Genomic DNA, 72,089 nt, shown 5'->3' on the forward strand with positions numbered 1-72,089 from the left:
ATGTGTACATTTGAGATATTGTCATCTAGAGTTGATATTGTAAATTATCTTGTTCCTAGGTGGCATGTTAGCTCTACAAGTTGCAATTTGCTTTTTGTTTGGTGTGAAGATGATGTCGGATATCCTTGCTATCTACCACCGGGAATTATTTCCAAATACTTCTTGTCTTTTGACAATTGGTACTCACTTGTGTGGTAGATATTATTGATCATCTTTACATTAGCCTTTGCTTTTATTTGCCTTATCTCTTGCCTAGGATTGTGTCAACTTCCATTGTATTCCATACCACTTGTGGATCTTGTTATTTCCTTGAGCTTGTCTAGTGTTTGTATAGATATAGTGAAAGTGGTGATCCCATCTTGTGCTTTTTGTATTCAAATGCAAACTCTCCATATTGCACAATGATTGGGGGAGCTATCCTATTTTTATTAGAACACTCACCTTGTGATCCTTTTCAAGTGTGTGTTGGTGGAATGCAAATCGTTTCTTTTGGTACTTGTGCCATCATGAAACTTTGTAGAGCACTTGGTTTGTTTGGAACCATTCTCTCTTTTGGGAGTTTGACATCTTTGTTTTTGTGTATCAATGGATATCTCATTCCTTGATGTATCGTTTAATGATATCCTCCAAGTGATGATTTATTCATTTGGTATCCTTTCTTCACTTGGTATTTCTTTTTCTTTTGGTATCGGTTCTTGAAAGTCTAGAGCATGCATATTAACTTCGTGTAGTATCTTTGGCATGCTTTCTTTCTTTGACCAAATATATAGGGGAAGCTCCACCAAGTCTCAAATTGGATGAGATGTGCATGAAATTTATTTTCGTATCTATATGCACATTTTTATGTGGAGTTTGTCCTATGTATTGTCAGTTCTCTAACTCTTTGGTCCCAATGAGTCTGGGTACCATTTTGTTTGTGTTGTCGTTCTAGGAACAATTGGAGATACATTGGAAGCTCGGCTCACTCACAAGGAAGGTGTTGTCATCATGTGCTTACTGGAGTCGAGCTAGGATGATCAATGAACTACTATCTACCTTCAATTGGTATCTACTACATCCTTCCAATGTTAACTCGGTAACAAGTATCTTCATATTCTTCATGCACACATTTCTTGTATCAACCTTGTGTAGGTTGTATCATGGCATGTTATTCATTCATTCTTGTGATACTTGTTTTCTTTCTCAAAGCATCCCAACAATGATCTCTTGTTGCTAGTTGTGATGTCTTTGTTGTTCGTGTGTGGACTTCATTTATATACAATAAGACCATATCTAGCCATGAGCTATGCTTCCAAGCAAATATCTTATTGGTATATGCATGACCTCCCTTTAGATATCTTGTTCCTCGTGTTGTAACTATTTCTGGTGTACATCCTTCTTTGTAGATATATATCATCATGATTTCGCCTACCTAGAATCATATACACTTGAGAGAAGTTGCATATCTAGTTGATATCCTTTCTTTCACGTCCACCTTGTCCTTCTTATGTTATTTGTTTGGTGGCTCAGTGAAAGCTTTTGCCTTGAGCGCGTGTCTTCTATCGTTGCATCTTGATGCACTCTTGTGTGGTGAAGATTATTTTCCTCATGCTTATCTTTACAAGGCTTTTGCCATCTTAATTGGTATCCCTCGTCTTGATGAGGCTTTCATATTCTATCTTCACCACGGGTTGTCACAAGCATAGGTTCTTTATATGCTTATTAGTAAGCTTGTGAACCCATTTGCTAGTTGTGTGTGGGAATGATAGGTCATGCATCATGTGCCTCATTCTTTCAAGACTTTATTGATGCTTAATTTTCATCCGTACATTAGTCTTCTCAAGTGCATTGCCTTGACTCACTCACATCATTTTGGTTGAGCCCATTCTTAAGTTGCCTCTTTTACTTGTTGCTCAACCATGTGTTTGTTGCAAGTACTAGGCTTTGTTTCCTATGCTCACTTGCACTTGTTGTGAGTTTCTATTGATTTTGGGGGAGCTATGATCCTATTTTGTGTACTGTGTATCCAAATACAAAAATTCATATGTGTGCACAAATCATGGGGAACTTCTCTAGTTTCTTTAGAACACTCCTTTGCTCATATCATAATATCTTTTTCATGTGGCACGTAGGATCATTGGTCTAGTTGGTCCAATTGATATTCGTTGATTACTTGCTTCAATTGGTATCTTCTGATTGCTTGTGTCTCTCTTTGTTTTCTCTTTGTGACGTATCTTTCTGTTGCAATCTTGGGGCCTCAATATAGTTTGTCTTCCTCCAAATATTGACAGTTGGATATGTGTAATGCATTCCACTCTCTTGTTGAGAAAAACACAATTTATGGAGGAACACCTTCTATATTGGCCTTCTAAGCTTTTCGCCCATTTTGGCAATCGATGCCAATGGGGGAGAAGTTTCAGAGAGTTTTGTGGAGAAGTCTTCAGAGTTTTCTCTTTGCTTTGGTTTTGTTCCTAAGCATTTGCATCTCATACGAATGCATTATTGGTTGTTGCATTACATGTTGGTGCATAATTCCTTATATAAACTCTCTTGAAAGTGATTGTCATCAATTACCAAAATGGGGGAGATTGAAAGAACATGCGGTGCCCCCATGTTTGGTTTTGGTAATTGATGACAATCTCTATGGACTAATGGTTGCCTTGAGTTATATTTGAAGGTTTAGTCCATAGGATTGTCTTGAAGTCCATGTGTTGGTTTCAAGGAGTTTATGAGATGGCCAAAGTGCTTTTCAAGGAATTATACAAAGATCGGTCATGTGTGAGTTGAGATGGCCAAAGTGCTTTTCAAGGAATTATCCAAATGTTGGTCATGTGTGAGTTGAGCTTATTGCAAGCATGTCTTGAAGAAGAAGATTGTGTGATCATTCATGTTTACCTTCAAGACATCATCCAAATGAAGAGAGTTGGAAAGATTCAATGTTGATCAAGACTAAGTCAAGAGTGAATCAAGCTGATCAACTCACAAAGCGTAGAAGAAGTACCGAGAGGGATCAAGTGATCCCATGGTATGGTAAGCATTGTCCATTACGCTTTGTGTACTAACCCATGGTCTACGTGAGAGTTCTTTTTGGGGTTAGGTATGTTTCCATGGTCTTGCGTCAAGAGGAAGATCTCATACAACCCATGGAGGATGACATCAAGTGGTGATCGTCATCAAGTTTGCAGTGTGCAAGTTCAAGTGGAGCAACTCGAAGAGTGGCTCACCCATAATGGAGTATGGGGGAGCAATCAAGCTTGAAGCTTGCCGTCCATTGTGGTGTCAATGGAATTGTGAAGATGTGCCAAAGAGTGGCTCACCCATAGTGGAGTACGGGGAGCAATCAACTAGTCTTCATCGAGCCAACACAATCAAGAAAGGTGGTCCAACTTGAGGAAGTCAAGATCGTCATCATCTAGCTCAAGTGGACTATGTGCAAGGCAAAGGTTTGCCCTTGATAGGTCTTCTATTTTACCGGTCTCATAGTGGTAGTTGGGAGACCGGGTTGTAGGATCGATTGTCATACTATCAAGGGGGGCTCTCTAGTGAGTAGCTTGATCGTATCGCTCGTTGAGAGCTCAAACCATTGCATCCTTGCATTATCTTTCTTGGTTCTTGTTTGGTTCCATTTGTGAGCCTTAGAGCTTATGGTCATCTTGATGACAAGCTTGAGTTCATCGAAAACGGAGTTCGCATGCATCTTCTATGATGTTTTCGGTGTTGGAGGTTTTACCGGTCTTATCTGAGGAAGGGTTCTTATCATTTTATTATGGTCCTTTTCTCATTTGCTTATTATTGTTATTTCTCTGAAGATTGTGTTAGCCCTTGTCGTTAGCTTTCCAACAAACTTGGTTTCGTTGTATTCGGAGCTCGTATGCGAAAGTTGTGGCTGTTTTGATATTGCCTGTTTTACACAGAGGTTGTACCGCTCCATGGAGAGGTTGTACCGCTTGACCGGTACAACCGGTGTTTGGAGCGGTTGTACCGCTCCAGAATTGGTCCAGAGGTTGTACCGGTCATGTACCGCTCTACCACCGGACTGGTCTCTATTGTGGTGCGGTTGTTGGGCGGTTGTGGGCCGGTTGTACCGCTTATTGCCTGTTACCGGTTGTACCGGTGCTCATAGAGGTTGTACAGCTCCTATGTTATTCTGTACATAACGGGCAGATTCGCGGGGACCTATTTAAGGGGGTCTTCTTCCCCAATGGTTTCCCATCTCTTGAGCTCGTTTTTGCCCCCATTGTTGACCTTCTTTGAGCTTGCTAACTCTCAATCCCTCCATGGATTCTTGCTAGTTTTTGAGGGAAAAGAGAGAGGAGATCTAGATCCACATTTCCACCAATCACTTTCTCCTCTATGTGAGGGGAACCCCTTGGATCTAGATCTTGGAGTTCTTGGTGTTCTCCTTCTTGTTCTTCCTCTCATTTTCCTCCCTAGCATTAGTTGCTCCGGTGGGATTTGAGAGAGAAGGACTTGGGCACTCCGTGTGCCCTTGCCATTGCATTTGGTGCATCGGTTTGAGTTCTCCACGGTGATACGTGGAAGTGAAGTTTGAGAAGCTTATTACTCTTGGGTGTTTGGGCACCCTAGAGCTTGTTCCTCTTGGGTGCCTTGGCGCCCTAGACGGTTGGTGTTGTTCGGAGCTCAATCATTGTGGTGTAAAGCTCCGGGCAAGCGTCGGGTCTCCAATTAGGTCGTGGAGATCGCCCCGAGCAATTTGACGGGTACCGGTGACCGCCCCCAAGGGTTGCCAAAGTGTACGGGTTCGGTGACCGCCCCCAAGGGTTGCCATTTGTACGGGTTTGGTGACCACCCTCAAGGGTCCCTTAGTGGAATCACGACATCTTGCATTGTGCGAGGGCATGAGGAGATTACGGTGGCCCTAGTGGCTTCTTGGGGAGCATTGTGCCTCCACACCGCTCCAAACAGAGATTAGCATCCGCAAGGGTGTGAACTTCGGGATACATCGTCGTCTCCGCGTGCCTCGGTTATCTCTTACCCGAGCTCTTTACTTATGCACTTTACTTTGTGATAGCCATATTGTTTCTTGTCATATATCTTGCTATCACATAGTTGCTTATCTTGCTTAGCATAAGTTGTTGGTGCACATAGGTGAGCCTAGTTGTTTTAGGTTTTTTTCTTGACAAATTAACCGCTAGGTTTATTCCGCATTTGTTCAAGCCTAATTCGTAATTGTTTTAAAACGCCTATTCACCCCCTGTAGGCGACATCCACAACCTTTCAGACCGGATACTTGAACCACTGTTGACGATTATGCTAGGCGGAGCTAGGTATAATACACTATCTATTCATAGTAGACTTCGTGACACGCACGCCACCATCATAGTCTCCCCCAGAGGGTTAGAACTCATGATAATTAAGAGTTTCCACGTGGACGCGACCTCTCTAAGCATTCTCCGTCATTCCCGGGGCAATTGCAAAGACTAGGAGTAGTAGGATTTTACTGTCACCTCGAATTACCTCCGCGTCCTAAACCTTTACAATGACAACGATATACTTCCTGGCCATGAGGCACAAATGCTGAGTGAGGCCCCTTCACAACATTCACGAAGTTATTAAACTAAGCATTCAACAGGGGATCTCATATCCGCAATAATGTTTCAAGATCCTACACATACCAAGGTTCATCCATATCCCCGAAAAGTAGGGGTCTACTCACACACGAGCACAACAAACATTATAGCAGCGGTAATGGCATGCATGGATGAATGATTCAAATGAGACACCAAAGGATCCACTATGGCTTTTGATGTTACAGATGATAAGGATGATGATGATGATGACAGTGACGGTGGTGATTGATATGTCCCATACGTATCTACTTTTCCAAACATTTTTACTCTTGTTTTGGACTCTAATTTGTATGATTTGAATGAAACTAATCCGGACTGATGTTGCTTTCAGCAGTACTACCATGATGGTGTTTTTATGTAGAAATAAAAGTTCTCGGATTGGGCTAAAGATTTATGAAGATTATTTTCAAAATATATAAAAATACCAACGAAGTGTCTACTGGAAGGGGCCACCCCAGGGGCCATGAGCTCAAGGGGCACGCCCATCCCCCTGAGCGCGCCTAGAGAGCTAGTGCCCCCCCTAGACCAAGGGCAACCCTAAATCCAACTCTATAAAGACCGTCTCGTGGAGAAAACAATAAGAGAGAAAGTTTCACCGCGTTTTACGATACAGAGTCGCCCCACCTCCCGATCTTCATCGGAAGGACTGTTCTAGAGTCCGTTTGGGGCTCCGGAGAGGGTAATTCGACATCGTTGTCATCATCAACCCTTCTTCATTGCCAATTTCATGATGCTCACCACCTTTGGAGTTAGTAATTCCTTCGTAGGCTTGCTGGATGGGTGATGGAGTCGGGATGACATTTATCATGTAATTGAGTTAATTTGGTAGGGCTTGATCCCTAGTATTCATTATGTTCTGAGATTGATGTTGCTGTTGGGGAACGTAGCAGAAATTCAAAATTTTCTACGCATCACCAAGATCAATCTATGGAGAAGTCTACCAACGAGGGAAGGAGAGTGCATCTACATACCCTTGTAGATCGCTACGCGGAAGCGTTCAAGTGAACGGGGTTGATGGAGTCGTACTCGTCGTGATCCAAATCACCAATGATCCTAGTGCCGAACGGACGGCACCTCCGTGTTCAACACACGTACAGCCCGGTGACGTCTCCTACGCCTTGATCCAACAAGGGGAGAAGGAGAGGTTGGGGAAGACTCCATCCAGCAGCAGCACGACGGCGTGGTGGTGGTGGAGGAGCGTGGTACTCCAGCAGGGCTTCGCCAAGCACCACAAGAGACGAGGAGGGAGAGGGGTAGGGCTGCGCCAAGAAGGAGAGGAACTCATCTGTTGGCAGCCCCAAGTCCTCAAGTATATATAGGGGAGAGGGAGGGGTGCGCCCCACCTAGGGTTCCACCCTAGGGGCGGCGGCCAGCCCCAATCCCATCTAGGGTGGCGGCCAAGTGGAGGGGGAGAGGGAGGCGCACCAGGCATGGGTTTGCCCCCTCTTCCCCTTAGGCGCATGGGCCTTGGTGGGGAGGCGCCCCAGCCCACTTAGGGGCTGGTCCCTTCCCACTATTGGCCCATGTAGGCCTCCGGGGCTGGTGGCCCCACCTGGTGGACCCCCGGACCCCTCCGGTGGTCCCGGTACACTACCGGTGATGCCCGGAACACTTCCGGTGGCCAAAACCATACTTCCTATATATTAATCTTTACCTCCGGACCATTCTGGAACTCCTCGTGACGTCCGGGATCTCATCCGGGACTCCGAACAACATTCGGTAACCACGTATATCTATTCCCTATAACCCTAGCGTCATCGAACCTTAAGTGTGTAGACCCTACGGGTTCGGGAGTCATGCAGACATGGCCGAGATAACTCTCCGGCCAATAACCAACAGCGGGATCTGGATACCCATGTTGGCTCCCACATGTTCCACGATGATCTCATCGAATGAACCACGATGTCGAGGATTCAATCAATCCCGTATACAATTCCCTTTGTCTAGTGGTACGATACTTGCCCGAAATTCGATCGTCGGTATCCCGATACCTTGTTCAGTCTCATTACCGGCAAGTCTCTTTACTCGTTCCGTAACACATCATCCCGTGATCAACTCCTTGGTCACATTGTGCACATTATGATGATGTCCTACCGAGTGGGCCCAGAGATACCTCTCCATTTACACGGAGTGACAAATCCCAGTCTCGATTCGTGCCAACCCAACAGACACTTTCGGAGATACCTGTAGTGTACCTTTATAGCCACCCAGTTACGTTGTGACGTTTGGCACACCCAAAGTATTCCTACGGTATCCGGGAGTTGCACAATCTCATGGTCTAAGGAAATGATACTTGACATTAGAAAAGCTTTAGCATACGAACTACACGATCTTTGTGCTAGGCTTAGGATTGGGTCTTGTCCATCACATCATTCTCCTAATGATGTGATCCTGTTATCAACGACATCCAATGTCCATGGTCAGGAAACCATAACCATCTATTGATCAACGAGCTAGTCAACTAGAGGCTTACTAGGGACATGGTGTTGTCTATGTATCCACACATGTATCTGAGTTTCCTATCAATACAATTCTAGCATGGATAATAAACGATTATCATGAACAAGGAAATATAATAATAATCAATTTATTATTGCCTCTAGGGCATATTTCCAACAGTCTCCCACTTGCACTAGAGTCAATAATCTAGTTCACATTGCCATGTGATCACAGGTCACATCGCCATGTGACTAACATCCAAAGAGTTTACTAGAGTCAATAATCTAGTTCACATCACTATGTGATTAACACTCAATGAGTTCTGGGTTTGATCATGTTATGCTTGTGAGAGAGGTTGTAGTCAACGGGTCTGCAACATTCAGATCCCTATGTATTTCGCAAAACTTTATGTCATATCGTAGATGCTGCTACCACGTTCCACTTGGAGCTATTCCAAATGGTTGCTCCACTATACGTATCCGGTTTGCTATTCAGAGTCATTCGGATAGGTGTTAAGGCTTGCATCGACGTAACCCTTTACGTCAAACTCTTTATCACCTCCATAATCGAGAAACATGTCCTTATTTTCTTCAAGGACAATTTTGACCACTGTCTGGTGATCCACTCCTTGATCACCTTTGTACCCTCTTGCCAGACATGTGGCAAGGCACACATCAGGTGCGGTACACAGCATAGCATACTATGGAGCCTATGTCTAAGCATAGGGGACGACCTTCGTCCTTTCTCTCTATTCTGCCGTGGTCGAGCTTTAAGTCTTAACTTCATACCTTACAACTCAGGCAAGAACTCCTTCTTTGACTGATCCATCTTGAACACCTTCAAGATCATGTCAAGGTATGTGCTCATTTGAAAGTACCATTAAGCATTTTGATCTATCCTTATAGATCTTGATGCTCAATGTTCAAGTGGCTTAATCCAGGTTTTCCATTGAAAAACACTTTTCAAATAACCCTATATGCTTTCCAGAAATTCTACATCATTTCCGATCAACAATATGTCAACAACATATACTCATCAGAAATTTTATAGTGCTCCCACTCACTTCTTTGGAAATACAAGTTTCTCATAAACTATGTATAAACCCAAAATCTTTGATCATCTCATCAAAGCGTACATTCCAACTCCGAGATGCTTACTCCAGTCCTTAGAAGGATTGCTGGAGCTTTGCATACTTGTTAGCATTTTTCCAGGATTGACAAAACCTTCTGGTTGTATCTCATACAACCTTTTCTCAAGAAAATCGTCGAGGAAATAATGTTTTGACATCCTATCTGCATGATTTCATAAATAATGCAGTAACTGCTAACATAATTCCAACAGACTTTTAGCATCGCTACGTGTGAGAAAGTCTCATCATAGTCAACTCCTTGAACTTGTCGGGAAACATCTTAACGACAAGTCGAGCTTTCTCAATGGTGACACTTACCATCATTGTCTGTCTTCCTTTTAAAATCCATCTGCACCCAACAGCCTTACGACTATCAAGTAGTTCTTCCAAAGTCGACACTTTGTTTTCATACATGGATCCTCTCTCGGATTTTATGGCCTCGAGCCATTTTTTTTGGAATCCGGGCCCACCATCGCTTCTCCATAGCTCATAGGTTCATTGTTGTTTAGCAACATGACTTCCAAGACAGGATTACGTACCACTCTGAAGTAGTACGCATCCTTGTCATCCTACGAGGTTTGGTAGTGACTTGATCCGAAGTTTCATGATCACTATCATAAGCTTCCACTTCAATTGGTGTAGGTGCCACAGGAACAACTCCCTGTGCCCTGCTACACACTAGTTGAAGTGACGGTTCAATAACCTCATCAAGTCTCCACCATCATCCCACTCAATTCTTTCGAGAGAAACCTTTTTCTCGAGAAAGGACCCGATTTCAGAAACAATCCCTATTGCTTTTGGATCTGAGACAGGAGGTATACCCAACTGTTTTGGGTGTCCTATGAAGATGCATTTATCCGCTTTCGGCTCAAGCTTATCAGCCTGAAACTTTTTCACATAAGCGTTGCAGCCCCAAACTTTTAAGAAATGTCAGCTTAGGTTTCTCTAAACCATAGTTCATACGGTGTCATCTCATCGGAGTTACGTGGTGCCCTATTTAAAGTGAATGTGGTTGTCTCTAATGCCTAACCCATAAACTATCGTGGTAATTCGATAAGAGACATCATGGTATGCATCATATCCAATAGGGTGCAGTTATGATGTTCGGACACACCATCACACTATGGTGTTCCAGGCTGTATTAGTTGTGAAACAATTTCCACAATGTCTTAATTCTGTGCCAAACTCGTAATTCAGATATTCATCTCTACGATCATATCATAGACATTTTATCCTCTTGTCACGATGATGTTCAACTTCACTCTGAAATTACTTGAACCTTTCAATAATTCAGACTTATGTTTCATCAAGTAAATATACTCAGTATCTACTCAAATCATCTGTGAAGTAAGAACATAACGATATTCACTACATGCCTCATCACTCATTGGACTGCGCACATCAAGATGTATTACTTCCAACAAGTTGCTTTCTTGTTCCATCTTACTGAAAACGAGGCTTTTCAGTCATCTTGCCCATGTGGTATGATTTGCATGTCTCAAGTGATTCAAAATCAAGTGAGTCCAAATGATCCATCTGTATAGAGTTTCTTCATGCATATCTACCAACAAACATGGTTCGCATGTCTCAATCCTTTCAAAAATGAGTGAGTCGAAAGATCCATTAACATGGAGCTTCTTCATGCGTTTTATACCAATATGACTCAAATTGCAGTGCCACATTTGTGTGGTACTATCATTACTATCTTATACCTTTGGCATGAAAATGTGTATCACTACGATCGGGATGGTATTATTCAAATAAACAGAGTAACCATTATTCTCCTTAAATGAATAACCATATCGCGATAGACATAATCCAATCATGTCTATGCTCAGCGGAAACACCAAATAACAATTATTTAGGTTTTAATACCAATCTCGATGGTAGAGGGAGCGTACGATATTTGATCAACCTTTGGAAATACTTCCAACACATATCGTCATCTCACCTTTTAGCTAGTCTGCGTTTATTCCGTAGCCTTTTGTTTCGAGTTACTAACACTTAGCAACCGAACCGGTATCTAATACCCTGGTGCTACTAGGAGTACTAGTAAAGTACACATTATAATGCATATCCAATATACTTCTGTCGACCTTGCCAGCCTTCTCATCTACCAAGTATCTAGGGTGGTTCTGCTTCAGTGACTATTCCCCTTATTACAGAAGCACTTAGTCTCGGGCTTGGGTTCAACTTTGGGTTTCTTCACTAGAACAGCAACTGATTTTTTGTTCCATGAAGTATCCCTTTCTTGCCCTTGCCCTTCTTGAAACTAGTGGTTTTACTAACCATCAACGATTGATGCTCCCTTTTGATTTCTACTTTCGCGGTGTCGCGAATAGCTCAAGGATCATATCTATCCCTGACATGTTATAGTTCATCACGAAGCTCTAGTAGCTTGGTGGCAGTGACTTTGGAGAACCATCACTATTTCATCTCGAAGATCAACTCCCACTCGATTTAAGCGATTGTTGTACTCAGACAATCTGAGCACAAGCTCAAGATTGAGCTTTTCTCCCTTATTATGCAGGCTAAGAAAATCGTCGGAGGTCTTATACCTCTTGACGTGGGCACGAGCCTGAAATCCCAATTTCAATCCTTGGAACATCTCATATGTTCTGCGATGTTTCAAAAACGTCTTTGGTGCCTCAATTCTAAACCATTTAGCATTACGTACTGAACTATCATGTAGTCATCAAAACGTGTATGTCAGATGTTCGCAACATCCATAGACGATGTTCGAGGTTCAGCACACTGAGCGGTGCATTAAGGACATAAGCCTTCTACTGTCTGCATAATTGCTACTATCAAATTTCAACGAATTTTTCTCTAGGAACATATCTAAACAGTAGAACTGAAGCGCGAGCTACGACATAATTTGCGAAGACCTTTTGACTATGTTCAGGATAATTAAGTTCATCTTATGAACTCCCACTCAGATAGACATCCCTCTAGTCATCTAAGTGATACATGATCTGAATCAACTAGGCCGTGTCCGATCATCACGTGAGACGGACTAGTCATCATCGGTGAACATCTCATGTTGATCGCATCTTCTATACGACTCATGTTCGACCATTCGGTCCTCCGTGTTCCGAGGCCATGTCTGTACATGCTAGGCTCGTCAAGTTAACCTAAGTGTTTCGCATGTGTTCCGAGGCCATGTCTGTACATGCTAGACTCGTCAACACCCGTTGTATTCGAACGTAAGAATCTATCACACCCGATCATCACGTGGTGCTTCGAAACGACGAACTTTCGCAACGGTGCACAGTTAGGGAGAACACTTCTCTTGAAATTTTAGTGAGGGATCATCTTATTTAAGCTACCGTCGTTCTAAGCAAATAAGATGTATAAACATGATAAACATCACATGCAATCAAATAGTGACATGATATGGCCAATATCATATTGCTCCTTTTGATCTCCACCTTCGGGGCTCCATGATCATCATCGTCACCAGCATGACACCATGATCTCCATCATTGTGTCTCCATGAAGTTGTCTCGCCAACTTATTACTTCTACTACTATGGCTATCGGTTAGCAATAAAGTAAAGTAATTACATGGCGTTGTTCAATGACACGCAGGTCATACAATAAATAAAGACAACTCCTATGGCTCCTGCCGGTTGTCATACTCATCGACATGCAAGTCGTGATTCCTATTACAAGAACATGATCAATCTCATACATCACATATCATTCATCACATTCTTCTTGGCCATATCACATCACATAGCATACCCTGCAAAAACAAGTTAGACGTCCTCTAATTGTTGTTTGCATGTTTTACGTGGCTGCTATGGGTTTCTAGCAAGAACGTTTCTTACCTACGCAAAAACCACAACGTGATATGCTAATTGCTATTTACCCTTCATAAGGACCCTTTTCATCGAATCCGATCCGACTAAAGTGGGAGAGACAGACACCTGCTAGCCACCTTATGCAACTAGTGCATGTCAGTCGGTGGAACCAGTCTCACGTAAGAGTACGTGTAAGGTCGGTCCGGGCCGCTTCATCCCACAATGCCGTCGAATCAAGATTGGACTAGTAACGGTAAGCATATTGAACAAAATCAACGCCCACAACTACTTTGTGTTCTACTCATGCATAGAAACTACACATAGACCTAGCTCATGATGCCACTGTTGGGGAACATAGCAGAAATTCAAAATTTTCTACGCATCACCAAGATCAATCTATGGAGAAGTCTACCAACGAGGGAAGGAGAGTGCATCTACATACCCTTGTAGATCACTACGCGGAAGCGTTCAAGTGAACGGGGTTGATGGAGTCGTACTCGTCGTGATCCAAATCACCGATGATCCTAGTGCCGAACGGACCGCACCTCCGTGTTCAACACACGTACAGCCCGGTGACGTCTCCTACGCCTTGATCCAACAAGGGGAGAAGGAGAGGTTGGGGAAGACTCCATCCAGCAGCAGCACGACGGCGTGGTGGTGGTGGAGGAGCGTGGTACTCCAGCAGGGCTTCGCCAAGCACCACAAGAGACGAGGAGGGAGAGGGGTAGGGCTGCGCCAAGAAGGAGAGGAACTCATCTGTTGGCAGCCCCAAGTCCTCAAGTATATATAGGGGAGAGGGAGGGGTGCGCCCCACCTAGGGTTCCACCCTAGGGGCGGCGGCCAGCCCCAATCCCATCTAGGGTGGCGGCCAAGTGGAGGGGGAGAGGGAGGCGCACCAGGCATGGGCATTAAGGCTCATCTGCCCTTAGGGTTTGCCCCCTCTTCCCCTTAGGCGCATGGGCCTTGGTGGGGAGGCGCCCCAGCCCATTTAGGGGCTGGTCCCTTCCCACTATTGGCCCATGTAGGCCTCCGGGGCTGGTGGCCCCACCTGGTGGACCCCCGGACCCCTCCGGTGGTCCCGGTACACTACCGGTGATGCCCGAAACACTTTCGGTGGCCAAAACCATACTTCCTATATATTAATCTTTACCTCCAGACCATTCCGGAACTCCTCGTGACATCCGGGATCTCATCCGGGACTCCGAACAACATTCGGTAACCACGTATATCTATTCCCTATAACCCTAGCGTCATCGAACCTTAAGTGTGTAGACCCTACGGGTTCGGGAGTCATGCAGACATGGCCGAGATAACTCTCCGGCCAATAACCAACAGCGGGATCTGGATACCCATGTTGGCTCCCACATGTTCCACGATGATCTCATCGGATGAACCACGATGTCGAGGATTCAATCAATCCCGTATACAATTCCCTTTGTCTAGTGGTACGATACTTGCCCGAGATTCGATCGTCGGTATCCCGATACCTTGTTCAATCTCGTTACCGGCAAGTCTCTTTACTCGTTTCGTAACACATCATACCGTGATCAACTCCTTGGTCACATTGTGCACATTATGATGATGTCCTACCGAGTGGGCCCAGAGATACCTCTCCGTTTACACGGAGTGACAAATCCCAGTCTCGATTCGTGCCAACCCAACAGACACTTTCGGAGATACCTGTAGTGTACCTTTATAGCCACCCAGTTACGTTGTGACGTTTGGCACACCCAAAGTATTCCTATGGTATCCGGGAGTTGCACAATCTCATGGTCTAAGGAAATGATACTTGACATTAGAAAAGCTTTAGCATACGAACTACACGATCTTTGTGCTAGGCTTAGGATTGGGTCTTGTCCATCACATCATTCTCCTAATGATGTGATCCTGTTATCAACGACATCCAATGTCCATGGTCAGGAAACCGTAACCATCTATTGATCAACGAGCTAGTCAACTAGAGGCTTACTAGGGACATGGTGTTGTCTATGTATCCACACATGTATCTGAGTTTCCTATCAATACAATTCTAGCATGGATAATAAACGATTATCATGAACAAGGAAATATAATAATAATCAATTTATTATTGCCTCTAGGGCATATTTCCAACAGTCTCCCACTTGCACTAGAGTCAATAATCTAGTTCACATTGCCATGTGATCACAGGTCACATTGCCATGTGACTAACATCCAAAGAGTTTACTAGAGTCAATAATCTAGTTCACATCACTATGTGATTAACACCCAATGAGTTCTGGGTTTGATCATGTTATGCTTGTGAGAGAGGTTGTAGTCAACGGGTCTGCAACATTCAGATCCCTATGTATTTCGCAAAACTTTATGTCATATCGTAGATGCTGCTACCACGTTCCACTTGGAGCTATTCCAAATGGTTGCTCCACTATACGTATCCGGTTTGCTATTCAGAGTCATTCAGATAGGTGTTAAGGCTTGCATCGACGTAACCCTTTACGTCAAACTCTTTATCACCTCCATAATCGAGAAACATGTCCTTATTTTCTCCAAGGACAATTTTGACCGCTGTCTGGTGATTCACTCCTTGATCACCTTTGTACCCTCTTGCCAGACATGTGGCAAGGCACACATCAGGTGCGGTACACAGCATAGCATACTATGGAGCCTATGTCTAAGCATAGGGGACGACCTTCGTCCTTTCTCTCTATTCTACGGTGGTCGAGCTTTAAGTCTTAACTTCATACCTTACAACTCAGGCAAGAATTCCTTCTTTGACTGATCCATCTTGAACACCTTCAAGATCATGTCAAGGTATGTGCTCATTTGAAAGTACCATTAAGCGTTTTGATCTATCCTTATAGATCTTGATGCTCAATGTTCAAGTGGCTTAATCCAGGTTTTCCATTGAAAAACACTTTTCAAATAACCCTATATGCTTTTCAGAAATTCTACATCATTTCCGATCAACAATATGTCAACAACATATACTCATCAGAAATTTTATAGTGCTCCCACTCACTTCTTTGGAAATACAAGTTTCTCATAAACTATGTATAAACCCAAAATCTTTAATCATCTCATCAAAGCGTACATTCCAACATGATCTAGCCAAGCACATATGACAAGTCATCAGTCTTCCCAGCATCACATTCAAGCACAAGTTTCCCTTGCCAGTTTAGTTTGACCTAGCATGCCCCAGGCACAGCCACCAATACATGTTCAGACACCTCCTTGTCTCTAATTGCATACCGTTGTCAAGGACGCCAAACAAGTACATCTCTTCCTCTTTTTCTAGCTAGCTTTGTTTAATAACACATACATTGTATGATGCCCTAAAAAGGGTCAATGTATGACAGGATGCAAAAACCACATAAGTGGGGTTCAACCCATGCTCTAGATATGTACTGGTTGATTTTATCTTCTATCAAGTACTAGCTCAATACCCATGCGTTGCCACGGAACAACAAATTTAGGCAGTGCTAGCAACCTATTGATGTCATGTAGACCTCATGGCTCCACACCGCAAAACATCCATCACCATAGCACAACTTAAACTCTTGTAATCTCATAACAACATTTTCTCCGCCTCTGCCACCATTGATAATGCATGACTTAGTGAATCCAATGACAATGATATTGCTTTGGAATATTTTTACCATGTAAAAGAATTTTTTTCCTCTATAAGGAAAGAATTTTAATACCATTTGAATATATATATATATATATATATATATATACTATTCAAAATATATAGTACATGTACTATTCAAAAACATGTTGCATACTTTAATCTTATTGAATGAAGTTGGAAGAGTATATGGAGTTCATCCGAAGCTTCCATTTTGTACAAATAAATATAGAAATATACAGAAAACTTAACAAGAAACAAATATGCCACACCATCAAATAAATTTTTAAGAAATGCTGTGAACATCTCATTAATGACACCATGCTTCTTGCTCAACTTGAGGAGACAAATTTAACCCCATGACCTCGTTGTCTGCAACACAACTTCTACGTACCGATTGAGCTTCAGGAAATCCCCTTGAAGGTGTAGCCTCATGGGGGAGTGCTTCGACACCACATAGCCAAATTATTGACAAACTCCTTTGAAACAATGAGTAACACCATTCATTTAGTGTAGTGCTATCAGAATTGGAAGTCTATAATAGCCATGACTAATTTGGCCTATGCACAGGAACAATAGCACTATCCACGTTGGTTTGTATCACTTTCCAACAAACAAAGTAAGATTTAAGATACTTACTATAAATGTTCAAGTGTATGTCCTAACAAATAGAAATTAGTAAGACTTCAAAGAATCATGTAAGGTCAATAGCAGTTATTTGGAAAACTAATATGTATTTTTGTAGAAGTAGAAATACCAATTTGTACCATTGACAAGACAACCATCTCAAATGCTATAAATATAAAGAAGTCAGTATAATACATATGGTTAACTTTTGGCCAACAATATAGTACACATCTATGATTTTCTATTGCTAGGATCTCCTGTTCCGATAATGGAATCCATGTTTAAAGTACTACAAGATAAAGAGATTAATTGCACTAAGCCTTCTCAAATATCGATGCCCCATTATATAGTATTCTAGTGAAAAAAGAGATAAACATACAAGTTCATTTAAAAACTATAAGGAGAACATGTGTGATGTTCTCACCACAAATTTTCTCAGGTATTGACAACATTTTGTTTACAAATTCCACAATAAGCTTGGTGTTCTCCAGCTGCTTATTTTTCAGGGTCACCTTCTTGTTCTTTCTTTATGGAGTCCCCTTCTCCCTTATGCTTTCCCCTTGTATGCTAATAAAAGAATAAGGTACATAAGCGCTTGTATAGCAAAAAAATAAGAATCTTTATTGTTTGTAGAACCTGACAAGTACATGTTTATGTTTCCGAGAAAGGCATTACACCAACATTATTATTTATCAGCACATTAGCGCACAAAGTCCAGGAAATCCCCTTTGATGCCCGGGCTCAAATGAGCCCGGTGAACAGTACCATGATTAAAAATAGAAAAAAGTGTCAAAAAATTCCGAATTTTTTGTGCAAGCAAGATGCGCATGTGCGTGATGTTCGTGCAAAATTTGATAATGTTTGGACATTCGAGTAGCGCGCAGCAAAAAAAAAACAAATCCAGGCATGAATAGTGTTGTTTTCCAAAGGTTTCTCTCAGCCCTGAATTTGATTTTTTTGACACGAGCTCCTCAAATGTTCAAACTTCTCCAAATTTGGCACGAACATCACACACTCAAGTATATTTCATCACAAAACAATGTAATTTTTTGAATTTGTTTACTATTTTAAATCATGATACTGTTCACTTCTGGGCTCATCTGAGCGCATGAGCCAAAACTCTGCTCTCACAAAGTCCCTTGTACTCTAAAATGAGCACAACCTAGTAATTTGTCATAGCAGGAGAACGTCTCAAAAAGGGTTTATGAAGGATAGTGAAAATCTAATAACTAATCAAAGATTGCCAGATAGGTTGATGGCAAGAGACACAGATGAATACATTGCCATAAAGGGAAATACAGGAAGAGGAGCTATATATACGCCCCCAAAACTAGTAGAGTAGGTTGGAGAAGAATGACCTCACGACAGGACCTGGTTCACCTCTCTGGAGGCTGGGCACGATAAGGCTCATGTTTTATGCAAATTTTGATTCTTCATGAACAGTATGTACGACAATAAATTGCTTGTGATAAAAAATATAATAGTATACAGTGAGCACCACAATTGAAGTCATGGGTAATTCGGATTTTCCATTGTCTTAGTGTTTTTCATGTCAATTTAAATACTTATCCTAAAAGAACTACAAATAAGATTCAGAGGTTGCCTTTGTCTAGCTAAGTTGTGGGTTAGTGGTTAACATGGACGAACAAATACATCACCACATCCTTGTCTGTCATTGTCATGATAGTGACAGCAAGAAAAACAGGCATGCATAAATAAATAAAAATATGGTAAATTTTCATCGCTCTAGCTCTCTTTTACATTGAAAGTAGAGAAGGGGGTTGAATGATCGATGATGTTTAAAGTGAAATAAAGTTGACTGCATTATTAGCAAGATGACAGGGCAAACTGGAAACGCCGACCAAAATCAACAAGCAACTTCATTAGAGAACTGAGTGATCACAACTGATAATTGATGGTGCAAAAGTACTCGAAAAGTAAAGAAACATGTGCGTAACTCTCTGTTCTGATTGCCGTATCAGCGGGTTTATTTTCTTCCCGTTTTCTGAATTTACAATTGTTGCAAGTACAGTCTTTGGCTTGAATTTATGAGGTCAGTTTGGCAAGACACACGCGAAGAGGATTTCTACTGAATTGTGTGATGAAAAGAGTGGGATATGAGGGGGAGTATAAAGTATTGATTCTATATTAGATGGATGAACTAATGTATAGAACAGCTGCTGCACCCTTACTGATTCAAACATTTGAGTAACAAGTAAGAACGGCTGGTCGGATTCTATAGAAGTGGAAGATTCCAGAATTTTGAAAGGGGCAAAAGACCTCACTCATTTGATTCCATGATGGAGCAACCGCTGTTGCACACTTGACCGACAACGTGTGGCGCTGTGTAGGGTTGTGTGCATCACCACTGTTTCTTTTGCCCACGTCTCAGATTGGCAGTTAATAACATGAACAAATAACAGTTCTGAATATATTTCAAAACAAAGAATCACATACTTAATCACCAAGAACACATCACAAAATCTTTCTTGGAGGCGGAGAGGGAATCACCAAGCACATCACAAAATCTTTCTTGGAGGCGAAGAGGACACATCTCAGATATCTCCAACCTGCCCTTGCCGGAGGAGTGTCGCTGAACAAGGTCCTCACAGTGGTTCTTTCGAGCTTGTCCTCACCACCGGCGACGACCCATGCTCACACTGCCAGATCGGTCGATGTCCCGGGACGAGGCCATCATCGCCGCCCTGATCGACTGCTGCGCGGCCCAGCTACCCCCGAGTCACCGATGCTATTGACACACACTCCTGCGAGACCACGACACCACGTGCTGGGCCGTCATCGAGGTCATCGTCCAAGAAAGACCTATCCTCCCAGGACAAGGCCGATACTGCCACCACCTCCAAGGGCGCTCTTCCGGTCGCATGACGCCCGCAACCATCCACACGAGCCACCAGTAGTGGAGAGGGCGGGTTGAGGTCAAGGCCTAGATGAGATACGCGGCGCATGAGATCCAGTGCAGGGTTGCCGACTGGGTGGTTCGGGACTCGGGAGAGAGATCTGCGGATGGAGATCGTGGGAGAAGTGGAGGACGTGCGGGGCTTTTTTCTTGTGGTTTTCGCTGCTATAGATCGCGAGGTTTTTCTATCGTTGATTTTTTTCTGCGGGCATGGCCCATCGCACAGATGGTTGTCGTAGAATGAAGGTGGGGATCGAATGAGGTCGAACCATCACGACGTTCGATCCCCCTTTAATAGTATAGATTTTTCTATCGTCGATTTTTTTCTACGGGCATGGCCCATCGCACAGATGGTTGTCGTAGAAGGGAGGTGGGGATCGAACGAGATCGAACCATCACGATGTTCGATCCCCCTTTAATAATATAGATTTCTTAGCGGAAATAGATAATTAAATTTAGATTGTAGCATTGGAAACCAAACATATAATTTTTTTTGGACGGTTTTAGTTGATTAGGCTTTGAAATGCATAATTGCTTAAGATTGAATATAAAACAAACAGAACTCATTGCAACGTACCGGGTATATGCGCTAGCTTTATTTGTTTATTTTACACATACATAATTATTAAAGAAAATACATATGTAATTGTTTAGGACTCCCTCCGTCACAAATAAATGTCGTTAATTTAGTACAACTTTGTATTAAGCACTATAAATCAGCGACACTTATTTTGAGACGAAAAGAGTATTTTAAATATATTCTTGTATCTGCTAACATTTGTTCAGTAGAGATTCACATGATGTTCTACTTTCACATACAATTCTCATTAAATTTAAACACATGAAAATTCTCCTTCCCGTTGCAACACACGTGCATATGTGCTAGTCTCTACTCCTAATGGATGACTTGATGAATAGTTTGCGTGGTTTATTTTCGCTGGTTTTTTCCGTCCTCCTCCCACCTCCGGTTTTTCTTTCGTCTCTCCGCCTCAATCGTAAAAAAAAACAGCCTCGAGACTCCCCTCGATCTGTTTCCTCGTTGTCAAGACTCCCCCAGCCGCTGAGATGGTTAGGTGGACAGTGGTATCCCCAACCCACTAGGGTTCAAATCCTGGTGCTCGTATTATTCCTGGATTTATTTCAGGATTTCCGGCGATGCGCTTTCAGTGGAAGGAGACGTTCCCGTCGATGACGAGGCGCCTACTGTGACTTCGTAAATCTCAAGATGATATGCCGCTCAGTCTTTCGGAGGTGCTCATAGGGGTAGGGTGTGCGTGTGTGCGTTCATAGGAATGAGTGTATGCGCGTGTATATAAGCGCTTGTGTCTGTACTGATGCTCAAGAAAAGACTCCCCCAGCCGCTGAGCCCTTCACCGCCTCTGAGATCCGCCGCCGCCGCCGCCCCTCTGATTCTGGCCGACGCCATCCGACTCACGCGCCGGCCGCCACCAGCGCGGCTCACCCTTGTCGCCCCAATCGATGCACATCACCTCCTCGCCGTTCCCTCCCTGCGCGCGCCCCTGCGGCTAACCCTAGCCGCCAACCCATGTGCGGCTGCTGATGACGCCGCTCTGTCGAGCCCCCGTCCCTCGCTCGCCTTCTCCCCCGCCGGTGATGCTCGCCCTCGCTCCCGGTCGCCATGCTGTGGCGCCCTTCGTGGATGCCGTCAGCTCCAAGGAGGCCAGCGCCGCTGTCACGTCGGCCTTGCTGGTCGTGATCCACGAGCTCACATCGCTCAACGGGTCCTCCCTCTCTAGGCTCCGCACTGCATGAGGTCATCGACTCCTTCGCCAGCCCCAATTTACGGCCAAGCCCGATTCTGCGGAAAGTTGATGTAAGTGATCTTATTACTGTCATATGCAAGTTATAGGAATTGGGAGAAGTTGTGTTACATTAAAGCTTGTGTTGGAAGAACTGATGATTGGGTCACCGGTTAGCTCGTATTAGATGGGAGGATACCACGGGTGTTAAGCATTCCCCGATTCTGGACACTTGAATGTCGACTTATCTCATCTTGGAGATCTTCTGGCATTCTGAATATGTGCACTAACTGTTATCTGTCTACTGTGTTTTTGATGTGTAATAAATGGATGCGTCCCTAATAAGACACGGCTCTATAAGGCATATTTCTGCAATGATTTGATTTAAGTGATCTTATTACTGTCTTATGCAAGCTAATATTTTTCCGATCAAGGTTGTGTTGGAAGAACTGGTGATTGGGTCCTCTGAATATCTCGTGTTACAGAAACAATGATCAAGGTTCAGTCTACTCTAATGCCTGACTATTGGAGGCCTTAAGCTATTCGGTTATTATTATTTTTTGAACTAGGGTTAATGCCTTCACATTTCAAAGTTTGTGTGTGCATTCGCATAACTACTTGTGTTACGAGTGCAGGATTCAAAGAATTTCTGTTGGGAAATCAAAGGGGGCAATAACTTCAATTGGGAGAAGTCGCTGGAAAATAAGGTTAGAGCGATAACCTTTGTTAAACACATTGGTTGTTAATATTTGGCAGACGTATAGATGATGCCTATGAGGCTATCACCCAATATCATTATTCTTTATCTTGCATAACCAAGAAAAATATTAGATTAAATGGATTGTACAGGATAATTCTGGCTACTTTGGTATGACGATGTTTAAAGGGGCTAGAAGTATAATTGATTTCGTGTTGAAGGATCTTTTCATGCCAAATTTAATAAATTTGTCATGTTTCCATTGATTGCCTATTTGCTCACTCTGTGTAGAATGGTGAACATTTGTAGCATGGTCACCTGGTCATGGTTTGATTATTTTTATCAATGCACATACCTTCAGAAAATAACCCAATGAGGCTAGCTTGTTCTTTCTACTTATGTACCTACACATGGGATGTTCTGTTAATTTTGTTGTGTAAATAATCATTCTTTGTGTTGATGAGCAATGATAATGACTCCTAAAATTACAAAAATTGCTGAAAGTACGCTTTGGTGCTGCGTCAGTGTATGCATACTAAGCTGAAAAGAAGATGATTGTATATTTTGCTTTATAGTGCACTGGTTCACGAGATTGATGCTGAGAAGATTCAGTTTGCCCTGCTACACATGAGAATATTATTTTGCTTGAAAATATATTGTTTTCTCGGTGCACATACCTTCAGAAAAGGAGAAGTGCTTGAACGAAGATTCTCCTCCGTCATCTAACCGATGGTCAGATGTTTGTGCTTTTCCATCATGGTTTAGCCTAGGATCACTATTTCTTTTCTACAGCATGTCCTTCTCGGGAAAGTTGTTGTCGATAACTCAATTGATGTGTTCCTTTTTTTTCTTCAAGAAACTCGATATTGACCAGGCAGGAAGGAGGAGGTGGAGGAGGCGAGAAGCTGTGGCGTCACGCTCTCCCCCGATGCTTTCAAGTCATCCGCCCTGCAGTTAACCTCCGAGCAGAGACCCAAGCCCAAGGTAATGCTCGCCTGCTCCATAGTTGTTTTTAGCTTCCTTTTTGGTGTGACCTAACCATATGAGTATGTCACAATCAGGGGGCGATCAATATTTTCAAAGGATGATACTGTGAAGGTTTTCGCATGCAGGTAATTTTTGTGACCTAGCAGGAACCATTAGTATGCAGATGTTGCCTTCTTAATGAACAAGTTTACAAATAGTCGAACGCCATGCTATGTTGTTCATTAATATATTCTTGCAAGTAAACTGGATCTGGTTCTTCATAGTTGCAGATTTTGTAGCTTGCAAGATTAGTAGAAGTTCAAAATAAATTGACTGTAGGTAATGGATCAGAGAAAGTCTATCAATCAAATTAATGTTCAATTGCATGGACAAGAGAAAGTATATTATTAATCACAAATCTAAGAAGATAGTTACCCTTGTATTAGTTTTAGAGAATTAACATAAAAAGATATATTAGTTTCAGATTGAACTATTGGCAAAATAATATTTAAATCTTCTGTACTCCACTGATCTACCAATTCTACTGTTTTTGTACCACAAGGCATGCTGTAAGTTTTTATTGTCCAATAGTCTGCTAACTTTACTCGCTATATTCAAGATGTATGTGATGTTTAGTTTGTTTTATTCCCTTCTATATTCATGGCTTATCCTATACTGAATGAGGACTAACAGAAACCAATTTGTCAATCTGTTAACCTGATCATAGCAACTGCTTAACTGGAAGTGATCTTTTTGCTCTTCCTGCTAATATAATGCATACATATTTGAGCTGAATTGGTTGTCTTACGTTACATATGGCAGTGCAAATATGATCTTATGTTGTTGTGAACATTTATAATTTTTCATACCTTGGCTTTCACTAAACCGTTCATCACTATTCATACCAACGAGTGTGTTTAGTATGTTTGTGTTGACTTAGCAACAATGTAGAGGGTTTTCGGGGTCATCTTGTGTCAATGTTGACAAGAAGGTAACCCCCCCCCCCCCCCCCCCCCATATATGTACGGCAAAGAGAAAACTCTGTTAATTTGGAGCTATGACAGAAGCACATCCACTCAAGCTGCTCGGACCATGTGTACGACTGCTGGGGATCCCTGTGCAATCCCACAGCTGGCATAGATGGACTGCTGTCACAGTGCGCATGCAGATAGACTATGACGACATTTTTGGTAGCGGGGTCTTTGCACACATCATGGCACACTTCCAAATCTGGGCCATCCTCGTGGAGTAAATTTGTTGCAGTTTTTCTAAACGCTTGTTCAAGTGAGCGTCATATTCTTTCTTATGTTTGTTGCTTGCATACAAGGCCTGCCGTGTGGTTTTGAATTTATAATTTTTGAGTCTTAGTAATGCTGAATCCAGTTTAAATACAATATGAATGAACTTTTAGTTTCTCATAGCATGTTGATTTCGTTGGATATTTTTATCTCATGTCATCTTTTTTAATGATGACTTAAGATTGAACAGATAATTATTTGATTAATTTTTTGTAACAAGAAACTAAGAATTGACCCTGGATAAAGGAAGAAAATGGTCCATATAGAAAGAGATAGTAAGCTTCTTCAACGGTAAGCCATTCTCTGTACGGGAGATGCACATGTAATTTTTTGTTTCAACCCAGAATATATTATAGAGCCTGCAGTTCGGTGGTCTTTAATTGGTTACTGCTATTTACCATCTGTTTATCTGGTTTGCATAGGTCTTTTGAGAACCGTCCTTCGACTGCATGGTGTTTTCTTTGTAACAATCCCCATGTGTTTGATAAATGCCTAGCTATATGTTTTATGCAGGTCATTCACGAGAAGCAATAATTATAAGACTACTCGAGGAGATTGAGAGCATCAACTATTTACATGGATGACCTGAGGGGGAAGACGAGACTCGGAATGGTTTGATGGTAAAAATAGTCGATACTGCTGCTGCATGAGGACGGCAAAGGTATATGTGAAATACGATTAGTGTTGAGACACTAATTGAAAGTGAAACTATCCCTAGGTGGTTTTGGTAATTCTTAACAACATATAGCTCATTGAGCTAATGCTATTCCAAGATTAATATTTCAGGAAAAGTTCAATGAATGGCATGTCATGGATGAGGAAAGTGGACCCCTCAAAATATTAAGGACAAAAAGATTGGCTCAAGCTCAAAGATCAAAACTCTACATTTTATATTTTAGTGATCCAAGATCATATTGAGTCTATAGGAAAAGCCAATACTATCAAGGAGGGATGATGTGTTGCTTAATGGCTTACTTGCTTCAAAGTGCTTGGTGATATGTTCCAAAACCCTCAACTACCTTCCCACATCCACATATGACCTAAACCAAAAAGTCAAACTCGGCCCTACTGATTCTTTCTATCCGGAGTCACCGAGTTTCAAATGTCATAGCCATTGCCACAAACCCTAAGTAAATCGGTCTCACTGATAGGGATTTCGATCACACCGAGATGGGGTTGTAATCTCTCTGTTTTCCTTCGTAACGTTTCGGTCCTATCGAGATGAGCGATCGGTCCCATCGAGATTGCAATGTAAACTCTCTGTTTCTCTTTCGTAACATTTTGGTCCCACCGAAATGAGCGATCGGTACCATCAAGTTTACCTGACCAACTCTCTGGTTAGCTTATTACCAAAATCGGTCTCACCGAGTTTGTGTAATCGGTCACACCGAGATTACGTTATGCCCTAACCTAACCATATCGGTCCTACCGAGTTGCATCTCAGTCTTACCGAAAATCCTAACGGTCACTAGGTTTGCTAAATCGGTCTGACCGAGTTTTTCACTTCGGTCTTCCCGAGATTGGTAAATTGTGTGTAACGGTTAGTTTTTGTGTGAAGGCTATATATATCCCTTCACCCACTCTTCATTCGTGGAGAGAGCCATCAGAGCATACCTACACTTTCAATACACTTTTTCTGAGAGAGAACCACCTACTCATGTGTTGAGGCCAAGATATTCCATTCCTACCATATGAATCTTGATCTCTAGCCTTCCCCAAGTTGCTTTCCACTCAAACCCTTTTTCCACCAAATCCATATCCTGTGAGAGAGAGTTGAGTGTTGGGAAGACTATCATTTGAAGCACAAGAGCAAGGAGTTCATCATCAACACACCATTTGTTACTTCTTGGAGAGTGGTGTCTCCTAGATTGGCATGGTGTCACTTGGGAGCCTCCGACAAAGATTGTGGAGTTGAACCAAGGAGTTTGTAAGGGCAAGGAGATCGCATACTTCGTGAAGATCTACCGCTAGTGAGGCAAGTCCTTCGTGGGCGATGGCCATGATGGGATAGACAAGGTTGCTTCTTCATGAGCCCTCCGTGGGTGGAGCCTTCCGTGGACTCGCACAACCGTTACCCTTTGTGGGTTGAAGTCTCTATCAACGTGGATGTATGATGACCCACAAGTATAGGGGATCGCAACAGCTTTCGAGGGTAGAGTATTTGAAAGTGCAACTATCCCTAGGTGGTTTTGGTAATTCATAACAATATATAGCTCATTGAGCTAATGCTATTCCAAGATGATTATTTCAGGAAAGCTCAATGATTGGCATGGCATGGATGTGAAAGTGGAACCCTCAAAATGCTAAGGACAAATGATTGGCTCAAGCTCAAAAGCTCAAGACTCTTCATTTTATATTTTAGTGATCCAAGATCACATTGAGTCCATAGGAAAAGCCAATACTATTAAGGAGGGATGAGGTGTTGCTTAATGAACCTCTTGCTTCATGTGCTTAATGACATGCTCCAAAACCCTCAACTATTTTCCCATATTCACATATGACCTAAACTCTAAGCCAAACTCGGTCCTACCGATTCTTCCTATCCGGCGCCACCGAGTTTCACTTGTCATTAGCCACTGCCAAACCCTAGCAATTCGGTTCTACCGATAAGGATCTCGGTCCCACCGAGATGGGGTTGCAAACTCTCTGTTTCCCTTTCGTAACTTTTCGGTCTCACCGAAAGAGCGAATCGGTCCCACCGAGATTGCAATGTAAACTCAGTGTTTTCCCTTTGTAACATTTCGGTCTCACCGAGTTCCACTCGGTCTCATCGAAAGAGCAAATCGGTCCCACCGAGTTTGCCTGACCAACTCTCTGGTTAGCTAATTACCAAATTCGGTCTCACCGAGTTTGTGTAATCGGTCTCACCGAGATTACGTTATGCCCAAAACCCTAACCGAATCGGTCCTACCGAGTTGTGTGTCAGTCCCACCGAAATTCCTAACGGTCACTAGGTTTACTACTTCGGTCAGACCGAGTTTTCTGATTCGGTCCCACCGAGATTGGTAAATTGTGTGTAACGGTTGGATTTTATGTGGAGGCTATATATACCCCTCCACCTCCTTCTCATTCGATGAGAGAGCCATCAGAACACACACACCATTTCTACTCATATGTTCTGAGAGAAAACCACCTACTCATGTGTTGAGATCAAGACATTCCATTCCTACCATATGAATCTTGATCTCTAGCCTTCCCAAGTTGCTTTCCACTCAAATCTTCTTTCCACCAAATCCAAATCCTATGAGAGAGAGTTGAGTGTTGGGGAGACTATCATTTGAAGCACAAGAGCAAGGAGTTCATTACCTACACACCATTTGTTACTTCTTGGAGAGTGGTGTCTCCTAGATTGGCTAGGTGTCACTTGGGAGCCTCCGACAAGATTGTGGGGTTGAACCAAGGAGTTTGTAAGGGCAAGGAGATCGCCTACTTCGTGAAGATCTACCGCTAGTGAGGCAAGTCCTTCGTGGGCGATGGCCATGGTGGGATAGACAAGGTTGCTTCTTCGTGGACCCTTTGTGGGTGGTTGCTTCTTCGTGGACCCTTCATGGGTGGAGCCCTGTGTGGACTCGTGCAACCGTTGCCCTTGGGTGGAGCCCTGTGTGGACTCGCACAACCGTTACCCTTCGTGGGTTGAAGTCTCCATCAACGTGGATGTAGGATAGCACCACCTATCCGAACCACGGGAAAAACATCCGTGTCTCCAATAGCGTTTGAATTCTCCAAACCCTTCCCTTTACATTCTTGCAAGTTGCATGCCTTACTTTCCGCTGCCAATATACTCTTTGCATGCTTGCTTGAATTGTGTGATGAATGCTTGACTTATCCTAAAATAGCTAAAATCTGCCAAGAACTAAAATTGGGAAAAGGTTAAGTTTTTATTTGGTCAAGTAGTCTAATCACCCCTCCTCTAGACATACTTTCGATCCTACAGTATTCAACCCAAATTTATTGATTCGACACAAGGGGAGTCAAAGAATATTCTCAAGTATTAGCAACTGAGTTGTCAATTCAACCACACCTGGAAACTTAGTATCTGCAGCAAAGTGTTTAGTAGCAAAGTAATATGATAGTGGTGGTAGCGGCAACAAAACTAAAGACAGCAAAAGTAATGTTTTTGGTATTTTGTAGTGATTGTAACAGTAGTAGCAGGAAAGTAAATAAGTGTAAACCAGTATATGAAAAACTCATAGGCACCAGATCAATGATGGATAATTATGCCAGATGTGGTTCATCATGTAACAGTCATAACCTAGGGTGACACAGAAATAGCTCCAATTCATCAGTATAATGTAGGCATGTATTTCGTATATAGTCATACGTGCTTATGGAAAAAAACTTGCATGACATATTTTGTCCTACCCTCCCGTGGCAGCGGGGTCCTATTGGAAACTAAGGGATATTAAGGCCTCCTTTTAATAGAAAACCGAAACAAAGCATTAGCACATAGTGAATACATGAACTCCTCAAACTATGGTCATCACCGGGAGTGGCCCAGATTATTGTCACTTCGGGGTTGCCGGATCATAACACATAGTAGGTGACTATAGACTTGCAAGATAGGATCAAGAACTCACATATATTCATGAAAACGTAATAGGTTCAGATCTGAAATCATGGCACTCGGGCCCTAGTGACAAGCATTAAGCATAGCAAAGTCATAGCAACATCAATCTCAGAACTTAATGGATACTAGGGATCAAACCCTAACAAAACTAACTCGATTACATGATAAATCTCATCCAACCCATCACCGTCCAGCAAGCCTACGATGGAATTACTCACGCACGACGGTGAGCATCATGAAATTGGCGATGGAGGATGGTTGATGATGACGACGACGATGAATCCCCCTCTCCGGTGCCCCGAACGGACTCCAGATCAGCCCTCCCAAGAGGTTTTAGGGTTTGGCGACGGCTCCGTATCGTAAAACGCGATGATTTCTTCTTTTTAATTTTTTATCTCCGAAAGCAAATATATAGAGTTGGAGTTGGCGTTGGAGGGTTTCCAGGGGGCCCACGAGGTAGGGGGCGTGCCGTAGGGGGGCGCCCCCCCACCCTCATGAGAAGGGTGTGGCCCCCCTGGTCTTCATCTTTGACGAGGATTTTTTATTGTTTTTTCTAAGATGTTCCATGGAGTTTCAGGTCATTCCGAGAATATTTGTTTTCTGCACATAAAACAACATCATGGCAATTCTGCTGAAAGCAGCGTCAGTCCGGGTTAGTTCCATTCAAATCATACAAGTTAGAGTCCAAAACAAGGGCAAAAGTGTTTGGAAAAGTAGATACGACGGAGAAGTATCAACTCCCCCAAGCTTAAACCCTTGCTTGTCCTCAAGCAATTCAGTTGACAAACAGAAAGAAAGAAAGAATTTTTTTTACAAACTCTATTTGCTCTTGTTATGGTAACTATGTCAGGCCAGCATTCAAGTTTTTAGCATAAATCATAACTAACCACATTTACAATAATTCTTAGGTCTCATAATTACTCATATCAATAGCATAATCAACTAGCAAGTCATAATAATAAATCTCGGATGACAACACTTTCTCAAAACAATCATAATATGATATAACAAGATGGTATCTCGCTAGCCTTTTTGAGACCGCAAAACATAAATGCAGAGCAACTTTAAAGATCAAGGACTGACTAGACATTGTAATTCATGGTAAAAGAGATCCAATCATAGTCATACCCAACATAGATTAATTGTGATGAATGCAAATGACAGCTGTGCTGTCCAGATAGTGCTTTTTAATAAGAGGGTGATGAATCAACATAAAAGTAAATGGATAGGCCCTTCGCAGAGGGAAGCAGGGATTTGTAGAGGTGCCAGAGCTCGGTTTTACAATAGAGATAAATTGTATTTTGAGCGGTATACTTTCATTGTCAACATAACAACCGAGAGATGGCGATATCTTCCATGCTACACACATTATAGGTGGTTCCGAAGCAGAATGGTAAAGTTTATACTCCCTCTCCACCAACAAACATCAATCCATGGCTTGCTCGAAACAACGAGTGCCTCCAACATGCATCAAGTCCCAGGGGGAGTTTTGTTTGCAATTAATTTTGATTTAGTTTGCATAAAGTATGGGACTGGGCATCCCGATGACCAGCCATTTTCTCGTGAGTGAGGAGCGGAGTCCACTCCTCTTGAGAATAACCCGCCTAACATGGAAGATAAGGATAGCCTTGGTTGATACATGAGCTATTCGAGCATACAAAACAGAATGTTTATTTGAAGATTTAGAGTTTGGCACATACAAATTTACTTGAAACGGCAGGTAGATACCGCATATAGGAAGGTATAGTGGACTCATCTGGAATAACTTTGGGGTTTAAGGGATTGGATGCACAACCAGTATTCCCGCTTAGTACAAGTGAAGGCTAGCAAAAGACTGGGAAGCGAGCAACTAGAGAGCGACAACAGCCACACACATGCATTAAAATTAATAAACATTGGATGCAAGCACGAGTAGGATATAATCCACCATGAACATAAATATCGTGAAGGCTATGTTGATTTGTTTCAACTACATGCGTGAACATGTGCCAAGTCAAGTCACTTAAATCATTCAAAGGAGGATACCACCCCATCATACCACATCATAACCATCTCAATAGCATGTTGGCACACAAGGTAAATCATTATAACTCATACCTAATCAAGCATGGCACAAGCAACTACGGTCTCTAATTTTCATTGCAAACATGTTTATTCATAATAAGCTGAATCAAGAACGAGGGACTCATCATATTTACAAAAACAAAAGAGGTCAAGTTCATACGAGCTTTTCTCATCTCAGTCAGTCCATCATATATCATCATAATTGCCTTTCACTTGCACGACCGAACGGTGTGAATAATAATAAGAGTGTACGTGCATTGGACTAAGCCGGAATTTGCGAGCATTCAATAAACAGGAGAAGACAAGGCAATATGGGCTCTTTGGTTAATTCAACAATAATGCATATAAGATCCACTTCAACAATTTAATTATGGTCTTCTCCTACTGACCCCCAAAGAAAAAGGAATAAAAACTATTTACACGGGAAAGCTCCCAACAAGCAAAAGAAGAACGGGAAATATTTTTGGATTTTCTTTTTAATTATTACTACTACAGCAGAAAAATAAACTACTACTATTTTTTTGTTTTTCTTAAGGTTTAACAAACACACAAGAAGAAAGCATAAAATGAAATAAACTAGCATGGATATTACAGTGAAAAAGTATGAGCACCGACATCTAGCAATGAGTGTGTGTGAACATAAATGTAATGTCGGTGGGAAATACGTACTCCCCCAAGCTTAGGCTTTTGGCCTAAGTTGGTCTATGGCCACGGCTGGCCTGGCGGATATCCATAATAATAGTTGTTGGGGTCGTACTGTGATGATGAAGAATAGTTGGGATCAAACTGATGTGCAGCGGTTATCGCCTGCTGAGCTGCAGCATGGAGTCGAGCTGCCTCCGCTCCTCTCGTACTCTTCTGCCTCCTCTCTGGTAATAACATATCTTCTTTTTGTCTGTGAATCAAAGAAGGCAGGAGCAGGGAGAGTAATACAGAAAACATGTCGTTTATCAAAAATTAAACGATATAAGAGAGGTGATTCAGGCCTCTCGACAAACTGGTGCGAAGCCATAGAGTTATAATCTAAATATGCAGGAGGCAACTCCGTATCACCCTCACGAATGTCTATTTCAAGAAAATGAGCTAAGCGGGTTGCATAAATTCCTCCAAAGAAATCTCCATTATGTCTATTATGATGCAACCTACGAGCTACAATGGCTCCCATATGATAAGATTGGTCTCCTAACATAGCACTCCTAAGAATGCTAAGATCAGGGACACACATGTGACATGCTTCATCCTTAGCATTTATGCATCTACCGATGAAGAGAGCAAAATAATGTATAGCAGGAAAGTGAATGCTCCCTATGGTAGCCTGCATTATATCTCTAGATTCCCCTACAGTTATACTAGCAAGAAAGTTTCTAAATTCAGATTTAGGGGGATCCATAACACTACCCCATGATGGAAGTTTGCAAGCAGAAGTGAAATCCTCTAAGTCCATGGTATAAGATTTGTCATAGAGATCAAACATGACTGAAGAAGAATTACGCGAAGATGAATACTCAAACCTCCTCACAAATGAACTTGTGAGACCATGATACTGGGGGCATTTGTTAGCCTCAAAATCCTCAAGACCGGCATTGCGCAAATATGCTTTAAATTCTTCTTTAATTCCTGCACGGTCCATAACATTTTCCGACGGCCATTCGCAAGGACGTACTGGAGCGTCTCTTGGTGGATCCTCGTCAGCATCGCGCATAGCAATCCTGGGTACTTACTTCTTAGAGGAACCACCTTGGAACATCTTCCTAAGCGTATTGTTTTTCTCTGAAAAATTCTGAAATTTTTAGTAACTTCAAAATAAAAGTAAACCAAACTCAATAAAACTGATAGCAACTACTTCCACAAGTGCCTAGAGCCTATATCATGCATCAAAACTACTTGGAACCATATAAATTTGACATGCAGGCTCAAGAACATGGTCACCTATGCAGCACAAATTTGCAAAGAATAAAACACTAGAACAAAAACATATTGGACCAATGGAGGAGTCACATACCAAGAAACAATCTCCCCAAGCAGTTTTGCGAGAGGTGCTTTGAGCAAGGAGATAGAAAATCACAGCAAAAGTGGCTGCAACTCGTGCTTGAGTTGGTTTTTCGGGTTTGTGTGAGACAGAGGAAGAAGATGGGTGTTGGGATAAGTGGAGGAGGGCCACCGTGGGCCCACGAGGCAGGGGGGCGCGCCCTAGAGGGGGGGCGCCCACCACCCTCATGGCCAGGTGGCAGCTCCTCCCGTGGTGATTTTTGAACAGTAAATCCTCAAATATTCCCAAAAAAATCATATTAAATTGGCATGTCATTCTGAGGACTTTTATTTTCGGAATATTTTTATATTGCACGGATAAGCCAGGAAACAGACAGAAAAATACTATTTTTACTTTATTTCTACTAATTAACAGAAAATATAGAGAGGGTACAGAAGTTTGTGCTTCTAGTTTCATCTATCTCATGCTCATCAAAAAGAATCCACCAACAAGGTTGATCAAGTCTTGTTAACAAACTCAATTCGATAATCACGAAACCGGAGAAATTTTGAATAACACTAAGTTACCTCAACGGGGATATGCACATCCCCTATAATAAGTATTTCATATTTCTTTTTGACAGTAGGAAGAGGAAATTCAAAACCTCCAAATATAATCGATGGAATCTTTCCGATAGAATTGATACTATGAACTTGAGGTTGTTTCCTCGGAAAGTGTACCGTATGCTCATTACCATTAACATGAAAAGTTACATTGCCTTTGTTGCAATCAATAACAGCCCCTGCAGTATTAAGAAAAGGTCTTTCAAGAATAATAGACATACTATCATCCTCGGGAATATCAAGAATAACAAAGTCCATTAAAATAGTAACGTTTGCAACCACAACAGGCACATCCTCACAAATACCGACAGGTATAGCAGTTGATTTATCAGCCATTTGCAAAGATATTTCAGTAGGTGTCAGCTTATTCAAGTCAAGTCTACGATATAAAGAGAGAGGCATAACACTAACACCGGCTCCAAGATCACATAAAGAAGTTTTAATATAATTTCTTTTAATGGAGCAAGGTATAGTAGGTACTCCGAGATCTCCAAGTTTCTTTGGTATTCCACCCTTAAAAGTATAATTAGCAAGCATGGTGGAAATCTCAGCTTCCGGTATCTTTCTTTTATTAGTAATGATATCCTTCATATATTTAGCATAAGGATTTGTTTTGAGCACATCAGTTAATCGCATATGCAAAAAGATAGGTCTAATCATTTCAGCAAAGCACTCAAAATCCTCATCATCCTTTTTCTTGGATGGTTTTGGAGGAAAAGGCATGGGTTTCTGAACCCAAGGTTCTCTTTCTTTACCATGTTTCCTAGCAACAAAGTCTCTTTTATCATAACGTTGATTCTTTGATTGTGGGTTATCAAGATCAACAGCAGGTTCAATTTCTATATCATTGTCATTACTAGGTTGAGCATCATCATGAACATCATTATTAACATTTTCACTAGGTTCATGTTCATTACCAGATTGTGTTTCAACATCAGACATAGATATATCATTTGGATTATCAGGTGGTTCAGCAATAGGTTCACTAGAAGTTTGCACAATTCTATCATTTTTCTTTTTCTTCTTTTTAGAAGAACTAGGAACATCAATATTATTTCTCAGAGAATCTTGCTCGATTCTCTTAGGGTGGCCTTCAGGATACAAAGGTTCCTGAGTCATTCTACCAGTTCTAGTAGCCACTCTAACAGCATAATCATTTTTCTTACTATTAATTTCATCAAGCACTTCTTTTTGAGTCTTAAGTACTTGTTCTACTTGAGTGGTAACCATAGAAGCATGTTTGCTAACAAGTTTAAGTTCATCTTTAATATTAGCCATATAATCACCCAAGCGTCTAATCATATAAGCATTCTCTTTTAATTGTCTACCAAAATAAGCATTGAAGTCGTCTTGCTTATACATAAAGTTATCAAACTCATCCAAGCAATGACTAGCAATTTTAGTAGGAGGGATTTCAGCTTTATCATATCTATAGAGAGAATTTACCTTTACTACCTGTGTCGGGATATCGGGGTCAGGAGGTTCTTCAATAAATAAAGAATTGAGACCATAAGTTTCTTCAACAGGCGGTGAATTAAGATCATGTATTTCTTCAATAGGAGGTAAATTCTTAATGTCTTCAGCTTTAATACCTTTCTCTCTCATAGATTTCTTTGCCTCTTGCATATCTTCGGGACTGAGAAATAGAACACCTCTCTTCTTCGGAGTTGGTTTAGGAATAGGCTCAGTAATTGGAGCAGGAGCTGGCTCAGGAGGTGCCCAATTATTTTCATTTGTCAACATATTATTCAATAGAATTTCAGCTTCATCCGGTGTTCTTTCCCTGAAAAGAGAACCAGCACAACTATCCAGGTAATCTCTGAAAGCATCGGTTAGTCCATTATAAAAGATATCAAGTACTTTGGGTTTCTTAAGAGGATGATCAGGCAAAGCATTAAGTAACTTGAGAAGCCTCCCCCAAGCTTGTGGGAGACTCTCTTCTTTAATTTGCACAAAGTTGTATATTTTCCTCAAAGCAGCTTGTTTCTTATGAGCAGGGAAATATTTAGCAGAGAAGTAATAAATCATATCCTGGGGACTACGCACACAACCAAGATCAAGAGAATTAAACCATATCTTAGCATCACCCTTTAATGAGAATGGAAATATTTTGAGTATATAAAAGTAACGCGATCTCTCATCATTAGTGAACAGGGCAGCTATATTATCTAACTTAGTAAGATGTGCCACAACAGTTTTAGATTCATAGCCATAAAATGGATCAGATTCAACCAAAGTAATTATATCAGGATCAACAGAGAATTCATAATCCTTATCAGGAACACATATAGGTGAAGTAGCAAAAGTAGGGTCGGGTCTCATTTTATCTCTAAGTGATTCTTTGTTCCATTTAATTAATAACCTCTTAAACTCATATCTATCTTTGCAAGCAAAAATAGCGGTAGAAGATTCCATATCAAAAAGATAGCCCTCAGGAATAATAGACATATTTTCATCATCACTATCATCATCGTATTCAGATTCAATAGTTTCTTTTTCTCTAGCCCTAGCAATTTGTTCATCAAGAAATTCACCAAGGGGCACAGTAGTATCAGACATAGAAGCAGTTTCATCATAAGTATCATGCATAGCAGAAGTGGCATCATCAATAACATGCGACATATCGGAACGAATAGCAGAAGCAGATGTAGGTGTCGCAAACTTACTCATAACAGAAGGTGAATCAAGTGCGGAGCTAGATGGCAGTTCCTTACCTCCCCTCGTAGTTGAGGGATAGATTTTGGTTTTTGGATCTCTCAAGTTCTTCATAATGATAAGCAGATATAAATCTCAAATGACTCAAAGAATAGAGCTATGCTCCCCGGCAACATCGCCAGAAATTAGTCGTGATGACCCACAAGTATAGGGGATCGCAACAGCTTTCGAGGGTAGAGTATTCAACCCAAATTTATTGATTCGACACAAGGGGAGCCAAAGAATATTCTCAAGTATTAGCAGCTGAGTTGTCAATTCAACCACACCTGGAAACTTAGTATCTGCAGCAAAGTGTTTAGTAGCAAAGTAATATGATAGTGGTGGTAACGGTAACAAAAGTAAAGACAGCAAAAGTAATGTTTTTGGTATTTTGTAGTGATTGTAACAGTAGCAGCAGGAAAGTAAATAAGCGTAAACCAGTATATAGAAAACTTGTAGGCACCAGATCAGTGATGGATAATTATGCCGGATGCGGTTCATCATGTAACAGTCATAACCTAGGGTGACACAGAACTAGCTCCAATTCATCAATGTAATGTAGGCATGTATTTCGTATATAGTCATACGTGCTTATGGAAAAGAACTTGCATGCTTTTGTCCTACCCTCCCGTGGCAGCGGGGTCCTATTGGAAACTAAGGGATATTAAGGCCTCCTTTTAATAGAGAACCGGAACAAAGCATTAGCACATAGTGAATACATGAACTCCTCAAACTATGGTCATCACCGGGAGTGGTCCCGATTATTGTCACTTCGGGGTTGCCGGATCATAACACATAGTAGGTGACTATAGACTTGCAAGATAGGATCAAGAACTCACATATATTCATGAAAACATAATAGGTTCAGATCTGAAATCATGGCACTCGGGCCCTAGTGACAAGCATTAAGCATAGCAAAGTCATAGCAACATCAATCTCAGAACTTAATGGATACTAGGGATCAAACCCTAACAAAACTAACTCGATTACATGATAAATCTCATCCAACCCATCACCGTCCAGCAAGCCTACGATGGAATTACTCACGCACGGCGGTGAGCATCATGAAATTGGTGATGGAGGATGGTTGATGATGACGACAGCGACGAATCCCCCTCGCCGGAGCCCCGAACGGACTCCAGATCAGCCCTCCCGAGAGGTTTTAGGGCTTGGCGATGGCTCCGTATCGTAAAACGCGATGATTTCTTCTTTTCTATTTTTTTCTCTCCGAAAGCAAATATATAGAGTTGGAGTTGGCGTCGGAGGGTTTCCAGGGGGCCCACGAGGTAGGGGGGCGCCCCCCACCCTCGTGAGAAGGGTGTGGCCCCCCTGGTCTTCATCTTTGGCGTGGATTTTTTATTATTTTTTCTAAGATGTTCCGTGGAGTTTCAGGTCATTCCGAGAATATTTATTTTCTGCACATAAAACAACATCATGGCAATCCTGCTGAAAACAGCGTCAGTCCGGGTTAGTTTCACTCAAATCATACAAGTTAGAGTCCAAAACAAGGGCAAAAGTGTTTGGAAAAGTAGATATGACGGATACGTATCAATGTACGATAGCACCACCTATTGGAACCACGACAAAAACATCTGTGTCTCCTACTGTGTTTGAATCCTCCAAACCCTTCCCTTTACATTCTTGCAAGTTGCGTGCTTTATTTTTCGCTCCTCATATACTCTTTGCATGCTTGCTTGAATTGTGTTAAGATTGCTTGACTTGTGCTAAGATAGCTAAAATTTGTCAAAGACTAAAATTGGGAAAAGGATAGATTTTTATTGGTCAAGTAGTCTAATCACCTCCCCCTAGACATACTTTCGATCCTACAAGTGGTATCAGAGCCTTGGTCTCCATTTGCTTTAATTTCCATAGCTTTTGGTGGTCATAGCCTTGGTTTCACAACCTAAGAGAGTATGGCGTCTAGCGAGGGAAATTATCACCGTAGAGGTCCTTACTTTGATGGTACTAATTTTGCTAGTTGGAAGCGTAAGATGAAAATGCATATTCTTGGACATAACCCCGCCGTTCGGGCTATTTGTGTGTTGGCTTGCAAGGTGAATTCTTTGACGAGAGAGAACCGAATCGTGAAGCTACCACAGATGAGTTGAAGATGGTATAGTACAATGCTCAAGCTTGTGATATCCTCTTCAACGGATTGTGCCCCGAAGAATTCAACAAAATCAGCCGTCTTGAGAATGCAAAGGAAATTTGGGATACTTTTATTGACATGCATGAAGGTACCGACTCCGTTAAGGAATCCAAGTTGGATGTGCTTCAAAGTCAACTTGACAAGTTCAAAATGAAGGATGGTGAAGGTGTCGCTGAAATGTACTCTAGGCTTGCTCTTATCACAAATGAGATTGCCGGCTTAGGAAGTGAAGAGATGACCGACAAATTCATCATCAAGAAGATCCTAAGAGCCTTGGATGAAAAATACGATACCGTATGCACATTGATCCAAATGATGCCAAATTACAAAGATCTCAAGCCAATGGAAGCCATTGGAAGAATTGTTGCTCATGAGATGTCACTCAAGGATAAGGAGGAGCTCCATAACAAGTCAAGTAGTGCTTACAAAGCCTCATGTGAAGCTCCCACATCATCAAGTGAGAAACAAACCTTCAATGAAGAATTGAGCCTAATGGTGAAGAACTTCAACAAGTTCTACAAGAGTAGAAGCAAGGAGAGAAGTTCCAAGTCAAGTTCCTACAATGACAAAAGATCATCCAGTCGAGAGCGAAACTGCTACAATTGTGGAAGACCCAGACACTACTCCAATGAGTGTACGACTCCCCACAAGAGAAGAGAAGATTCTCCCAAAAGAAGAAGTAGAAGAGAAGAATCACCATCAAGGGAGAGAAGGAGTAGGGATGATCGATATGAATGAAGACACCCTCGGAGAAGCAAGGATTCGGAGAGGAAGGACAAGTCATCAAGGAGCTACACAAAACGAAGACATCAAGCTCATGTTGGTGAATGGGTATCCGGCTCCGACTCCGACAATGACTCCGAGAGAAGCTATCACTCCGACTCCGAATATACTCAAGATGAAGGTGTTGCCGGGACTAGCACTTGTGTCAACCAACTCCTACGACATATTTGATTCACCAAATGAAGGAATTGGAAGATGCTTCATGGCCAAAGGTCCAAAGGTATCACACTCCGAATATGTTGATTTCAATAGTGATGAAGATGACTTGTTAGGTGATGATGAGTTGCTTGTTGACAACTATAGTGATGAATACTATAATGAAACAAATGACAATAATAAGGAGAAGATTGAGTCTCTAACTAAAGAACTAAACACTCTTAAGTTAGCTCATGATACTATCTTAGGAGATCATCGAGAACTTTTAAGGACTCATGAGAAATTACGTTTTGAAAAGCTCAACCTTGAGCAAGAGCATGAGTTCTTAAAGGCAATCAATGATGATCTTCGCAAGAAAAGTTCTTCTTACATTGCCAAGCGTTTACTCTTATCCACTTACATGCCTCAAGTCAAGTCTAGTAACAAGAACAAGAAAGATTCTTCCTCTAGTAGTAACAATAATCATGCTAAATCCAATGTTGTTGCTTCTAGTAGTTCTCTTGATTCCACTAATGATTCTCTTAGCCAAGTTACACTTGAGCAAGAAAATAGCTTATTGAAGGGAATTATAGAGAAAGGTGTTTACAAGAGTCTTGCCGGGAGTAAGCAATTCGAGGAAATTGTACGCAAGCAAAGAAGGCACCGGAAGAATCAAGGTATTGGTTTTGAACGAAAGTTCAATGCCAATGGAGTTGAGTGGGAAGAAGATCAATACCCCAAGACGAAGTTTGTTCCTCAACAAGAGAAGTATGACCCTACTTCATCCAAAGGGACACAAGCTCAAGATGATCTTCCACCACAAGACCACAAGCAAAAAGGCAAGGACAAGCTTCAAGAGGAAATTGATGCATTTGAAGAAGCTCCTAAGGCCTTGGTCAAGTGGGTTCCCAAGACTACATCAAGTTCCACTTCATCAAGTACAACTACAACTCCAAGGATTCCCATCAAGATGGTGTGGATCCCGAAAAAGAAGAACTAGAGAGTTCTTGAGGGTGACTCCGCCAATATACTTCACTCTTATCATTTTGGCAAGAACAAGTGCAATCAACTTCCACATCTTGCACTAGTTCAAGGAGTCACAAACCCTCTTGTTGGTAAGACAAGGGACAAGGTAACCTAAAGTTTTCATAGACATCATCTTGTGTGTGCATCACTCTATGTCTATGGATACCCTTGTTTGTTCCTTGTGGGACTAACTCGTGTAGGTATTGAAAGTGCAACTCACTCCAAAGGATAGCTCCAAATAATCTATATCAACATAGAGCATCCACATCTTCAACATCTACATGAAGTCATCATCGACAAAACCCAAGGTTAGTTCATCCCTCTCAGGGGGGATCTCACATCTAGGGGGAGCTTTACTCTAACAACTGAGTTAAAGCAACTCTAATGGTGTGAACACAACAACGCTTTATGTAAAAGTGGTAACCCCACTTGTGCTTAAACGATGAGTATGACCTATGATCAAATGTTCTCATTTGACTCCTAAGTCAATATACTCATATATAGATGACCTAGTCATCGCAAATTGCTTGATAGATGCTAGAATTGTTTGTGCATGCTTTGCCATATATTTCATTTGCCATTTTATTGTGTGAGCATGTTGGTTGCATAATTTACTCATTCGAGGTCATCCACTTGTTGTTTTGATTGATTGGTTTCCTTTTCTTTTGGCCAAGTGGATGGACAATAATGCCTAAGAACCTTCTCTAGCTATCTATGTTTTTCTCGTCTCAAACTCTATTCATGCTGCATCACAAAATTTGATCAAGTCAGATTCGAACCACTCTGTGTGAGGAGCACTCGGAGTCCTCGATTCGTCATAGACTTAAACTTCCAAAACTTCTTTGTGTGTTTCGGTCTGACCGATTCACCCATTTCGGTCATACCGAGATCACTAAGTCGATCTAGGTTTTCAATCTCGGTGCAACCGATTTGAACTTTTCGGTCACACCAAGTTGCACTAACTGCTTGCAGTTATGCATCTCGGTGCCACCGAGTTGTTCCACTCGGTCACACCGACAGGGTCTGGCTATATATACCCACGGGTCAAATTTTGGAAAACTTTCCGAACCTCCTCGACCCGCGCTTAGCCCGCTCTGCCTCCAGGGTCTCCGGATCGTCCTCCTCGTCGCCAGCCGCCTCCTGCCTCTGGTCTCCGCCGCCGTCAACGGGAATCAACCCCGCCGTTGCCGCCATAGCGAGCTCATCGCCGAACTAGGGTATGAACTCAATCACTGTGCTATCCCTATCTGATTCCTAGCACATTGTGTTCGCCATGCATCTTGCCACGATTGAGATCATTCTTATCCAGTCAAAACACTCCGTAGTTTAGTAGTGAATTGAAAATTTAGGGTTAGGTTTCTGCCGAAACCATCTCGGACCCACCGAGTTGTGGAACTCGGTACCACCGATTCGGCTCGGGCCATTGCACATGTAATTTTCGGTTTGACTGAGAATTGCAAATCGGTGTGACCGAGTTCAGGACTTTGTGAAACCCTAGCAGTCTCGGTGCCACCAAACTGTGACTCGGTCTGACCGAGTTCACTAGTTTAGGTTCCAACAGCTGCTTCGGTATCACCGAGTTTACAAATCGATTGATCCGAAATGCTTTCTGTGGAAAACTAAAACTAAGTTTTTGACTCATTCTTTTGCAAAAACCTCTGCATTTTGTGATGCTCATCCACTATCTCATCTATATCTATTCACAGGGTCTGTTGTCAGTGTTTGCATCTGATCAGAGTGACAACAAGAATAGGTCAGAGGAGCAGGTTCACCTGAGTAAGGGCACTAGTCCTTCTAGCAGCTTAGATGATGGCAGCAGGAGCACCCCAAGCAACTTACCCAAAGCTGCCACCTGGGCCAGCAAGAAAAGAACTTCAGAGTCAGAGGATGATTACTATGTGGCTGAGGAAGAAGAAACCACCTCAAAGAGAAAAGTCCTGAAGAAGGAATATGGCACAACTTTTGTCACTAAGCCTGGCATGAAAACCAAAGTGCTTGCAAAGAGACTTCCAATGTCTAAGGCCAGAGCGTCTACTCAAGAGACTTTGGGATCTGCACCCAAAGAGCAGGTTGTAGCAGAGAAGAAGAGGAAAGAGAGGGTCAAGAAGACCACTGCTAGAGTGCTTGGGAGATCCTCAATCATGAGAGATTCTGAAGAGGAAGAGGAAGAAAAAGCTGCACCAGCACCCAAAGCTCAGAAGCTTATGGGTGATGCCATCAGGGCAGGGGCTGTTCCATCTAAGCCTAAGGCTGCTCCAAAGGCTGCTGCTCCAGCTCCAAAGCCAAAACCGAAGAGGAGCACCAGAAACATCCCTGCTGAGGAAAAGAACAAGGCCCCAGTGCCTGAAACTGAAATGGCAGAAGAAGATGATGAGTCACATATCTTGAGGAAGCTAAAGCCAAAAATCCCAGATCACAATGATGCTCATCCAGTTGCTGAGAACATGAAGATCAGGAAGGACTCAGGTCTGAGGCTATGGAGAGAGTCAGATCCATATGCCACCAGGAGGAGGACTGCTGTGGACTACATGTTCCATACAAAGGAACAACAGGACTTCTATGAGACAGTGTTGCTTGACAAGAAGCCCATAGTGTGTGACATGAGATGGGTCGATTGGGACTACATCAAGGAGAATGAGGATCACTATCCAGGTGTACAGGACAATTTCAAGGCTTGTGGAGTCGATGAGTTTGTGGCTCAAAAGCTCACAAAATGGAATGATGAGCTCATCATGCAATTCTACTCCACAGCTCATTTCTACCCAGATGGAAGGATTGTCTGGATGTCTGAAGGTACGAGGTACCAGTCCACGGTTGCTGAATGGGCGAAGTTGATCAATGCCCCAAAAGAGAGTGAAGATGACTTGGATATCTATGCCAACAAGAAGAAGGATCACAACACCATGGCACACATGTACAAGGAGATCCCAGATGCTGCTCTTGAGACACATAAGTTTGGATCTGTACATTATCTTCTGTCAGGATTGCCAACCATCAACTGGATCCTCAAGCACACTCTCTTGCCAAAGTCAGGTGATCACAAGATGATCAGAGGCCATGCAATCAACTTGCTTCACATCTTTGATGTCCCACAGAAGTTCAAAGTCATGAGCCTTATAGTTGAAACGATCAAGAGGACAGCTGCAGATCAGAAGAGGAGTTGTGGGTATGCCCCACAGATCCAGGAGCTGGTCAACTCCAAGATGGGCACTGGTACATATCTGCTGGACAAGGAGCACATGCCTATCTATCCAGACTTCGAGACAACATTGTGGTTATGAATGAGGATGAACCATCTTCTGTGCACGCACAAGTCAAGAAGGAGAAGGCAAAAGCTAAAAAGGCTGTAAGGATGCCAACTACTGAAGAAGCATCTCAGTATCTCCTGAAGAGCAAGCAAGATCATCTTGGCTACCTGATTGCATCCACTCTGAGGATTGAGAAGGGACTGGCCACCCTGACTCAAAACCAGGAGAGCTTGGAAAGAATCATGGAGCAAAGGTTCTATGACTTGGATGTGAAAGTAACGGAGATCCAGTCTGTCGTGGAGCAACTTCAAGATGATATGCAGGAGAGGAAGGGCAATACAACCACTGATGCATTTGCCAGAGTGCCTAGAGCTCAGAGGTCTGCTGCAGTGCCTGTTCCAGACACCAGAGCCACTTCATCTGCACCAGCTACAGCTTCAGTACCACCAGCTCCAGCACCTACTCCATCAGCTCCATCTACTTCGACTGAAGCCTTCGTTCTTGGAGTTATCCGGACACCACCACTTGAAGACCAAGCCTGAGAGACGTTTTAGTGCTATGCATTTTCTAGGAACTTTTTGATAACTTGTTGCCAAAGGGGGAGAAAAATGTATAGATCATAGGCTTCGAGAGAGAGCGTTGTTTTTTATTCTCTCTTGCTTTGGTGGTTGAACTTCATTTGCTTTGCTTGTTTGAGATACTTTCTGTCTGCGTGATACTTGGATGATCATGTGTTTGATCATATGCTACATTAATGCTTGTTGGATGACATTATCTTTTTATCCTTATATGATCATTCACTTTTCTTGGTGATGAGTGCATCTATTTATTTATTATCATTTTGAGCGCTCCACCAAGATGTATGTGACATGGAAGAGTAACCCATGAGCCTAACTCCTTGTGCATTTGCAGTCCAAAGCAAATCATAAACTATGCACAAATTTAGGGGAGCTCTTACTTTTCACATACTTCTCAAAGCGACAATGTTTTTCACTCTTATTATCATTTGTCAAAGCTTTGATCTATATGTTGTCATCAATTACCACAAACGGGGAGATTGAAAGTGCAACTATCCCTAGGTGGTTTTGGTAATTCCTAACAACATATAGCTCATTGAGCTAATGCTATTCCAAGATTAATATTTCAGGAAAAGCTCAATGAATGGCATGGCATGGATGAGGAAAGTGGACCCCTCAAAATATTAAGGACAAAAAGATTGTGAAAGGGCATTTCCCTACTTTATGTTTTGGATGATGATGACAGCCTTTGTGGTCTAAACGTGTGCTATATGTTTCAGGTTCTCGATGCTTAGGCTTACATCGGATTGCTATTACCTCTCGAAGGAAAAGATCGAAGATGTGTCCTCTACGTTTTTATTTTCTTTGGTCGTAGAGTACCCGTACTATCAAGAGGGAATCCTCATTAGGAAGCTTTGGGGGAATCAGTTCACGTACACTTTTCTCACCCTCTCTTTGCCTTCCTCAGGTGTGTGTGAGAGAGAGAGTTTTCCTTGCCTCTTCCCCTTTTTCCTGCTCACTGTTTCTGCCCAGCGGTTGTACCGCTCTCTGGAGCGGTTGTACCGCTAGGTCTTGTCGCTCACCAGCTTTTGCTCGAGCGGTTGTACCGCTGCCTCCGGGCGGTGGTACCGCCACCTTGCTCTGCAACAGCTAGGGCGGTGGTTCCATCCATGTAGTGCTCAAGTATCGCTCTCGCCTCTGGTTTGATGCTGTTCTTGGGCGGTAGTGGCCCGGTTGGTCCGGTCGTTCCACGATGACCGGTACCACCGGTGGTCCGAGCGGTTCTTCCGCTCAGAACTTAGCCGCCCAAGAGCTCAAGACCATGCGGTTGTTTCGGCCAGGCACCGCCTAAGTACCGGTCAAGCTCCTGTTTTGATGCGGTGGTTGTGCGGTAGCCAGGCGGTTAGTCCGGTTATCTTTCTTAGCCGGTACCACCGCCCGCCTGTCCGGTTGTACCACTTGGTAGGGTTCTGCTGTTACACCGTGAGTCCCAGTTGTACCGGGACGAGGACCGGTTGTACCGCTGCAGTGCAAAAACGCAGTAACGGTTGGAATTGTGGGGAGACTATATAAGGGAGCTTCTCCCACCTTTGACCTCTCTCACTCCACCATTGATGCCCTTCAAGCTTTCTTGCCCGATCTCTCTCTCTAGCCACTCAAACTTGTTGATTTGCTAGGGATTGAAGGAGGAGACCTAGATCTACACTTCCACCAAAGGATATTTGGTTCCCCCATACTTTCTTGTGTGGATTTTGTTACTCTTGGGTGTTTGAGCACCCTAGACGGTTGAGGTCACCTCGGAGCCATATTCCATTGTGGTGAAGCTTCGTGGTTTCGTTGGGAGCCTCGAATTAAGTTGTGGAGAGAGCCCCAACCTTGTTTGTAAAGGTTCGGTAGCCGCCTTCAAGGGCACCAATAGTGGAATCACGGCATCTCACATTGTGTGAGGGCGCGAGGAGAATACGGTGGCCCTAGTGGCTTCTTGGGGAGCATTGTGCCTCCACACCGCTCCAACGAAGACGTACTTCCTCTCAAAGGGAAGGAACTTCGGCAACACATCCTCGTCTCCACCGTCTCCACTCTTGGTTATCTCGTGCCTTTATTTAAGCAAGCTTACTTGTTTTATATCTCTTGCTTGCTTGTGTACCTATCCTCGTTGCATCATATAGGTTGCTCACCTAGTTGCATTTCTAGACAACCTATTTTGATGCAAACTTTAACTTGTTAAAGAAAAGCTAAAAATTGTTAGTTGCCTATTCACCCCCCTCTAGTCAACCATATCGATCCTTTCAATTGGTATCAGAGCCTCGTCTCTTTATTAAGGACTTTACCATCCAAAGAGTATGGTTGATACCGTAGACGGTGTGGAGGAACACTCCGGTGTGAATCCGATCTCGTCTACGGGAGATGGGGGAACTTTGGTCTCTCATGAGGAGTTCAATGTGGCCTTGGAGACATTGAAAACCTCCATGACGACCGAAGTTGAAAGCATGTTTACTAAATTTCTTGAGGGGCTTAAACTATCCACCGCACCGTTGAAAGTGGGTGATCCCGCCAACAAGGTGACGGATGCTATCCCCGACAAGGGGGAAGCTAGTAGTGAAAAGGCTCCTTCTTCTAGCGGCAAGAATGACACCGGCATCTTTGCCCATGTGGAACCACCACTTGTTTATGGTGGACCGGTTCCTTCCACTCATTTGAATCATGCCGGTCCTCCCCCTAAGATTGTGAAAAATGAGGATTTTGACTCTTGGGTTTACCGCTTTAAACGTCATTTAAATCATGTGAACACTAACCTTTGGAGAATCATTGAAGAAGGTTTCTATCCACATGATCCAAGAAACTTCACCCCTCGAGAAGCCGCGGACAATCAATTCAATGAGAATGCTCTCTTCATCATTCAAGATGCTATTCCACCCGAAGACCTACCTCATCTTCGTCCTTTCGCCTTGGCCAAAGATGCATGGCATTGTGTCGTGTATCTCTACCGGGGAAGCGCAAGCATTCAACGCTCCAACTATGAAGTGGTACAAGATGAGGCTGATGAGTTTGCAATGAAGGAAGATGAAGAACCTCGTGAGCTCTATCAGAGAGTAACCAAACTCGCGGTCTCACTACGAGATCACGGGAGCAAGGACACGGATGACAATTGGATCAAGCACAAATTCCCCAAGGCAATGATGCCCTATCACAAGGCCATGTCCTCCGTCATTCGTCAAAGACCGAACTTCCACACTTTGACCTCAAGCGAAGTGTTGGATGAGTTTGTGGCCATGAACATTTTGGACAAGACCGCCGACAATGCGGTGCTCCGTTCTCAACGGGCAAAGAAGCCTAACCTTGCATTGAAGGCCAAGCTCATAGTGGAAGACGAAGAAGAGGAAGAAGAGGAGAGCAACCCCGAAGATACGAAGTATGCATATCATGAACACATGGCACTTGCTTCAAGGCAATTTTGGAGCAAGAAAAACTCAAGGCCAAACTTTAGCAAAAACAACTCGAGTGGTACAAGGGGCAAGCAACGTGTAAGGACTTTCTACAATTGCGGCAACGTGAGTCATTTCGTTGCGGAATGCCCGTATGAGAAGAGGGAAGACAATGGTGGCAAACTCATCCGAAAGGACAAGGCCAAGTCGTTCCCCAACAAGAACAACTTCACCAAGAAGACTCATCCCAAGGCCTTGGTTGTGCAAGAAGAGTACAATGAGGACGGTGACGATGATGAAGATGATGAGTCGGTTGCCATGGCCTCCGTTGCCATTGCAACAACGTCACGGGTGTCTCTCTTCGACTCACCCAACGAGAGCATCACCGCCAAGTGCCTCATGGCTAAAGCCACCAACAAGGTAACCTCCAACATCAAAACTACCATCATTAATCATCCTTCCCAAACGGATAGCATTAATGAATTTGAGGGAGCTAATGTGGAGGCTAACGAGTTTGAGGCCTTTATGGGCAAACTCAAGGGAAAATCCAAGAAGCACTTTATTGCTCTCTTGGAACAACTTGGTGAGGCCAATGACATGATCGAGGCTCACGAAGACACCATCTCTAAGATGGAAGGACATAGTTGTGACTATGCCGATGAGATTTCGGATCTTTCCAATGCTCTTGAGGAAGAGCGTGGTCTTCGTTTGGCTCTTGAGGAGTCACACAACATAGATCATGCTAAGTTAGAGAAAGATTATGATCATGCCCTCGTTGTTTCTTGTGTGCTAAATTCCAAGAAGGCCAAACTCGGGGTTGATCTTGCTAGACTCAAAGAGGAGTTTGATATACTTGACAAGGCCCACAAGGCCTTGAAGGGTATTCACGCTAGTCTCAAGGAGTCTCATGATCAACTCCAAGTGAAGCTAACTAAGGAGAAAGCAACTTTTCCTCATATGGTTTTAATTGATAATGCAAATTCTACTAACCCGTGTTGTGAGCATATACATCTTGTTGAGGAAAATGCTAAGTTGAAGGAGCAACTTGAGAGAGGTCTTGCGACTTGCATACAAGGCAAGAAGAACATCAACGATCTCTTAACCAACCAAAAGGGAGGTGTGGCCAAGGAAGGGGTTGGGTACGTCCCCGACTCCAAGAACAAGAAGAAGAATGACAAGACCAAACGGCCTCCTCCTCTCATGCAAACCTTTATGAGGGAGGGAGAGAGTGCCCCCGAGGAGAAAAAGAAGAATAATGTCAAGAAGGGCAATGTCACCCCTCCCAACAAAGCCGGCGATTTTAATCCTTCTTATGTGTTATGCTGTGCTAGTGATGGGCATGTTTATGCCGAATTTGTTGGTTCTCTTCATGAATACATTGAATGGTCTATTTGGGTTCCTAAGACCCTTGTTACTAACATCAAAGGACCCATTACAAAATGGGTACCTAAAACCAAGCATTGATCTCTTGTAGGTGTTTGCTTCCGGTGGTGGATCATGGTTGCTTGATAGCGGAGCTACAAACCATATGACCGGAAGCAAGGACTTGGTGGTGGACGTGCACAAGGTTCCATCTATGCCCACCAATGTCGAGTGGGGTGACGCCTCATCTTCTAAGGTATTGGGACTTGGCAAGGTGGTCATCTCTCATGATCTCACGATCGAGAAGGTCATGCTTGTTGAGTCCCTTGCATACAATTTACTTTCCGTTCGTCAACTTGCAATCATGGGCTTTGCCACTTTCTTTGATATCGATACCGTGGCCCTCTTGTGGAGCAAGACTCTTAAAGTAGCCTTTGTTGGGCATGTCGAGAATGGTCTATATGTGATTAACTTTTTGGAGCGACCCACTAAGACCGCGACATGCCTAATGGCTAAAGTTGATGTGGGATGGCTTTGGCATCGCTGTTTAGCCCATGTCAATATGAGATCTTTGCAAAGTCTCCTCAAGGGGGACCATGTCCGTGGACTAACGAATGTTAGTTTTGCTAAAGATCGTGCTTGCAGTGCCTGTATCGAAGGAAAGCTACATGAGAAGGCTCACCCTCCCACGACTATCATTTATTCAAAGAGGCCTTTGGAGCTCCTTCACATGGATCTCTTTGGGCCTCCATCCTTCAATGGTCTTGGAGGTAGGAAGTATTGCTTGGTGATTGTGGATGACTACTCAAGGTACACGTGGGTGTATTTCTTCAAGACGAAGAGCGAGACCCAACAAACCGTCATTGACTTTGCAAATGAAGCACAAGTCAACACAATGCAAAGATCTTGACAATAAGAAGTGACAATGGCACCGAGTTCAAGAACTACACCTTGGATGAATTTCTTAGTGATGAGGGAATCAAGCATCAATATTCCGCACCATACACCCCTCAACAAAACGGTGTTGCGGAAAGGAAGAACTGGACGTTGATGGATGCGGCAAGGACCATGATGGCGGAGTTCAAGTCTCCGTACAACTTTTGGGCCGAAGCCATCAACACCGCGTGTCATGCATCCAATCGGCTCTACCTCCGCAAGGGCTTGAACAAGAATCCATATGAGATACTCACCGGTAACAAGCCCAACCTCAAGTACTTCTGGGTGTTCGGGTGTAAGTGTTTCATTCTCAAGAAAGGTGTTTGGTTGTCTAAATTTGAGGCTAGAGCTCATGAGGGCATATTTGTTGGTTATGCTACAAACTCTCATGCTTACCGTGTCCTCAATAAATCCACGGGACTTATTGAGGAGACGTGTAACGTGGAGTTTGATGAGAATAACGGCTCCCAAGTGGAGCAAAGTGGCACTTGTGATGTAGGTGATGAAATTCCTCCTCAAGCCATAAGAAGAATGGGTGTTGGTTTTATCCTACCCATTGAGGAACCCCTTGTGGCCGAAGGAGAAGGACAATGCTCCACTCAAGTGGAGCCATCACCAACCCAAGGCCCACATGCTTCCGAAGAACAAAGTGAAGACCCTCAACCTCATGAACAAAACCAAGGGCAAGATCATACTCAAGATGGTGTTGACACACCAAGTGATGCCCAAGGTCAAGTTCTCTCCCCCGAGCAAGTTCAAGATCAAGAACAAGTTCATGACGGCGCTCAAGATGATCAAGTAACCGCTCCTCAACTCACCACCGAGGAGGAATTAGAGCGTCGTGCCGCCAAGATTGCATCCAAGCTCTCCACCAAGGATCATCTCATGACGAATGTGCTTGGAAGCTTAAGAAAGGGGGTAAGCACTCGTAGACAATTAGCAAATTATTGTGAACATCACACGTTTGTCTCTTGTGTGGAACCCCACAAGGTCTATGAGGCGCTAGAAGATCCGGATTGGCTCAATGCCATGCACGAAGAACTCAACAACTTCGAGCGCAACAAAGTGTGGAGATTGGTGCCAAGGCCAACGGGGAACCAAAATGTCATTGGAACCAAGTGGATATTCAAGAACAAGCAAGATTCCCATGGGATTATCATTCGCAACAAGGCTCGTTTGGTAGCACAAGGCTACTCCCAAGTCGAGGGTATCGACTACGGTGAAACCTTTGCTCCCGTTGCTCGTCTTGAATCCATTTGCTTGTTAATTGCATATGCTTCTCATCATAATTTTAAGTTACAACAAATGGATGTGAAGAGTGCTTTTCTTAATGGTCCCATTAATGAATTGGTTTACGTCAAGCAACCCCCCGGGTTCGAGGATCCCTACTTTCCCGATCATGTGTATCAACTCGATAAGGCGCTCTATGGCCTTAAACAAGCCCCACGTGCGTGGTATGACCACCTTACCGAGTTGTTACAAGACCGTGGTTTTGAAGTTGGGCTAATCGACCCCACTCTTTTTACTAAGAAGGTCAAAGGGGAGTTGTTTGTGTGCCAATTATATGTTGATGATATTATCTTTGGTTCTCCTAACAAAGCTTTCAATGAGGAATTTGCCGCTCTCATGACCTCAAAGTTCGAGATGTCCTCCATGGGAGAGTTGAAGTTCTTTCTAGGGTTCGAAGTGAAGCAAAGAAGAGAAGGAACCTTCATCAATCAATCCAAATACACTCAAGACATGCTCAAGAGATTCAAGCTAAGTGACGTCAAGCCGGCTTCCACTCCAATGCCCACCAAGTGCCAACTTGACTTAGATCCCAATGGTAAAGTGGTGGATCAAAAGGTATATCGTTCCATGATTGGATCCTTGCTTTACCTTTGTGCATCTAGACCGGACATCATGTTGAGTGTGGGAATTTGTGCACGGTTTCAAGCCGCACCTAAGGAAAGTCACTATGTGGCGGTCAAACGAATCTTTCGATATTTGGCTCATACCCCAAACTTTGGCCTATGGTACCCTAGAGGATCAAACTTCAAGCTTGTAGGGTACTCGGATTCCGATTGGGCGGGAGACAAAGTGGATAGGAAGTCCACTTCCGGAGGGTGCCAATTCCTTGGTTGCTCTTTGGTAAGTTGGTCTTCCAAAAAGCAAAGTTGTGTGTCTCTCTCGTCCACTAAGGCGGAGTATGTTGCCGTCGGTAGTTGTTGTGCTCAACTCCTATGGATGAGGCAAACTTTAAAGGATTACAGTGTCACTTGTGACAAAGTGCCTCTTTGGTGTGACAATAAAAGTGCCATCAAGATCTCTCTCAATCCGGTACAACATTTCAAGACGAAGCATATTGAGATCCGGTATCACTTCATCCGGGATCACATTAGATGAGGAGAGATCGAGCTCAACTATGTCAACACTCATGACAACCTTGCAGATATTTTCACGAAGCCCTTAGATGAAGCAAGATTTCGCGAGTTAAGGCATGAGCTAAATATCATTGATTCGAGCAATGTGGCTTGAACCCTTGCACACCCTACCACGCTCAACTTGTTGTCTAGTTTAGGTGTAGGCATGGACATAGGGGGAGTGTTGTTCTCTCAATGAACTCTCCCTCCCCCCATTATGCATAAATTGATTGTGTCTTTCACATTAGCCATATTTGATGGTATTTGTGCTTCAAAGACGAGTTTTGGTCATGAACCCAAGGATAATTCTTCGCGGTGCCATACCAATTGACTCAAACATAGGTGGCCTCGGCCACCGTCCTCTCTTCGGGGAGTTGAAGTTAGCCTTGCTGCTCTCGTGTTGTTTTCTCTCTTTCTCTCTTTGCTCTTTGTGTTAGGTTCTCCTAAGGTGTTGTTTCTCTCCTGTTTTTGTGCCCCTTCTTCCTCCCTTCGGATTGCACTCATTTGATCTTGGCTTGGGCGTAGGTGGTCGGGCGATACAACCGGTACCACGAGCGGTTCTACCGCTGGTACCGGGTTGTTCTGTCCCAAGGGTTTCCGTTCGGTGCCTGGGCGGTTCCACCGCACACTCCCACGGTAACCCACGTTCGGTACTACCGGTTGTTGCCGTGCGGTACTGCCGCTGCCTTCCAGGCACCGGAAGTACCGCCTCCATCCACCGGTCTGTACCAGACGAGCGGTACAACCGCTCCCCTAAGCGGTTCTACCGGGGCGTGCGTACGGGCCTATATATACTCGATGGGGCTGAAGGGCTGTCTTTTTTCCCTTCGTCCTCGTTCCTCTTTTCTTGCCCTAGCCGCCGGCCATCTCTACCCCTGCCCCGGAGTGCGTCTCGCGCTTCGGATCCTTGGCTCTCCGTGGATTCTCTCCGTGGAGGCCTTCCGATCTCTTCCCATGGATGGTGGTATTGCCTCGTGCTCTTTGCCTCTAGTTTTTTTTGTTTAGGGTTATTCCTTGCCTAGGGCTTTTCCCATCTTTCCGCGTTTAGTGTTCGTTCTTTGGCTTAGAAGAGTTCTTTGTTAGCCTCCTGTCTTGTTTGCAGCACTTAGAATTCGGAATATTACTTGTGTGATTCGTATGACTCGGTTAGATCTATCTTCCCTAGTAGTGCCACTGTCAGCGGTTCTACCGCCCCTACGGGCGGTACAACCGCTGGAGCGGTACTACCGGCGGAAGATCCGGTACAACCGGAGTATATCAACCACTAAGCACTGTTCTATCTTCTCTGTTGTTGCAACTTGTTCCTTTTCTACTAGTGGGTGCAATCCTCTCATCCTTGTTGGGTTTTTGTGTGTTCTTTTCGTGTGTGTGTTCAGGTGGCTCTAGTTCTCGCTCTGCTCCTCGCAAGACCAAGAAGAGGGCACGAAGGACCTTGCGACCGGTTGTGTCAGATGATGAAGAAGTTGTGATTCCCACCAAGCCCACTCGCCGTGAAAAGTCTGCAGCTGCTAAGCAACGTGTTGTCATGCCGTTGCATCGTTGGAAATCCAAGGATTGGGAAGCCTACCGCTCAAAGAATCCGTATGAGGTTCCCATTGCTCCTCGTTGGATCACTGTTCAGTTCCGGAATGAGATGCAAGTGTGGATTGTTCATGAACTCTTTGAGCACAATAAGAACAGATATGCCAAGCAGTGGACAATTGATTTTGATCATTGGAGAAACAACATGGAGTATTTTGGTGAGGCACTAGCTCTCTGCGAGGAGTTTGATCTTGTCAAGATCATGTCAGTCAACTATGACTTTGATGTTCAACTTATCCATCAGTTCTATGCCACGGTTCATTTTGGAGAAGATGATGCGCGCACTCTCACCTTCATGTGTCGCGATGAATTGTTTCACGTTCCCTGGAGGGCTTTCTGCAATGCTATTTGGTACGAGGATACCGGTCTGCAAGGAAGGGGTGGCATTTGCCCTCATGATTTTCCTGAGTCCATGCCTAAGGAGAAGCTTGCCCCTCTGTACATTCGGGGCCGTGGGATTATTGGAGAATCCAAGGATTTGGAGAAGGTCTATGACATCATGCACCGAGTGTTCCGCAATGTGCTCTTGCCCAAGGTGGGCAATCAAGATGAAATTCATGGCTATCTGGTTGATTTGATGGTTGCTATGAAGACCATGGTGGGGACAGGGGCAATGTTTGATGTGTCAAATTGGCTATGGCATGAGATGTACAACATGGTCATCTACCGTAAAGTCCCAATCTACGCTCCGTTTGTCATGTGCTTTCTGAACTCTGTGTGGGCTGTTCGTCGTCCTGGAGAGCTCCTCACTTCTCCAGACAACCTCACTGTTCATGAGGTCAAGCTCCTTAAGAAGAAGAAGCATGCCGAGCCTCGCTTCCCTGAACATGCTCCTGAGGATGTCTATGCTACTTCTGACGATGAGGACTTTGAGCTGGAGTCAGGGGCCAAGCCTTCGTGGGTGGCCAAACTTACTGCCAAGGTAAAGAAGACCTTTTGTCTCCAGGCTGACATCCAGAAGAAGATGTATGAGGCACATGTCAATGAGAAGCTCGCACGGCGTCGCCAAATTGCAATGATGAAGCACCTCAACATGCAGGTTCAGAGTGGCTCTGAGAAGAGCATCACCCCAGAGGAGCGTTGGATCTCTACCCATAGCACCTGGACTGATGATGAAGCCCCTCCCCAGCCATCATCCTCGTTTGCAGCAGCTGACAATGCCATGGAAGAATCTGATCACGACGACGATGACGACTCTGATGATGAAGATCCAGATGCGACTGAGGAGTCAGAGGAGGACGCCTGAGCTTTGGGTCGCTAGCTTCGCTCTTTTCCTTTTTGGTGTCTTGATGCCAAAGGGGGAGAGGGTTCTATAGGTCTCGGGGATTTGCTTGGGTTGTTTTCTCTTGTTCTCGTGTTTTTGTGTTTGTTTGGGGACTTGTTTCGTTCCGTGCTGTGTGTGAGACTTGCTAGATTTGCTACTCCGTTTATTCGTAGGTCTTTATCTTTATTATTGCCTCTAAGTATTATATTGTCTATCCTTTTGAGCTCAGAGTGATGAGTCTATAAAATCTAGGGGGAGTCTAGTCCTGAAAGTGTGCCCAGGCTTTCTAACAGCTAGTACTTGTTAGGGCACACATTCAGGGGGAGTTCCGTCTAGATTTCATTGACTTATCTCTTGCAAATCATGTTGTTGTCATCATCCACCAAAAAGGGGGAGATTGAAAGGGCATTTCCCTACTTTATGTTTTGGATGATGATGACAACCCTTTGTAGTCTAAACGTGTGCTATATGTTTCAGGTTCTCGATGCTTAGGCTTACATCGAATTGCTATTACCTCTCGAAGGAAAAGATCGAAGATGTGTCCTCTATGTTTTTATTTTCTTTGGTCGTAGAGTACCCGTACTATCAAGAGGGAATCCTCATTAGGAAGCTCTGGGGGAATCAGTTCACGTACACTTTTCTCACCCTCTCTTTGCCTTCCTCAGGTGTGTGTGTGAGAGAGAGAGTTTTCCTTGCCTCTTCCCCTTTTTTCCTGCTCACTGTTTCTGCCCAGCGGTTGTACCGCTGGGTCTTGTCGCTCACCAGCTTTTGCTCGAGCAGTTGTACCGCTGCCTCCGGGCGGTGGTACCGCCACCTTGCTCTGCAACAGCTAGGGCGGTGGTTCCGTCCATGTACCGCTCAAGTACCGCTCTCGCCTCTGGTTTGATGCTGTTCTTGGGCGGTAGTGGCCCGGTTGGTCCGGTCGTTCCACGATGACCGGTACCACCGGTGGTCCGAGCGGTTCTTCCGCTCAGAACTTAGCCGCCCAAGAGCTCAAGGCCATGCGGTTGTTCCAGCCAGGCACCGCCCAAGTACCGGTCAAGCTCCTGTTTTGATGCGGTGGTTGTGCGGTAGCCAGGCGGTTAGTCCGGTTATCTTTCTTAGCCGGTACCACCGCCCGCCTGTCCGGTTGTACCGCTTGGTAGGGTTCTGCTATTACACCGTGAGTCCCGGTTGTACCGGGACGAGGACCGATTGTACCGCTGCAGTGCAAAAACGCAGTAACGGTTGGAATTGTGGGGAGACTATATAAGGGAGCTTCTCCCACCTTTGACCTCTCTCACTCCACCATTGATGCCCTTCAAGCTTTCTTGCCCGATCTCTCTCTCTAGCCACTCAAACTTGTTGATTTGCTAGGGATTGAAGGAGGAGACCTAGATCTACACTTCCACCAAAGGATATTTGGTTCCCCCATACTTTCTTGTGTGGATTTTGTTACTCTTGGGTGTTTGAGCACCCTAGATGGTTGAGGTCACCTCGGAGCCATATTCCATTGTGGTGAAGCTTCGTGGTTTCGTTGGGAGCCTCGAATTAAGTTGTGGAGAGAGCCCCAACCTTGTTTGTAAAGGTTCGGTAGCCGCCTTCAAGGGCACCAATAGTGGAATCACGGCATCTCGCATTGTGTGAGGGCGTGAGGAGAATACGGTGGCCCTAGTGGCTTCTTGGGGAGCATTGTGCCTCCACACCGCTCCAACGGAGACGTACTTCCTCTCAAAGGGAAGGAACTTCGGCAACACATCCTCGTCTCCACCGTCTCCACTCTTGGTTATCTCGTGCCTTTATTTAAGCAAGCTTACTTGTTTTATATCTCTTGCTTGCTTGTGTACCTATCCTCATTGCATCATATAGGTTGCTCACCTAGTTGCATTTCTAGACAACCTATTTTGATGCAAACTTTAACTTGTTAAAGAAAAGCTAAAAATTGTTAGTTGCCTATTCACCCCCCCCCTCTAGTCAACCATATCGATCCTTTCAGATTGGCTCAAGCTCAAAGCTCAAGACTCTACATTTTATATTTTAGTGATCCAAGATCACATTGAGTCTATAGGAAAAGCCAATACTATCAAGGAGGGATGAGGTGTTGCTTAATGGCTTACTTGCTTCAAAGTGCTTAGTGATATGCTCCAAAACCCTCAACTACCTTCCCACATCCACATATGACCTAAACCAAAAAGTCAAACTCGGCCCTACCGATTCTTTCTATCCGGCGCCACCGAGTTTCAATTGTCATAGCCACTGCCACAAACCTTAGGAAAATCGGTCTCACCGATAGGGATTTCGGTCACACCGAGATGGGGTTGTAATCTCTCTGTTTCCCTTCGTAACATTTCGGTCCTACCGAGATGAGCGATCAGTCCCACCGAGATTGCAATGTAAACTCTCTGTTTCTCTTTTGTAACATTTCAGTCCCACCGAAATAAGCGATCGGTCCCACCGAGTTTACCTGACCAACTCTCTGGTTAGCTTATTACCAAAATCGGTCCCACCGAGTTTGTGTAATCGGTCACACCGAGATTACGTTATGCCCTAACCCTAACCATATCGGTCCTACCGAGTTGCATCTCAGTCCCACCAAAAATCCTAATGGTCACTAGGTTTGCTAAATCGGTCCGACCGAGTCTTTCACTTCGGTCTCACCGAGATTGGTAAATTGTGTGTAACGGTTAGTTTTTGTGTGGAGGCTATATATACCCCTCCACCCACTCTTCATTCGTGGAGAGAGCCATCAGAGCATACCTACACTTCCAATACACTTTTTCTGAGAGAGAACCACCTACTCATGTGTTGAGGCCAAGATATTCCATTCCTACCATATGAATCTTGATCTCTAGCCTTCCCCAAGTTGCTTTCCACTCAAACCCTTTTTCCACCAAATCCATATCCTGTGAGAGAGAGTTGAGTGTTGGGGAGACTATCATTTGAAGCACAAGAGCAAGGAGTTCATCATCAACACACCATTTGTTACTTCTTGGAGAGTGGTGTCTCCTAGATTGGCTAGGTATCACTTGGGAGCCTCTGACAAAGATTGTGGAGTTGAACCAATGAGTTTGTAAGGGCAAGGAGATCGCCTACTTCGTGAAGATCTACCGCTAGTGAGGCAAGTCCTTCATGGGCGATGGCCATGATGGGATAGACAAGGTTGCTTCTTCGTGGACCCTTCGTGGGTGGAGCCCTCCGTGGACTCGCGCAACTGTTACCCTCCGTGGGTTGAAGTCTCCATCAACGTGGATGTACGATAGCACCTCCTATCGGAACCACGACAAAAACATCCGTGTCTCCTACTGCGTTTGAATCCTCCAAACCCTTCCCTTTACATTCTTGCAAGTTGCATACTTTATTTTCCGCTGCTCATATACTCTTTGTATGCTTGCTTGAATTGTGTTAAGATTGCTTGACTTGTGCTAAGATAGCTAAAATCTGCCAAAGACTAAAATTGGGAAAAGGATAGATTTTTATTGGTCAAGTAGTCTAATCACCCCCCCTAGACATACTTTCTATCCTACACTAATATATATGCCCCCGTGGCAACACATGGGCAATTAGCTACCCCAGAATCTTTCACGCCTCTTGGGACACCACATGGCGTACTGGCGGCGGTTTTTGGCCAAGGCTGGAAGCCAAGAACACTTCTTAATTTTACTCAGCTGGCGGAGAAGATGTCAGTGGTGGAAGCGGACATGTTATAGAAGATATTCAGGGCGACATTGGGTTCCTCGGCGCCGATGAGAAAGATGTTGCAACGACACATATTGGGTTTATTTCCAATCAGAGAAGAACTTATGAACAATATGTGTGCGATCCATTTGTTCTTTCGTTTGATCCTTCCTTATTCCCCTCAACTCGGATTCTTTTTCTTTTGCACTTACGCATGGTTTTGATGCATCAATAAATTTAGTGACATTAATTGCAACGAGAAATATCATATATACATAAATTTCACATGTTGTTTTTTAGCAGAACATGATGTTCTTCTCTTTCTCTTATGGACTTCATTATGGTCGATGGTAGCTTGTTGAATAGGCTAAGCGAGACCAAAGTCATAATTTCATCCCCAAAGTTTGACTTGTTTAAATTTGAATGAAAATCTTTTGCAATATTATCTTCCATGTATACAGATTGAACAAAATATAAGCCAAAATGGAATGTCAAGCCTTAAGTTACACTCCCTCTGTTTCTTTTTAGTTTCCATATAAGATTCGGTCAAATTGAAATTTTGTAAAGTTTGACTAGCTTTGTAGGATAAGATATCAACATTCACACTATGAAATCAAGATCATTAGATGCATGATGAAATTAATTTTCATAACATATAACTTTAGTATTGTAGATGTTGATTTTTTTTATAAAGTTGGTCAGACTTTAAAAAGTTTTACTTTGACCAAACCTTACATGCTCACTAAAAAGAAACGTAGGGAGTACTAAAAAATTACATAGGTTTGCTATATGTGTAGAGTAGTATTTTTTTCCTTGGAGAATCTACTAGCTGGAGTGGTTGTTGTCAATACCCTTTTGAAAGTTGGCCTGATATTAGCGCGAACCAACTCACAATGCTATCTCAAGTAGTGCTTTATTCACTTAAGTATCTTGTTTCAGGAAAACACTAGGTTAAAAGCCTACTGCAAAAAAATTCAAGAAAAAAATACAAGGGTTTATATGTATGCAATTTACACGGGGCTATCTAATGTTAGAGTTACATGCCTCTATTTTTTTTGTATTTATGTATTCTAGCTCTATGGATACCAGAGCATTAGTTCTTTTAAAGTATTGCATTTATGACTAGGGCATTTTGGAGACCGAGCTCCATGGAGCCCTTTGTTTTGAAAAATTCAAAATTCATATATTTCAGTTTCAAAAAATTCTAAAAAAATTATACATGTATGCAAGGATGTAAAGTGTATGTGTGAAATTTTTTAGGATGAAATACCTTGAACCACGAGCTGCACAAAAAAAACAAAACAAGAGACTTTAAAGATGAACAGTACATATGTTAAAAAGCCCCAGATTTGTCTTTTTTGTGTAGCTCACAGTTTAATGTATTTCGACCTGAAAATTTGCACACATGTACATTATGTATCTAGGTATATGTGTATTTATTTTCAGAATTTTTTGAAACTGAAAAGTTTGAATTTTGAAGTTTTCAAATAAAGGCCTCCATGGAGCTCGGTCTCCGTTTGGCATTTTCGTGCATTTATAAACTTTACTATTTTGAGATATTGCAAATGATAATATAAACTAATTATAAATGCCATTTACGATCACAAATGATCTTATTGAATGATTGATTTCATGGCCTTCAAGGAAGAGATATCCTAGAAGGGGCTCAGTCCTTTTGAGCCAAGAGAAGTAAGTGGGGCCTGTGCAAGCTATGAATAGTAGATGAGGAAGTGTTGAAATATATTGTCTTGACATGGTTCCTAAATGGTAGGAGGTATGTGTAGTACCCGTATGGTTTCAAGTACCTAATTTCATGTGTAATTGTTTGCCAGAGAATTGCCCAATATCAAATATTGATAAATAATATGAACAAAAGAACGTTCTCATTTTTTTCAGGCCCGTGGCAACGCACGGGCACTCTACTAGTAACTATAAAAGAAGGAAGAATAAACTCCTGTTATTTGTGGGGATTGTCATGAAGAAAATCCTGAGGATTTGTAGGGCTTGCCATGAAGAATTTCCTGAGAATTTGTGGGGCTTGCATGTATGAAAAAGGAGGAAGTTGCACCATTGTATCCATAATTAAAGGAGGAGGAATTTACTCCCGTGATTTGTGTGGGGCTTGATGTGAAGAACTTATATAAATCGTGAGGATTGGGTCTTTCGATGCATGTTAAAGAAATGGAGAAAGTTGCACTATCATATCCGTAATTAAAAGGAGGAAAAAATTAACTCATGCATGGGTAAAACCGTGTGCACCCATCGGCAAATATCATTTTTTGTGAGTGCCATCAGCAATAATCAACAACTGAATTTACCTCAACAACTAAACTATATTATGTTTGCACATATGCTAAATTTGTGTCAATTTTATCGTCGAAACATACATCATTGATGTAATTTTTATTACTTCGGATTATATACTTCCATGATGTTTGTTGAGAAAATATTTTCCATAAAAGGTATTTGTCAATCAGATCAATTTACTCCAAATCATACTCATGTCCCAATCTCTACGTCATGGTCCTAAAATGACACATCTTTATTTTGTCATCCGCGATTGTTGTCCCAAGACATAGTCCCTCGACCCTACCAACCTCCAGAATTGGTATTTTCTCCCGTTGCAACGAACGGGCATTTTGTACTAGTCTTACTAAAGAACAGAACATCAATCAAGCTGTTAGAGATACGACATGCAAATCCACACGACGAACAACGAAAAACAAGCAGGGGACACAGAGATTTTAACGTGAAAAATCCTTCCAACACGAAGGAGAAAAAACCACAGGTGCCAGCCTTTGCCCCCCTGCACCCTCAGGCATCGCTTCTATTTGCGCTTGTGGTAATCCATCGCCTTCGAGGAGACGATGAAGGACACCAGCACCATGGCCAAGAGACCTCGACGAACAATATTGGTTGCCTTCCTCCGTCCGCTCAGCACAACAGGGCATTCAGTGCAGTTTTTGCTTGAAACGGAAGTAGAAGGCACGAGGCATGTGTCCCACGGAAATATGTGGAGGTAGTGACCGTGCCCTTTGCTCGAAAGAACGTACCTCAAAGGATTTTTTTTTTGTACTAGTCTACCAGACGATTTATATTGTCCCCTCGGACCTCTTTTGGAGGGGAGGGGGGCATCTGGTGATTTGTGTTGATCTGAAATCACAACTACATCATCAACTAAGACAACACAAATAAAATCTGGAGGTTCCTGCCAAGAATGGTTCCCCACACTAAAGCTCTGTTCGGATACCCTCTGCTCCTCAACTGCAGATCCCAGAGCGGAGGGAGCGCCAGCACAATCAAGCAGAGCGGCTCCAACCTAGCTCCTCATGCGGAGCGGAGGTGACAGTCGGAAGAGCTTCCGAACAGGCTCTAAATCCAACCAAATTATGGGCTGCTCTATTAGCTTCCCTAAGACAATGCGAGAAAATTACACGTGTAAAATTACGACATAGAAAAGTACATTCTTTATAAATGACTGCCGTCACACCTGGAGAATTACCGTCATTTTGCATGACTTCCACAACTACCATGCAATCACTTTCCACTAGGAATTTCTTGCATCCTACATTATCTGTAATGATCAAACCATCACGAAGTGTACACGCTTCACCGATCGCTGATGTATCAATGAATGACAAACATGAGCTACCCCGGCAATTGGGGCTCCTGTATAATCACGAATAATTGCCCCCGTTCGCCATGTGCCTGTTTCCTCATTAAAAGCAGCATCACATTTAATTTCAAAAATCCCTCTGATGGTTTACTCTAGCCATGTCTGATCACTTCGGCGGTTCTAAATTTTTCACTCGGACAAAGTTTAAAGCCAGCACCGAGATGGCTTGAGCTGATCTGACCGGCGCTTGCAGTGCCTCGCCTCTTGTGAACTTTCTCCGTTCCCACCATGTGTACCAGGAGGCTACAACCACAAGATCACACCTCCGGATACCTGCCATCGTAGGCACATTATTAGTGCCTAATAGTAGTTGTTCATGGGGGCCAATCTCATCCACCTCCGCAAAACAAGCCTCCTCAACAATTCCATTCATACCCAGGTGAGACCATATTTCTTTTGCTCTTTGGCATTTAAAGAATATATGGTCAATGCTTCACAATCAATTGAGCAGATAGGGCATTTGCTCCAGCTTTGTATATGACGATTTGCAAGTACACCACAACACGGGATTGCGCCATACAAAGCGCGCCAACAATGGATCTTAATCTTACCTGGAGTTTTTAAATCCCATAACGCCTTCCATACCGAATTACGTGAGAAATTATCATATAGCTTTGTGATACGTAACTGCCGGCCATGCTGATGATCCCATTCAAAATAATAAGTTGATTTAACTATGAACAATCCATTCTTATTATGATGCCATGACACAAAATCTTCCATCATCCCCTCAAGACCTCTTTAAAATACAATCTTGTGTTTTTCCTATATAAATGAACCAAACCCCTAGTGGATAACATTTCAATTATGTGTATTTTCTATTCCCACATTTTTAGGATTTCAAAGAGGCCCCTAGTATATCACTAAGAGCATCTCCAATGCACATCACAAAACCACTCGCAAACGTCCGGACGTAGCGGTCCAGACACAGTTTGACATCCAACGTGGTATCGCAAATCGAACGCAAAGAAGAGGTTTTGCGGGCGTTCGAACCACTGGCACGTACGCGTTAGACACCCCGGTCCCAGGCACCTCTCTCAGGCGAATGCACTTCCGCTATCCGAGCACATTCATGCCGGCCCAGCCTCTGGTTCCACGTGTCAGCCGTGTCTGCGTCGCGTCGGCCTCCTTTTTTTTTGAGCATCAGTACAGACACAAGCGCTCATATACACGCGCATACACTCACCCCTATGAACGCACACACGCACACCCTACCCCTATGAGCACCTCCGAGAGACTGGGTCGGCATATCATCTTGAGATTTACGAAGCCATCGTAGGCGCCTCGTCGTTGACGGGAACGTCTCCTCCCACTGAAAGCGCATCACCGGAAATCCTGAAATAAATTCAGGAATAATGCGAGCACTAGGATTTGAACCCTGGTGGGTTGGGGATACCACTGTCCACCTAACCAACTCAACAGGTTGATTCGCCGTGTCGGCCTCCTTTGTTACCGTGTTCGCGCTGTTTGAGTGGCTGGTTGGTTTGCTTTGGCTGATCTACCCGCGTGCGGCGTGCAACCTTTTGTGTAGCTGCTTAGCTGCGGCCTGTCGCCATGTCCGTCCTTTGCTTCATGGGCGCGGCTGGTCAAGGTTCTTCCTGTTCTTCTCCTTGTGTTTTTCCTTTCCGCTCCTTCGTGCGGTTTGATTATTCCATCTGCCTTCGTTTTTGTCCGTGCGTGTGCAGTTTCCATCGTTTCGTCGTTGGCTCCTTCGTGGAAGCTCCGGTCATTCTCTCCTATACCGCCTCCTTTGCTTTGTTTCACTGTGGGTGTGTGTCTGTGAGGTGTTTGATGAAATGTGAATGTGCGCCTGCTGCTCGATGAAATGTCTGTGTAATGGCGTCTGTTTTGGTATGTTTACTTTGCGTTGGTTCCACCCACTGTATGAATATCTATGAGGACTTTTGTGTTCCAGATTACGGTTAGTTTGCATATACGATAGTCTGCAAGCTATACGTTTTTACAAGGTCTATATGGATTTGGCGTTCATGACTATAATCATGACTGTATGATGGCCTATAGGAGATCTGCCCGTTCATCAATGGTGTTATAGCAGTCTCTGCTGTTCGGCACCATTACATCTACACCATCTGTGAAAGGCGAACTTCTAGAAACAAAGGTGAACCGATGATACGCTTGTTACTTGCAGCCATCAGTCAAAGTTCTCAATCTTGATCGGAGTTATATCATCTGCCACCTCAAATTTCCCGACCGTTCGAGCAAAAAACACCATCTGCTGCTCCAAGGTGAACTTGATGTTTTCGGCCTGCTCGGGGTGAAAAAGGTGAGGATGAAAACCTTGAAAGTCAACAGGGTTAACAGGGTTAAAGGTACAATGCAATTGGTATTGGTACGGTATCTAACCTTGCGGAACCCATGCTGCTCCCCTTCGTATTCAACCAAAGCAACAGGCAGACCACTTTCTTTCAAGGCCTTGTATATTTTACGCGCCTGGTCTGGTGGCACGACCTGCAAAACATCGACTGTGAAATATTTCGCAATTGTCTCTTTCAGCCTCACAGTTCCACGAGCTAGATGCGAGTTATGATTTTGCACAAGAACGGAGTGAACAATTGGCCTGATTGCAGCAATGATTCATCTAATCATCTTAATGGAGTTCTATGGAGACGCTATACAACTACTTCTCGCCTAAAAAATTTTGCCTCCAAATTTTGCCATTCAGTACTTGGAAAATGGAATTTCAGGGTTACACCTAATACATTGCTTCTGGCCCTTCCAGAGTCAGGTCCAAAGCTTGCCAGTTTGTTTAAGATATATATATATATAGAATGTGAACGTGGGATTTGTTATTTATTGGAAGTACTTTATATTTCCATCATATATCTCCAAAACACTATAAAAATACAGAAACATGGCTATTAGTTTTACAGGAGGAACTATATCATGACTATCCTAAGAATGGAATGGCTAATCCACTACAGAAGAAATAGAATCTCAGCTGGATATCGATTTTAACTCAGAGCTGCAACACACCGCTAAATATAGTCAGCTCTCGCCTCATATAACTTGATATGATATAGAAACATGCATATACATATACATGGTTCTACTGACTAGGGTACTCATGAATTCATGATAATATATGTGGTTGATGATCAGGACCTACCTTATCATCCAACCCTTGAAACAGAATAACTGGGCATGTAAATTTATTGACAAAGTTGATTGGTGATCTTTCATAGTAAGCTCCTTCACTTCCTGAAAGGATATCGTGCAGGAAATAAATATTAAAGCATACCAAGGATGGATTGAACATCCTTTTCCAGAACAAAGAATGCTGAGATACTTTCTTACCAACAAGATTGTCCATATAACGGGACTCAAATTTGTGTGTCTCTGCCCTCAGCAAAGTTATATCACCAATCTGCTCATCATTTGAGCAAAAGAATTAGTTATTACGTGTATACAAATGAAGAGCAATATAACAAAGAGACTAAATTAGACCAACCAAAATGGCATTAATCAACTTTATTTTAAAATCAGCCTAATGTAAATGAATGAACAAGTCTAAAGCATGCCATATTGGTTTGGGACCTTTTATTTCCCAAAATAAGCCCCCTTTACGAGAGCTTGGGCATATGCATAAATGTCAAATGCTCCACTTCCCCCAGCAGCACCTTTGGACCAGCTTGTGCTTAGAACTTTCAAAGAAGAAGAAGAATAGCAAAATGAACAGCACCATTATGAGTGGCATGATGACTAAGATTTGGCATAAGCCCCTAGAAGGTACACCTTGGGCTTGTACTCAAAGCTAGCACCTAGGTTGTGAGGGTAAATCTATATGGCACAATAGGCCGTGTTTGGAACTCAGAAATTTCACAAGAAAGAGTTCAATTCCCGCAGGCATCAGGAAATTTTCTGAGGTCCAAACAGGGCCTATAAGGGTGTGCGCAGGCCACAGGGACACAAAATATTCTTGAATATTCATGCCTTGAGCCAGACACAGGGATAAGGCCAGTCAGGCAACCTGCAGCCGGAGAAGAACTAAGGCCCTGTTCGGAACGTAGGTATGCAGAACAAAGGAATAGAAAAATGTGTAGGAATAGGATCAAGGCCAAAGTGAAAACCTACGGGCATGAAATCGCTGGAAAAAGTTCAACTACTGGCGTTCAAACCAAGGAAGCCAGCGTAGGATAGAATAAACTAACGGCTGGATTAAAAAATTAAGGGCAACCGGCCGTGCATGCCTCTTGGTGAATCATTGTCACATGTAAACACAGACCACATGCACCACCACATTTTTTTGCTTTGTGTTGTTGCATGGTTCACCTAAACCAGGTCCACCCCGCCTGTATGATCAAACGCATCAAATCCTGCAGTCACAGGGCCGACCTTTTTGCCTCAGGCCTATGCGGAAAATGAGGTCCGAGCGCATGTTTCAGTTCCCGTGAAAAATGGAGGATAGGAAACGTTTCATGAGGAATCGATTCCGCTGTTCCTCTGTACCGAACGTCCCCGAAGGAAAGATATCCATAGGAAAAGAAACCAATTCCTGTGAACTTCCTTTGTACCGAAGACAGCCTAAAGAGAGACCTCTTTACTCTCTTCAGAATGAGCGAGGTGCTTGTGCACCACTCTCTGGTCCAGGCTTGACTTCTTTGTAGAGTCCTGTCTGGCTCCCTCTAGTCCTCTTTCCTTGTGTGCATTCCCCCTCTAGTATAGCTCCATGCAATTATGTTCCCTTTCAATAAAGTTTGACAGGGCTTCCCCTACAGTTCTCCACTAAAAATAAGTGGTTGAACCTTTCTGTCTGCTTGTAATATCTTAAATGCTTTATTATAGCTTTCATTCAGACTAAGGAAAATTCAAATTTGCTTTCTGCTGCTCTTTGAGATCAGTAATAGGTTTTTCTTCTTAGCTTAGGGTTTAGCACCTTCTGTGGTATATTCTGCTGTACAACACTTTGTTTCCGTCTTATAATGAAATGAAGAAGGGATGTTATCTCATATCCAAAAAAGAGGATGAATGATAGAATGTAGCCAAATGGAAACAGTGAAACATAAATGCAATTCATGGATGAGCAATATAAAAGTCATAGTAGCGGTCTAAGACAACTATTTTGAGACTGCAAGTTTACACAAGGAAAACAAATATAGAAGCTGCACCACCCATTGAGTATCTGTTGAATGTTTGCTTGTAGCAAGACAATAAAATAGATTCTGAAAAGATAGAACTTACACCATACAAAGATGCTCCAGCCTTGAATGTATCTCTGAATGCGAGTGAAGCTAAAGTAGTGTATCCGCCTGCTGATCTCCCAGTTATACAAAGGCGCTGTTCATCTACTTTCCCATTCTCCACCTTACAATAAAGTAGGGTGGCTTGTAAATTGCTATAAATGCTACTGTAATATTAGAATCACTGATTGTAAAACGTACCAGGAATCTTGCACAGCTGCAACAATCATCAACATCAACAATACCCCATTTCTTTAATAATCTCTCTCGATACTCTCTCCCATAACCTTCGGTTTATGTTTCAATATAGTTTAGCGAGTAGACTAATATAATTAATGCTTTAAATGAATCCAGAGCCTTAGTTACACGACGGAACAAAGAGTTTTCAACATTTACACAAGGCGTAATCTGAATATTAGTAGAGGTAAGGACAAACCGGTGCTTCCTCCGTAGTTAACATCAAGAAATGCCCACCCTCGACTTGTCCAATACTGGACACTAAGGTCTAAAACTCCACGTGTTTCAGCTGTAGGTCCTCCTGCAAATTGTGGTAAGTGTCAAAACTCCATGGTTTTGTTATCATCATGGGAAACAGAGTAGTATCCCGTAAGTCACTTAACAAACCAACATCTTTCAACGTAATTAACGAAAGCACAAACAAAATTGCACTGAACTTGAGTATGCATAATTATTTCAAGGCATCACAAGGGTTCATTAATTCCTTTACCATGTGTTTTGACAAGCAATGGAGGCTTTTCATCTGGTAAACCTTCAAACATGGGATTCAACGGTGGGTAGAAGTAGGCATAAGCCTTCTGCTCAGGGCTGGATGTCGGGAACTCGATAAATTCTGGGGTGCTGAAAAAAGATCTATACTGCATAACATCTGGTGAGGAGGACCAGACTATTGAGAAACTAATTACTTTTGTTTTGTTCCCATCCAGAGTAACCTGGAAAGAAACAACATATGTGCTGCATCAGTTGATGCACTAATACATCATCAATTCATAACCAAAAGTGTGGATGTCACTAAAACCTTTGCAATTGACGTGGGGATGCTTCCAGATGCACCTTCAATATAGAAGTAATCATTTCCAGTAACCTGCCAGACCATAATTAGATCATTACAACCAGCGGCACGAAATACCATATTATACACGCAACAAAATTTTAAATAGAGCGTATGCAGATTCTGATGCTTACAACATTGGACAAATCGGAGAAAGGGATGTCGAGCAACGAAACAGAACCTGAATCACAATCTAGAACACCAATATATGATTTTCCGAGCTGCCTGCATGACATCAGTATTTAAATATGTTTCATCAACAAAATATGACAATGAAACAAGCAACTTTACAGAATTATTATCACAACCTGTAAGTGAAAACGATGTGATTGCTTTTTCCTAGAAAATCGTAAGAGTTGATGCCAAAAACCCACAATGGTCTTGTGAACTCAGCATCTAATGCGTACATCGGAACAACCTCATTGGTGTGTTCAACCTGATACAAAGAAGTGCAGAGATATTTTATGCAAGCAAAGATAAGATGATGACAAAGAATGTAGTATTTAATCACCATGTCGTAAGTCATAAGCTTTCAAGTTATTACTCTCCACGACAGAAAATAGCAACAGTGTCATCAAAATGTGTGAATATTAAAGATCTCAAGTCCTGAGAGAAAAAACAAATTACCCATTTATAAATGTTCCAGAATCCGCTCCCTCTGTCAGTTACGAAAAACAGTTCTCCTGCAAGGTTTTTTTAGATAATGAGTTCTCCTGCAAGCTTGCATGTACTAAAATAATTTTGTTCTAGAAGTTGCAAGCAATGATCAAATTATGGTAGTCAGTAGTCAGCTTATTATTGTGGTAGCAGATATATTGATACTAAAGTTGTGTAGGATAGGAAATCAAACAGTTCAATCAGTAGGCAGCATGAACTGTGAACAAAGTGTCGTATTTCCATATTGAGATAACCTTTTTTATCTATGGAGAAAATTTTCATATTATGGGCACAAACTATGATAGTCCATTTAGTTGAAGCAGCTCCAAGAAATGTTGAATCAAGAAATTGTCAGACCAACAGAAACTAGTGACTATATGACTTTGGGCACAAACTATGATAGTCCATTTAGCACAAACTATGACGTGAATCTCAACATTATATAACTTCCAGTTCCATCATCAAACAGAAGAGTGTATTGAAGCCATAAAGATGCACACCTAAAGAGTACAGAAAGATATGTAAATGCTTGTCAACTTCACATATTAAATGCAATAAAAATGTGTTTGACTTTGTTCGGGAACAGAACTTCAGAAATAAAACAAAAGAGCAAAATATTACACTAACACGGAATGTCTTTATCACTCAAGTAAGCACAGTAACATATATCTAAGGAAATAACAAGGAATACAGGCAAATGACACCTTTTGGAGACCATTTAGGCTCAGCAGGGGATTCCACCAACATCGGATTGCTTCCAGCAACACAGACCCGTTCGGTCAAGTCTCTGCACACAAATAAAGCAACAGGTAGAAATGTAATTGGCGGCAGCTAAGGCTGTAGTTGATGTAATCTCGTTTCTTTTGGGGTGCTTGTTCTAAGCTGGGAGGTTCTCTGTTTTCTCTTCCTGCTGGTCCGGGATATGATACGAGCCATGTGCGCTCTATGCTTTCATATGTACCCAGGTGTTCCCTGGTTTATTGTTCTGTTAAACGTGTTTGGGCTTTAATACAAAAGCTCAGCCAAGGGCCTTTTATCTGAAAAGCTAGTTTTTATTGGTGGATCTCTCTCAGCTAGTAGCCATGACATCCTGATCCATTGCCGCTGGGGGAAGCAGGGCCTTGTCAGCCCCACATGAAAAAAAGGGGGCGGGAGGTGCCTGGTTTTCCTGGTAACTAACTATTGGAATGTGTTTCGTAACTACATTGTGGTAACAGACGAGTTTTTTGGAGATGTAATACATAAAGTGTCCCTAAAGGTGGGCATAAAGGTGCAATCGAACTCCTTCAGTACCATGGTAGATATGCAGAATGTATCTACTGACAAAGTGCCTGCCTATCCATATTTAGGTGTGGATTAACTAAGTTATTTTTAGTTATAACATATCATGCAAGGAAAGACAGGATGTTCCAGTTCAAAAGATAATGCCATTTACCCGCTTTCAGAGAAGTAGCCAACCCAGAGTTCTGATTTATCCCATGGCATGTTTGGGTGACCCCACTCAATCCATGCCATCCTCTTTTTAGTTGGATCAATTCGAGGAGAAGCATAGAAGTCATTCCCACTGATCAGCACCTTCGGTTCTTCAATAAAGAAAATATGTGAGGTACTGTTAAGCACAACATCAAACCAGAGTAAACATCACAATAAACCAACAGACATAGATCACTTGGTAGAAATAGAATTTTCTAGTCTTACCATGGACATCACCATTGCTTAAGTTTATAGACACAATTGTTGTAGCAGGATTCAAGCTACTCGTTCGCCGGTCTATCAAGAAATTTGAGCATGTCAGAGTTCAGTAGTTCATCATGTAACAAGATACTACCTCCATTCCAAAATGTAAGACGTTATGGTAGGCTAAACTAGCCTACCAAAACGTCTTATATTTTAGAACAGAGGTAGTATACTGCATGTAAGGCTGTAAACAAATCATATGCAAAATACCTTCCATCACAGTAATATAACGGCTGAAGTGTGGGTCAAAGACACCATCAGCATAACTGACATCAGGTGCACCATAATCGGGTGTAAGAGGCACAGGCAGACTACCAGCTGAAAAGGGAAAATAATCATGTGAAATGGTTTAAAATAAAGCGACGTCATAGTTTAGTTTGCTGAAGATAAAATGTTAAATGGTTCTAAAGAGTTGATATGATATAGTGCCAATCCTTACAACCCTCCCTAAGCCATCTTGCATACTCATCCTTGTATAGTTTTTTATAGTTCACAAAACATATATTGTCGAGGCATCCCCTACAGTTCTCAGTCAAA

The 72,089-nt window shown here is 43.0% G+C and overlaps 1 protein-coding gene and 1 long non-coding RNA gene across 11 annotated transcripts in view; one reads left to right on the top strand and one right to left on the bottom strand.

Annotated features, from left to right (window-relative positions):
• The first annotated feature begins 21,370 nt into the window (after positions 1-21,370).
• Positions 21,371-45,267, top strand: LOC125523495 (uncharacterized). Of its 10 annotated transcripts, XR_015610618.1 has the most exons (6): positions 21,371-21,928; positions 22,289-22,353; positions 22,490-22,561; positions 23,127-23,283; positions 23,408-23,535; positions 23,613-26,843. It is a non-coding gene; the product is annotated as an uncharacterized LOC125523495 (long non-coding RNA). The 10 variants fall into 10 exon arrangements; XR_015610617.1 differs by having other exon boundaries at positions 21,371-23,283; positions 23,613-23,663; positions 25,329-25,476; positions 25,602-26,843; XR_007290270.2 differs by having other exon boundaries at positions 21,371-22,353.
• A 19,540-nt stretch (positions 45,268-64,807) lies between these two features.
• LOC125520209 (peptidase uncH) overlaps positions 64,808-72,089 on the bottom strand; it is an 8,775-nt gene continuing 1,493 nt past the window's right edge. Inside the window, exons 3-18 of the mRNA XM_048685056.2 lie at positions 71,763-71,870; positions 71,514-71,585; positions 71,251-71,398; positions 70,520-70,602; positions 69,786-69,841; positions 69,467-69,594; positions 69,293-69,383; positions 69,126-69,191; positions 68,817-69,039; positions 68,526-68,627; positions 68,291-68,376; positions 68,091-68,213; positions 66,207-66,276; positions 66,019-66,110; positions 65,256-65,360; positions 64,808-65,157 (exon numbers count right to left, since the gene is read on the bottom strand). Coding sequence (XP_048541013.1) covers positions 65,044-65,157; positions 65,256-65,360; positions 66,019-66,110; positions 66,207-66,276; positions 68,091-68,213; positions 68,291-68,376; positions 68,526-68,627; positions 68,817-69,039; positions 69,126-69,191; positions 69,293-69,383; positions 69,467-69,594; positions 69,786-69,841; positions 70,520-70,602; positions 71,251-71,398; positions 71,514-71,585; positions 71,763-71,870 — 1,667 coding nt within the window. The 3' untranslated portion in view covers positions 64,808-65,043. The remainder of the gene's footprint in view (positions 65,158-65,255; positions 65,361-66,018; positions 66,111-66,206; positions 66,277-68,090; positions 68,214-68,290; positions 68,377-68,525; positions 68,628-68,816; positions 69,040-69,125; positions 69,192-69,292; positions 69,384-69,466; positions 69,595-69,785; positions 69,842-70,519; positions 70,603-71,250; positions 71,399-71,513; positions 71,586-71,762; positions 71,871-72,089) is intronic.

The sequence above is a fragment of the Triticum urartu genome, chromosome 7A (genome assembly GCF_056163025.1).
Source record: "Triticum urartu cultivar PI428250 chromosome 7A, HENAU_Tu73, whole genome shotgun sequence".
Taxonomy (NCBI): Eukaryota; Viridiplantae; Streptophyta; class Magnoliopsida; order Poales; family Poaceae; genus Triticum; species Triticum urartu.